The sequence below is a fragment of the Pituophis catenifer genome, unplaced genomic scaffold (genome assembly GCF_029215685.1).
Source record: "Pituophis catenifer annectens isolate HBS135680 unplaced genomic scaffold, rPitCat1.0.hap2 SCAF_4, whole genome shotgun sequence".
Classification (NCBI taxonomy): Eukaryota; Metazoa; Chordata; class Lepidosauria; order Squamata; family Colubridae; genus Pituophis; species Pituophis catenifer.
The window spans coordinates 83,935,143-84,007,231 of record NW_027256884.1 but is presented as its reverse complement, the minus strand read 5'-3'; the positions used below and the strand labels follow the sequence as shown (position 1 = coordinate 84,007,231).

General features: G+C 37.1%; 1 protein-coding gene across 1 annotated transcript; it reads left to right on the top strand.

Annotated features, from left to right (window-relative positions):
- Nucleotides 1-33,527: 33,527 nt before the first annotated feature.
- On the top strand, nt 33,528-63,247 carry CXADR (CXADR Ig-like cell adhesion molecule). The gene is given in 9 exon segments (XM_070943580.1): nt 33,528-33,576; nt 43,102-43,262; nt 44,196-44,394; nt 50,137-50,292; nt 54,600-54,722; nt 54,850-54,988; nt 56,121-56,307; nt 63,077-63,145; nt 63,147-63,247. Coding segments are annotated over 9 exon segments (1,113 nt in total). The 3' UTR covers nt 63,177-63,247.
- The last annotated feature ends 8,842 nt before the right edge of the window (nt 63,248-72,089 follow it).

Sequence of the window (72,089 nt, the reverse complement as noted above, 5' to 3'; positions counted from 1 at the left end):
GGGGGGTTGGCTGTGCTCTGATTGGATGGTGTGTGTTCTGTTTAGGTGGGGGCTTGGTTGTGCTCGGGTTAGCTTGGGTTAGTTAAAAGGAAGAAACAGCTGTGATCACACACATTGCTCCTAGAAGCACGAAGCCAAAAACACCAGCCTGAAGATGACGAATGAGACTTCGTCGAAACGTTGCCAAGACACCTCCAATTTTACGCGGGAGAAAACCCAAATAACCAAAGACCTACATACAAACACCCGCGAAAACCTCAGAAAACATATATATGTATGTCTCTTTAGCCAGGTTCTACCTACATAAACCAAGATGTTATGCTGCATAACATCTTGGTTTACGTAGGTAGAACCTGGCTAAAGAGACATACACATAAAACCTACGAAAAAAAAGATATATATATATATATATATATAATTATATTAATACATTGTTTACTTATTTGCATTATTTTAAATATGATTTATTTAAATTTACTTAAATATTTTTTATTCACTGATTAGAAAATAGAAATTGTATTATGACTAACAGATCTATTTTATAGACAGCATTAAGATAAATTTTCATTGGGCAATAAACTGTATCGGTATATAATCAAACTCTACAAATATTTTAATACCTGACATCTAATTTTAAAAAAAGACATGTTGTTCTCATAATATGGTCTCAGTTCTATAAAAGGCATTTACTGGGTCAAACTGATTTTTCATAATATAACGTTGCAAATGATAGGCCATATTATGTCATTGTTTTTCTTTTTTTACTGTTTTCCTTAATGAATTCATTTATTCCACGGAAATATTGTTTTCAGAAAACTAAGTCTACAACTTAAAATCTGAAATGAAATGAAAAGATGAAATGGAACATTCTAAATGTGAAAACATTTCATGTTTATTTTTAATTTGTTGTTTGTGTCACTTTTTTGAAACAAGCAACATTACCTTAAATGCTACCATGCTGTTTTCTGATTGCTGTTTCCTTACTTTATGATACTATATTTATTTTTGAAGACTTAAGATATTTTTTGTTGAGTCATTAAAAAAAAACTAATCTTGTGAGTGCAATTCATTGAGCTAAATACAAAATTGATTCAATATTATTAGCTGAAAAATATTGTATATTTTAATAAAACAGAAAAATATGCATATATCTTATGTAACAGGAAATGTTTATTTATTAATGGTACATTTACACTATGAGCAAAATACCCAGGTTACATATCATGCATTAAAAATTAGGGTTAGTGCATCTCATATGAAGGGAAAAACTGTGGATAAATAGTATGTACAGTAACTAAACATAACTTCTCATGCATGTAGTTTTGGCAAACAAAGAATCTCATATGCATTAAACTTGGAAAGCAAAGACTCCAGAGGCTTTCTTTCTTTCAATTAGAATGAAACTATAAAATGTGTTAAAACATATTACTTCCAAGTGGGAAAGCAACTATTTTCCAAGAGAATGAATTCCTGCACAGTCAGCAAGGAACTTGTTAAAGCTCCATCTTCAGTGAGTAAACAAAATAAAGCAAAATGCTTTCATTAGCCAGTGAACACCCTATCTGCTGTTTGCCATAACATATCTTTCATCCATGAATTTAACATAAGAAATCCTGTAAATTTGCTCCAAATATGCCTTCATTAAATCTCTCTCTCTCTCTCCCTCCCTCCCTCTCTCTCTTCTATAGTGCATAGTATATTTGCAGATTAAAGCAAAAGAAATAGAGCCTTCTCCTTCAAAAGCTTTCTTTATAAATGTTACCAGTGGCAGAAAAAAGGGCGTGGAAAGCTAACTACATGAGTCAGAACGAGTTAGGCATAGAAACAAAAACTTTTAGTTCATTTTTCAGCTGTGCTATGTAATTAGACCAAAATATTTTCCCTGCAGTAAAGTAGAGGTACCTTCTCATATTCTAAACTCACCATCTGAACATTGGATGTTCTTGATTAAACTGTTTAGCAGCAGCTTCTTGCTAGATTTTAGGAACTGTCTTTTAAGGCCCACTGTACCTTTATATGTTCTTGGGCTTGCAATGTCTTGTGTCTAACTTTTAATTTACTTCTGAGAACAATTTATAATTTGGCTTAACATGGGCAAAATATAGAAAGGGCTACTTTTAGTTTGAGATACATTGCCTCTTCTTGTGTATATATTAATGTAGCTCCCATTATATATGTCTAATAATCCACCAAAATTCAAGAGTAGATTGCCTGTAATATACAATTTACTCCAGTAGGAGTTTGAGATACTAACATGCTTGAGATAAAACATGTCTATCATCCAAGAAAAATTAATAAACAAATAAAAATAAAATAATAAGGCTATCAAACATCCACATCTGTTTAACCCAGCTCCTTGGAAAGGAGTTGATGGGTTGAAAATAATGCCAAAATGTCAGTCTGTGCATCTGGCTGATTGTGTAACGGACAATAATAAAATAAACCATAATTAATAATTTTAAAATAATTAAAAACAAAACAAAACAAACAACAACCAAAAAACTTACAGGCAGACTCTATGGACCACTGGATCTTTCTGCCATCAGTTTTCTATATTGAAATGTCTTTGAATATTAGTAGCTCAGGTTGGTAGTTATGTTGTTAGTTTGAGCTCCAAGCCTGGTGATTTGGTTGTAAATGTTTCGTCCCCATTCTTCAGTGCACAGTTTTCTATGTTTCTATGCTAAAACTATATTTGTGTAAATAAACATTGCTTTATGAGTTAAACATTATCTACTAATTTTATGTATGCTTAAATTTTAAATACTTTAATATCATTCTGACAATGGTCAGGAAATGATATATCATGACCCATGATATTGTTAGAGGTATCCTTCTTGTGACCAGGTTAATATCCATTCAAAGATGTCTACACAACCAATTATGTCGAAGTGTTAATACATGCATTGTGACATTATAATGCAAATCTTGCTCGATTGATATTCCAATGCCAATATCAATATCAGATTCAAGTATATATCTTATAGTTTCATCATCTGCTCTACTTTCTCTTTCTCTTTTCTTCTAAGCATAGCATTAAAAATGCCTTTCTGTTTTATCTTCATCCCCAGCTGGCAAGGGCAGCCTAAAGTTATCTTTAGCTGTCATATATTTAAGTAGTATCTTCCCACTACTTTAAACAAAATTTTGGCCATGGGAATAATTTAGATGTTTTCACAGCAAGTTTACAAAGATTTAATCAGCAATTGGGAATTTCCAGCTCTTATTGGCAAATTTAGGCTGTTGCCAAATGCTCCTTCCCTTCAAATCTGTAGGCAATGTTTTGGGCAGTGGGAAAGTTCAACTTCTCCCCTTGTGCCAGTCAAATGTTCAAAATCATGGAGAGGATGGAAACAGTATATCACTCAGAGGTGGGATTCAGCCAGTTCACACAGGTTCAGGCAAACCGGTTGTTAAATTTTTGCAACTAATTGCACCATTGGCTGGCCCCTCCCCTCCCACTCATTCCTTATCTTGCCTCACCTGCTTGGCTAATGCCTAGAGACATGTTGATTCCTTTGCCGATCTCTGCTCCCCACCCAGTTGCGGCCATTCTTCACCTGGCCTGAGAAGGTAAGGCTGATGGTGGGGGAGGGGGCCCACCACGCTTGGCCAAAGGGCCTGGGGGAGGACACGGCAAGGCTTGGCCATCTTTCGGGCCTGGCTCTGGGAGGGAGGTTCAAAAGAAAGAAAGTGCCTGGTCTGGGCACACAGTGCCCCAGCGTGGCGCTCTAACCCAAGGGTCACCCACATAGAAGCAGCGAGGTGCCCCATCACAGGTTGGATGCCAGACCCAAGGTGGAGGGGAAGGTGAGAAGGTGGCAGCTGAGAGCTGGCCCAAAAGGAGGCCAAGCCATGCCATCTTGTCCCTGAGGTGGCCCTTCAGCCAAATGGGCAGGTCTGGAACAAGTCTCCATCCTGTGGTATGTCACTTTCCAGATTTAATTTTGGAGCCACCCTAGCGAGGGCAACCCGCCGCATCCAGTCCCAGTGGCACCCCCCCGATCCCTACTGCTGCTACGCGAGCCAGCCACCCTAGCCCAAGCCTGCCAGGTATTCCTGGCCAGTTCCTGGACACTACAAGCAAAGGAACAATCACCCTCCACCAGCCGGCCTGAGCCCACCCACACAGTCAGGTTGTGGGAGTGCCTGGCCTCCCACCTGCCCCTGCCCTCTGGAATGGCAGCAACAGCTCCCCTCCACATCCCAGAAACACTATAAAGCCTCAGCGACCTCGTGCTATGCTACCTGGCTGCCTCGGGAGTGAGGGGGAATAAAGAGGTCAGCTGCCAAGCCGAAGCATTGCTTGCTTTGCTTTCTCGCCTCCGCTCTTGCAAACACCTTTTCTCTTGCCGCCTGGCCCTCCCAATCTTTGAGACTGCAGCAGCTCCCTAAATGAGAAAGCTGGCTGCGAGACAAGGGGAGACAGGAATAGAAAAGGCAGCAAAGGCAGGAGAAAAAAGCAAGCAAGTGAACCTTTGGCCTGCCAGCTGGCCTCTTTATTCCCCCTCAATCCCGAGGTAGCTGTCTGAAACGGTGGCAGCAGCACATGTGGCTGCCTTTTCTCTTGCTGTGCAATGTTTCCCTAAAGATAATGGTGCTGTGGTGGCAAGGGGGGGGGGGCGGCACAGGCAGCTTTGAGATTCCTAGCTGCAATGGACAGCAAGGCTAGATTCATCCCACTGTGCCAATCCAGCAGACAAAACAGGAAAAAGGGGCAGAATGAAACAGTCCCATTGCTAAGGTATGTGCGGGTCGGAGAGAGCAGAAATTCCGACTTCAGCCTCCTGGTGTGGAGCGGGGCTTTGGGCGAAGGCTTTAGAGAAGTGCCGCCAGCTTGCTCGCGTTCTCCCTCCCCAGTCTAGGTTGATTCAGACGGCAGCTTACATTGCCCTTTGCAAGCCCTCTATCAGTGAAGCTGGGCACCGGTGTGGGATGGCTTTTTGCCTACGTTTGTCCAGCTGTTGCGGGGAAAATGGACAGAGGCCTGGGAGGAAGTTGTTTTCCTCTTGACAGCCAAACAAACCTAGGCAAAAAGCCAGGCCTCACTGGCACCCAGTTTCACCAACAGTGGGCTTGCACAGGGCGATGTGGCTCCACCTGCATCAAACTAGACCCAGGGGGGGAGAGCGCAAGCACCGAGGAGACTGCACAAGGAGGGAAGCCAGGCAAAGGGGCAAGCAAGGGGCATCCGCAGCATACCATAGCACATGCACTTTCCCTCAGCCTTCTTTCAGAGGGCTCCGCTCAGTGCCCTTCCTGCTTCTCCGCCTCTCCTCTCACCCCATTAGCCAGCCTGCCAGCGGGAGGTGAGTGGGTATGCAGGCTTTATTGCATTCCAGGCATTTCCCACCCAAATGGCATGCCACATTTGCAATGGGGGGAGATGTTTGAGGAAGGCAGCGGGGGAATGGGGGTGGAACCACATTTGGTTTTTGCGGGGCAGAGAGTCTCCCTCTAGTTACACAGGCAGAGGCGCGCTTCCCATTTCGGTAGCCCCCATAGGGAAAATTAAAAATTAAAAACCTCATGACTCGGGCCAGGCTAGCGGCAGAACTTCTGACCCAGGATGGACCTGCCACACCACCCATAAGTGCATATCCACCAGCAGCAAATGGTATGTACAAATTGAGAGGCTTTGCCTCTTCTGGGCAGTAGAGCCACATATCTCATTAGTGCCAGAGAGTCTGAGGAAAAGGTGTTGCATGCCTACCAAAGAGTCTTTCTGATAGCCTCACCTGTAGCCAAAATGAGAATATCAACTGTCTCTAGCCCCTAATTCTCCTTAAGCATTGCCAAATGAGGAACAGCACTGGCAGACTTTCTAAGCCTGCCTAAAACAGGGAGGGAGGAAGATATGTGATCCAATCTGTGTGTGTGTGTGTGTGTGTGTGTGTGTGTGAGAGAGAGAGAGAGAGAGAGAGAGAGAGAGAGAGGGAGGGAGGGAGGGAGGGAGGGAGGGAGGGAAGGAGGGAGAGATCCAATCCAATCTTGGAGAGTTATATCAGAGCTGGCAGCAGTATGCTCTCGCTCTCTCTCTCTCTCTCTCTCTCTCTCTCTCTCTCTCTCTCTCTCTCTCTCTCTCTGTCACACACACACATGCAGGTTGGATCTTTCTTTCCTCCCATGGCCCCACCCATCGGAGACCCCTGCATTCCCTTCCCAACCCCATCTGGCCCATACAGGCACCACCCATGCGAGTGACATGAATTGGCCATGCCCATCCAGTCACATGCCCACCCAGCTATGCCTACCTAGCTGGTCATTAGGGCACAGAACTGGTTATTAAATTATTGGAATCCCACCACTGATATCCCTCCACTCCTCTGAACTGTCTGAATATAGGATGGTAAGAGGAATGGAGAGACAAGATCTTTCATCTGCACATCTCTAATTCCATGGAGTTGCTTTATGAGACTAGAGACTTGTGGACCAGCTTCCCATAAAAAATACTTGTTAGAAAGTCCATAAAAAGGGACGTTGTCTTACCTGAACGTCCAATTTGTCCTCGATGATCCGACACTCCACTCATTGGGACTTCTTTCACTTTCATTAAACCAACTGGGTGCCATCCAAAATCTCCTCCACAGCTTGGTCCCGCCCACTTCAACTGCGCATGTCCAGTCTTTTCACGAAGTCCTGTCAGAACTCTTCCAGACTGTAATCCTAGGAACCACCGGACCTTTATCCAATTCTAACTTGGTCCCAGCGCTGTAGAGGAAGAAAAATCAACAAAACCCCAGCCGTTCCATGCGATGGACAGTTATTGGGAGGGTCGGAGTGTCGGATCATCGAGGACAAAATGGACGTTCAGGTAAGACAACGTCCCTTTTTCCTCCTCGATGCTCCGACACTCCACTCATTGGGATATACCCAAGCCTACTTAAATTGGGAGGGAACTGTCTCCATCCTCCTGGTCACGGCTGGGAATTACCGCTTGTAATACTCTCCTGCCAAATGCTGCATCTGCTGATGCAAACCTGTCTAATCTGTAGTGTCTTATAAATGAAGATATTGATGACCATGTGGCTGCTCTACAAATTTCATCAATAGATGCCTGAGTGGCCCAGGCTACCGATGTAGCCGCACTTCTTGTAGAATGTGGAACTATACCTCCCGGGACTTTTGACCCTTGCATCTTATAAGCTGAAGAAATGCACGATTTAATCCATCTACCAATTGTTGTTAAGGACACTTTTTGACCCAATGTCTATGGTAGAAACGAAACTAATAACGCTTCCGACTTTCTAAAGCTCGCCGTTTGTGATAAGTAGTACTTCAATGCTCTCCTAACATCTAAAGTGTGCCATTTTTTTTCCTTTGGATGTTTCGGGTCTGGACAGAAATTTGGTATAATAACTTCTTGGGTATGATGAAATATTGAATTAATCTTAGGAATGAATACTGGATCTAATCTCATTACTACTCTATCCAGAAAAAAGACACATAGATCTTTTCTAATTGATAAAGTCGCTAATTCAGATATTCTTCTAGCTGACGTTATCGCCAACAAAAACGCCATTTTTACTGTAATATTATGTAATGATGATTCTGTAATGGGCTCATAAGGAGCAGAAGTTAAAGATTGCAATACCAAATTAAGGTCCCAAGTCGGGAATCTGTGCACTACAGGTGGTCTTAAATTCCCAGCACCATATAAAAAGGATCTAATTCTAATATCTTGGGATAAAGGTTGCCCCTTATCTGTAGAAAGTACTGTGGCTAAGGCTGCCACCTGGTGTCTCAGCGTTGCCGGAGCCAGTCCTTTATCAAAACCTGACTGTAAATATTTAAGAACGTCCTGAACTGTTGCAGACGTTGGATCTGTATGTTGACTTAAACACCACTGAGCAAACTTTCTCCAAGAAGCGTCGTATATTCGAATTGTTGCTGGCCGTCTGGCAGCTTGTATGGTTGCGATAACGTCTTTCGGTAGATGATCTTTCATAAGACGTATCCGTTCAAGTGCCAAACGGTCAATTTTAGCCAATCCGGATCTGGATGAAACACTGCTCCTTGGCTCAGAGAAGTGCTGTTCACAGGCAACTTCCATGGTGGTTCTATCGACCGATCTTTCAGGTCTGCGAACCACTCTCGACGTGGCCAGTATGGTGCTACCAGTAGTAGATTCGCCTTTTCGTTTATCATTTTTCTGATTACTTGCGGAATAATGGGAATGGGAGGAAAAGCATATAGAAGGCCTCGGGGCCAAGGTGCCTTTAACGCATCCTGATCCTCTGCTCCCTGAGTCGGATACCGGGAAAAAAACCGTGGCAGTTGTGTATTCTTTGCCGTTGCAAATAAATCTATTATTGGTACTCCGAACCTGTTGACAATCTGATTGAATAGACCTGGATGTAGTCTCCATTCCCCTTGATCTATTATTCCTCTGCTCAACCAATCCGCTTGTTGATTCGTTGATCCCGAAATATGTTCCGCCCTTATCGATAGTACATTCTTCTCTGCCCACTTCATCAATTTTTCTGTTTCGACCATGAGAGACTTGGACCTTGTCCCTCCCTGTTTGTTTAAATGGGCCTTCATGGCCATATTGTCCGTAAGAATTAATACATGTTTCTGTGTTACCTGCCGTTGAAAATGGCCTAGTGCCAATCTTACAGCTCTCAGTTCTAACCAGTTTATGTTTTGTATTTTCTCTCTCTGCGTCCAAGTTCCTTGAGCTAATTGTGACTCCAGATGGGCCCCCCATCCTAACAGACTCGCATCCGTGGTCAGGGTGACCCTGAGAGGTTCTAAGAACAGAGTCCCTTTGGATAGAGTAGGGGAAAGCCACCACTTTAGTGACTGTCTCACTGGAAAAGGAACTGTGATCTTTGTTAAAGAATCGGCCACTCCTTGCTTCTGAAATGGGAGCAGAAGCCACTGCAGCTGACGATAATGCCTTCTGGCCCATGGCACGATGTTGATACATGAAATCAGTTTGCCCAACAGTTGGGATAGCGTTAACAGGGATACATTTTTTTGATATAGTATCTGCAAAATTACTTTCCTGATACTGGTTTGGCGTTCTGGAGATAAATGGACTAAACCTTGAATTGAATCTATTACAGCTCCCAAATGCAAAATTTTTGTTGTGGGCACTAGATGACTCTTGTCCCAATTTATTGTCAGACCATGATCCTGTAGAGACTTGATGACCATTGTCCTGTCCATTTGAGCTTGGTCTGCTGTGGAAGAGAGTATCAGTATATCGTCCAAATAACAGACAATTCTCACCGACTTTTTCCGAAGAGTAGCTGCCACTGCTGCCATTAATTTTGTGAATATCCGAGGAGCCGACGATAGACCGAAAGGCATAGCTCGGTACTGAAAATGTCGGTTTCCGTAAGCAAATCTGAGAAATTGCCTGTGTGACAGGTGGATCGGAACATGTAAATATGCCTCCTTTATATCTATTGATTGCATGAAATCGTTTGAACGGACACATCCTAATAGAGTTCTTAGTGAGTGCATTTTGAATCTTCTGTACCTTACATGAAGATTCAACTGTTTTATATTTAATATGCCCCGCCATCCACCCGAGCTTTTGGGCACAAGAAAAAATATTGAATAAAAGCCCATTCCCCACTGGTGCTTTGGTACAGCTTCGATGGCTTCTATTTCCAGTAAATGTTGGATCTCCAAATCCATGAGTTGTTGTTTGGATTGGAGACTTGGGAATGGACATTGAATAAAACGTACTGGGGGAGACGAAATGAACTCCAGGTGAAGTCCGTCTGATACAGTTCTTACAATCCAATTGTCTGTCGTTGACATTTCCCATTGGTGATAGAACATTTGAATTTTTCCACCAATGGGAAACTGTGTCAAAGAGTCATTTTCCACGACGGAAGGAACGATAATTGGATCCTCTGAATGGTCGTTTGATCCCAGCCTGGCGCCTTCCCCTGTCATGAAAGGAAGATCTTTCTGTATAATTGTTGTACTGTTGTGCAGTGGTACGTGGAAAATAGGACCCGCCCTGTCCTTGCTCAGGACGAAATGGCTGACGTGGAAAAGGAGAAAAACGACGATCTGGACGTCTGTAAGATGAAGGTAAGACTTTTCTTTTATCTCTTCCTTCCACTAAAATGGAATCCAATGATTTTCCAAACAGTGAACCTCCTTGGTACGATGCTGTTGTTAGACGCCATTTTGATTTCATGTCTGCGCGCCACTGGCGTAACCACAAGAGACGCCGCGAAGTGACTGCAGAAGCCAATGCTCTAGAAGCAAATTTTGCTGTGTCCAGAGACGCAGCCGCAGAATATTCCACAGCAGCAATTAATTTGGCCATATCCTGTTGAAGACGATTATCATGAGTAGGTACTCTGTCCTTCAGCTGCCTGAGCCACACTAACGAAGCTCGATTAAAAAAGGACGCTGAAGTAGCTGCTCTAATAGCCCAGGCTGCTGCTTGGTGGGTTTTTTAAAAAGTTAACTCCGCCCGCCTATCTTCTTGCTTTAAACCATCACCCGCATCACCAACTAATACGGATGGTGATGTGAGGCTAGCAACCGGTTCATCTATTGAAGGTACTTGTAGGAGAGCATCTAATTTAGGAGATGTACAATAAAGTTTCTTATCAAAATTATTAGGAGCTGATAAAGCACCTTGACGTTCCCAAGGTTTCTGTATTACTTGGGCAAATAAATCAGGACATGGAACAAAATCCAAATCTGCTGTAGGCAAAGGAAACAAATTACTTATCGACTCATTTTGATTACCAGAAACGGTAGACTGACCTAAGCCTTGATCCATATTTGTAGCCGCCTTCGCTTTACGAAGGAGCGATTTAAACAATGCAGGATTAAAGAGACCTTGAAAGGCTGGCTTGTCAGCAACCTCGCTTTCATCATCCGACATTTCCAAATCTTCTGGATAATCATCCCCTTGATCTGCCAGATCTACAGATTTATAACCTTGAACTGAATGGTTATGATCAACTCTGGATGAGTGACATTGCCCCATGGATACTGCTGCAGGATCCATTGGTGCTATAGGTAAGCCAGACTGTTGTAGTCCTGCCTGGAAAATTCTAGTAAAAGTTTGAGCCAAAAATGTTTGGAAATCTATGTCCTGGCCAGATAAAGAATTTTCCTCAACTCTGAGTCCTGCCGCTGTTGGCGTAAAGGTGGACTCAGGAACCCTTTGGGTTAATCTTTGAATAAATGGTCCTACTTGGCCAGCATCTTGTGCTGCCATGCCTCCAGGAAATTGTGGTATTGTCTGATCCCTTGCCTCTGGGGCTTCAGGATTTTGTATATAATTGTCAGAATTCAGAGTATTACACTGTTGGACTGGGTCTGAATGACCCTGGACTACTCTTACATCATTATCATCACTTAAAACAACTGTCTGCGCTGAGCGCTTAGCTTTGTCAAATTGTCTTTCCAGGGCATTATGCCTACGCTGATCTTGTTTAGACATTTTCAAAATCCCTTCTGACTGACCAGATTCAAGATGAGAAGCTTGTGTTGAAGCCTTGGACTTAGCTTTTTTTGATCTTAGTGGTTTGGGAGATGGAGCCCTAGTAGGAGATGGGCTCAGATCTAATTCAGAGGATAATGCTCCTTCTGCCATAATCTCTATTAAGCAGTACCTTAAATTAATTTGTAATAAAGAAAAGTAATACTTCCCTGCCAAAAAAGTTGTAGTTGAATTGGAATATGCAGGAGGTAGGACCCAATCCAGACACTGGTGCAGTCCTTCACTTCTTTTTCCCCTTAGCCTCAATCCTTGAAAGAGGACGTGGTGGAATAATAGCCAGTAACCGCTCTAATACAAAGACGGTTGGTTTCAACAGCGGCGGTTAAATTGGCTGCGCTGGAATCACCAGAGAGACCTCAGCTGAGCCGTTCCAAATGCTGCTACAGTAACAGCCTGTTAGCGCTTCATTTCGCTACTATGTAATTAAGTACTTAAAGACAAAAACCTCCTGGCAAAGAGTTTGCCGGCAAGGCAGGGACTCCAAAGCCGCTTGAAATTAACAAATAAATAGAAGCAGAGAGTATACTAGAGCGAGGGCGGTTCTCCCGGCGCGCCAGTTAACCGGCTCCACGCTCGCGGCAAATGACAGTTGAGGGGAAATTCAGACTTCCCTCAAGCACTAAGTATTATTTAAATTAAAGCCGGCGGCAGGCGCTCCAGCTGGAAAACGCCAGACCGCTGTTCGCGTTTATAATAAAGTGAGATCGTAGCTCTCTGCAAATAGCTGTAAAATTAAAACTTTCCAATTATTTGTCTAATTTTGCACAATAAGCACTAGAGAATAAAGCACTCCAGTCTGGTCACCATTGACTGAGTGAAAAGACTGGACATGCGCAGTTGAAGTGGGCGGGACCAAGCTTTGGAGGAGATTTTGAATGGCACCCAGTCGGTTTAATGAAAGTGAAAGAAGTCCCAATGAGTGGAGTGTCGGAGCATCGAGGAGGAAAATGAGACATTTCCCATGGTATTCGAAACACGGTGAAATTGAAAAGATAAACATATGATAAACCTCAAGTTGGGCAAGCCCTTTCTACTATTCAAGCTACTTTTGAAGATGAGTTCTCTGAAGTTTTGGAAAACTTCTGGAGTTCTGGGGGAAAAAAAAGAGATAAGATCGAGGTTAAACAATTGTTTGGAAAATAGGTGATAGACAAGGGGCACTGATTGCAAGTGATGTCTTCCCATCCCTGTCAATGAGTAAGAGAGACATCAAGTGATAGAAAAGCTTAAAAAAACATAGAGAGGGACATTTGGAAGAGTGTTCAGTATGCCACAAATGTGGTTACTTTTTTCTAAGCTTGTGTCTCAAAAGACAGTCTTCTTCTGTCAAGTCAAATCAGCTTTTAGACAGCTGTTCATGGCACCAAATTTAATTGCTTCAAGGAGGAACCCTCTACATTTTATTTAAGGTAATTGTTAACTATGTTGTCAAAGCTTAATCCCCAGGGAATAAATTTAGGGGTTTTACAGTAGAGTTGCTGTGCTCCCTTATAAATATACTTCACACCTCAGTGTTTTAATGTTTTGATCTAATATTTTATCCTATTCTTTGAATTTGTAACTCCCAGATGGTTGCTGCTGATTTGTTTTCTATTTAAAAAATTTAAAACACTGTTAAGGTTCTGGGGAAAAGAAAGTGAAAAATTTCAAATGCAAAAGGCAAGAAGTGATTCCCACATTTAGAAACACTTCTCCTACATACAGAAAGAGATATTGACAAAACAGAATATTTTAGCTCAGGTTGAATTGTGGGGTCCTTGGTGCTCTCTGAGCTTTGTTGTTTTCTTGCAGATATTTCATTAGCAAACTAGGTAATATTATCAGTGCTAGTAGGGAGTGGGGTTTGCTTTTATTTTATATACTAGTGGCTTGTCCTATCAGTGTTGGTAGGAGTGGTCTTGGTAGTTCTTTAATTGGGCTATTAGCTTATTTGGCAATTTACTGTAACAAAATTGGTAAATGGATACATGATGCAATCTTCAAATTTCAATCGTCAATGACATAGAATTTGTGATGCAAGAGCAATATTGCTATATTTACAGAAATATGTTTCTGTTACCATTTTTTTTCATTTGATTATTTTATTTAATTATGAGAATACACTTTATTTATTTTATTCAATGCTGTTAGAATCTATAAATATTTGTAAAGAAAATATATATACTGAAACATCTTAATATACACATAAACTAATTTATAATTTATAATTTAATTATTTAATAAAATAATTTAATTAATTAGTTCAATTTACCTTTGGGGGCAATTTGGTGTAGTGGCTAAGGCACCAGGCTAGAGACCAGAAAACTATGAGTCCTAATACTGACTAGAGCACAAAGCCAGCTGGTTGACCTTGGGCCAGTCACTTATACCCTAAGAAGGAGATAATGACAAACCACTTCTGAAAAACCTTGCCAAGAAAACTGTAGGAATTAGTCCAGGCAGACATTAAAGGTCAAAAACTCACTCAAAGCCACAATAAACAAACAAACAACTCACTTCTTGCTTTACACTGAAATAGTTTGCATATACACATGTGCATTTGGACACTGCAGAGCTTGAGATTTGAAGGGAGAAGTTGAACATATGTGGGCATGTAGCATCTGTTGGCAACTCCTTAAACCAAACTTATCTTTTCTCAGAATCATGCTGCAGCTGCAGAAGTAGTTATGCAATTCTAGGGAAGCTGCCGCTGCTTTAAATTAAACTTGTGCTTTCCCTGGCATTGTTCTATTCGAAAATTGAAAAAGTAGGTGAAAAGCTAAAGTCATTTAAAAAGAAAAAGATTAAATTCTCACTGAAGAGAAGATGAGAGATAGCCAAGAATTAACAAGTTACAGAATCCATGTTGTTAAGATATCTGTAATTAAGATTATAGATCAGATATCTTATAGAAGTATTTATCAACCTTAGCAACTTTTCAGATATATGGACCTCAACGCCAAGAATTCCCCAGCCTGCTTGCCTTGAATTCTGGGTGTTGAAGTCCACACTAGAAGTGCTATTCAGTAGGTTCTGACCAGTTCTGGAGAACCAGTAGCAGAAATTTTGAGTAGTTCGGAGAACCGGTAAATACCACTCTGGCTGACCTTGCCCCCATCTTTTCTCTGTCTCCCAAGTCCCAGCTGATCAGGAGGAAATGGGGATTTTGCAGTAACCTTCATCTGGAGTGAGGAGGGAATGGAAATTTTACAGTATCCTTCCCCTGGAGTGGGGTGGGAATGGAGATTTTGCAGTGTCCTTCCCCTGCCCCGCCCACCAAGCCATGTCACACCCACCAAGCCATGCCTACAGAACCGATAGGAAAAAAATTTGAATCCCAACAACGGTCCACAGATCTTAAAGTTGTGAAGGTTAAGAAACAGTGTCTTACAGTATTGATATGGGTTTTGCCCTAATGTCTTTGGGGTGGGGGGGGGAACCCACACACAACATGGCATCATAGTATGGAAGGAAAAGTAATTAAAAACCTTACTACCAGATGTTTTTTCTCAAAGTTCTCCTGGTAAGAGCCATCAGTCAAACTGAATCTTCTGACTCATTGCCACCTCTTTTGAATTCCTAGCCTTTTAACCAAGGACTTTCCCCTGCAATCCAGACATAAGAAAAATAGAAAGGAAAATGGTTTGAAGTAAAAAAAAAACACCACAACCATTTAATAGAATTTAACAAATCTCTTGGTAACCCCGAAATGTGAGAAGCAGCTCTGCAATTTGTTCATGATACAAAAATTTGAAGGAAAAAGAATGAAGCCAATCTGGAAATATAAGAAGGAGGAGAAGCAGTAATCATAATACAGATTTCCAAATACAATCATTTTATTTATTTATTTATTTCGGCAAGAATGTATTAGATAACAGATATAAGTATAAACATAATTATGAATATATGAATTGGATACAAATAAAAGGGAACATTAGGACAGGGATGGTAGGCATGCCGGTGCGCTTATGCACGCCCCTTAAAGAACTCTTAGGAATGGGGTGAGGTTGACAGTAGATAATCTAAGGTTAAAGTTTGGGGGGTTTGGGGAAGAAACCAATAGAATCTTACTGGACCCCTTTTGCAATGTTGTACTATTAGAACTTGTACAATTCAGTTTCTAAGATCAGTCCTTCAAGTCCCCAGATTATCAGATTAGAGGCTAGAATGTGGTCGCCCATATTCAAATATTGACTCAAACTATCCTATTTCCCTTTTCACCTTGCTCCATTAAACATGAGTGATAAATTTAAATCCACCTGGAACCAGGCAGTGGCAACTAAAACCTCAAGCTTGGGCTTCTGTCCAGGTCTTCTCCTCAACATAGGATATGATCAGGCAAGCTCTCATTAATCACTTTGTAGCAGATACAGAACACCAATAGGATCTAGCCAGGACTCCAACCTTTACTGACAGTGAATCAACAAGCTCTCTGTCTTCCCTATACATACTTAACTAAACTCAAAGTACCTAAACAGGAGGGCACTTACTTGGATAGATGTCATGCCCTCTCCTTAGTTGTCCTTGAAGACCAACACAGGAATATTCCATACCTGGAGAGACAATGCCCCTGTGACTCTGGATACAAAGAAACAATAGATCATGTGCCTCTTCAGTGCTTATATTACAGACATTTCTACTAGCCTGATCTCAACATTACCCTAGCGGTACAGGACAATTCAATACCTTGCTGTTGTTTACAATATACCAATTCTTCTACAATATACACTGTTGACAGGTTCTGCACAGCTGTGTTTAAAAATGATTGGATGATGACTTGTGGCATAAACTAGACTTAATAGCCACCTAGTTTACCATACTAGAGTGGTCTCTAATTTGATAGATAACATCTTCTACATACTTTATGCTCCCCTACCTCCATCTAATTGTCATACCTCTCCTTTTAAATTCTTTTAGACTCTCTCTTTTCTCTTTTAAATATATGTTTATATCTTCTAACTTTTCATAAATATTATTTTAGACACTGATGTACCTTCTACGAGTTTTAATTGACTGTACCCCATCCCCTTTGTGCTGATCTATGACTGTAATAAAGATTGATTTGATCTTAGTAAATTGTTAATTTACTACATAGCGGTATAATGATTTAATGTTATGCAGGGAGGGTGAACTTGTTCTGTCCCAAGTCACACTGGCAAGGCAAAGATTAAGTAGGATCTGTTTATCACTTACTTATCACAGTGTCAAACGACCCACCAATGGTGTCATTGAAACTCCATCCTAGCCCTCAGCTCCCAGTCTGGATTCCCCAGATCTACAAACCAGGTCCTAGCCAACCCATGAGTCAAAGAGGGAAGCAATACCCACAAATCCAGAATTACAACAACAAAAGCACAGTCTGAGAGTCAAGTCCAAAGTCTACAAGCAAAGTCTGAGGGTCAGAGTCTAAAAACGCAGTCCAAAGTTCAAGACACAGGATCCAAGAAAGCCGGGAAGGTGCACATCAAAACAAGCAGATGTTCCTGAAAAAGGCACCAGTGGCTGATTAAATCAGCCTTCCCCAACTGTTCCTTGTGAGGAGAGGCAGGCCTGCTTCTTTGCAAACAACCTTGCTGACCTCCTCTGTGCCTCCCTCTGTTCTCCTCACCTGTGGGTCGAGTGGGGAGGCAGTTATTCCTCATCAGAGGTGGTCTGAAGCCTGCCATCTCTGCTGGTCCTCTGCAGCTGCAGCTGCTCTGCTCCTGCAAGCAGCTCTCTGTCCAGTTGCTTCCCACCCTCATTGCCAGACAGCCCTGGGACTGCCTCATCCTCAGCCCCTGGATTCTCCACTCATTCAGAGGGATTGTGCCCTCCCCATTGGACAGTCCCGGTTCCAACTCCTCCTTCTCCTCTGAACTGGGATTCGACAAAGCCATGACTCCTACTCATTGTTTACTTGCTTGTCTGCCTCACAGAATGACATTGTTTGAGTTGGACAGCCCTATAAACCCATTGAATAATTACATAAACAAACAAACATACTATAAGACATTGCATTATTATTGGGATTCAGAATTCAGAATTTGGATCCCTTCCTTGGATATTGTCAGGCTGGCTTTATTAATTAATTAATTAATTTGTTTATTTCTTGCATGTCAAGCTGGCTTTCCTTATCTGTTTGTTTGTTTGTTTGTTTGTTTGTTTGTTTACCGCATCTTCTATCTTACAGAACAAGAAATATATGTGAAATTCTGCAGAAACTTAGTATTGTTTTATTCAGTCAAGCACAGTGGCCCATCATTGAAAACTAACTAGTGGCTGTACCCACCTAACTAACTACCTGAGAATAAGTAAGTGATAATTAATTGAAAACTGATGAGCCAGCAGTGTGATATTGCTACAAAGACAATAAATGCAATTTTAGGTACATTGCAGGATTCCTAAACAGTTGTTGGACTTGATAACTTAAATGGCTCATTTCTATGAATCACTTAAAAGAGAATCTGGGGCCCAGTTGTTATTTTTCCACTGGGATACAAGAGCCTTTCTTTCTCTTTTTAAGTAAACATAATTTATATTTGATTCACTGACCTTTGTCTCCCTTTCTTATAGCCATATAAAACAATAATTAAATCTATATAGTTTACTTTATCTATTTAATTATTTTTATCACAGAATGAAAGTGGAAGTATAGTCCTTTAGTTTACCTTTGTATAACTCGTCGGCTGGTGAAGGAACAGGCAGTTACACCAATATTTGTTTAGTTTAATTTTGTACTTCACTTCCAATAAAAATGGGATACATTTGTTTGTTTATACAATCAATCCACTACCTTAGAGAGCAGGCAACATTCAAGTTTCCTTCTACTAATATGGTTTAAGCAGAAGAAATAGCCTCTGGATATTCAAAGTCCCCCTTTGCATTCTGATGAAAATTACTAGGGTTTAGCGATTGTTAGTACAAAGCAATATAAATGAGGATTCTGGAAACAGGATGTGATGATTGTACCCACTACCTTTTGAGTTTTCACATAAGCAAAGTTGACTGCTTGCTGTCTCACAGATATATTATGAAAAAGCTCTCTATCATGTTTTCTAATAGTATTTAAAAAATAATAGTGTCCCTTTCTGATTCCTTATTTTACAAAATGGCATATTCAAGTTTGCTAGAAATGAAAAAAGAAATGATAACAAGAGCTAAAGCAACATCATTGTTGCTTTGGGAACATTTTCACTTTCCCAGTTACTATTTTTTAAAATCACTGTGTGATGCATCCTTTGACTGTCTTCCCTGTTTGCTGAGAGGCCTGTTTTCTTTTCTGCTGACAGGTTAAAGTGAAACTAGTATGCCTCGTAGGTGGGGTGTGAACATGGCCCAGAGAAAAAGCAAACAGGCCATGGCATGAGAACAAACATCAGGAAAGGATTAGCTGATGCCTTCTCTAAAGAGGAAAGGTTGTTCTTATTTCCTCGGGTGCTGCCTTGTGGTGCAACATTGAAGAAATCGTTCTCCAAACATGGGAAGAAGGGAAATACTGAAAAAGAGATGGAGTCACTGATTGCAAGTTGGTTTTAAGCACTCAGTACCACTAGGGTTAAAGCCAACAATTCCGCTTTCCCATGCAAGGGCCATAGGTCTCAATAGGTAATTATTACGTCTGTGTTTTTCTTATAACTAGCAGCTGTCAGCAACATTGGCTAAATTCCAGCTGCATTGTGGAAAGCCGCTATGTGTGAACAAAGCTGCTAGTTTTCAGAGATAGAGACACACATGAACATTTAAATCAAGTATATCAGAATAAAAAATGTAAAGCATAAAACTGCTTTTTTAGTATATGCATATAGTGTACCTACTTTGTGTTTATGTTCCCTGAATGGGGAAGCAAACATTATTTAGTTGAGCTTTGATCCTTCCCACAGTAAGGTTTCTTGAATAAGCTAAAAATAGAGTAAATGCTTTTTTTAAAAAAAGAACAGTTTAGGGACTATCAAAGCTATTTGCTGTTAGAACACAGTAACACAAACTATATTAAACATCCAGTTCTAATGGGGTCAAGGCAAGTGGTTTTTATCAAACAAGTTCCTTGTGGTGGATTTGATGTGTTCACTTTGTTTTCACTTGCAGTTGAGTTTTGTAGATAACTTCAGAGCAGTGGTATGTGTCCTTTGTGTTTTCTTTTGCTCTTAGTCTGGCCAGCTTAAGTGAAAAATGCTACATTCATAGATATCATGGATTGTTTCTGAAGGATTTTATCTAACAGTGTATGCTAAGGCCTCTCTCCAGAGTTCATTGAAGAATGATTCAGGGACAGCAGACAAATGATGCCCTGTTCTTGCAGTATCTTTCAAAATAATTATCTCTGGGGCTTTCTTTCGCCAATATTATGTCTTTAAGCCAGCTTGTTTTCAGTACTTTCAAGTTATGTGGTATGTGACAAGTGTGTGATAACAGTATGTCAGAGTTCATTTTGTTCTGTTTGCCATTTGACCAAACAACCCACCCACGCTCAAATAAGACTCCTAATCCTTTGATGATACTAGTTTATAGTATGAAACGATCTGTTTCTAATGTGTGTTTTCATTAGAGTTTTACTCTAATGAGTAAAGAAATTACAGTAGAGAAAGAAATAGGATTATAAGATTTTCTCTACTGCATTGATCTCCCATTAAATATGATGAATATTTTTAAAATATTCAACATTACTTTTGGTAATACAACAGACTTCAGAATTTAACTCTAATATGTTCAGTGCTAAATTACAAATGAATCAATGTATTTTTAAGACACATAATGCAATCCCATACAAAAGTGCTTTGCAATACAAAGCCGCATGGGAAATAAGCCAATCACCTAACAAAAACCACAAAAGCCAATGCTACTATTGTATACCTCATTTTCCTCTATTAAAAGACAAAGGGCAGTGGCTCTATAATATATATACTTTTCTGGGGTGAAATTTTTTATTTATTTATTTAATTAATTTTTATACCGCCCTTCTCCCGAAGGACTCAGGGTGGTGCACAGGCAAAAATAAAAACGGACACATATAAAATTTAGACCAGTTTAAAAGGAATTAAATAATTTGGCCCATTTCAATTAAGATAAAGACAACCCATATAACTTACAATTGATCTTGGTATTCAGGCCAGCCCAGCTTGTTGAAACAACAGCATCTTGAGGCACAACGAAAGGTGCATAGGTCAGGGATCATCCGTAAATCCTGGGGCAATTCGTTCCAGAGGGCAGGTGCCCCCACAGAGAAGGATCTCTCCCTGGGAGTCACCAGTCAACATAGTTTGACCGACAGCACCCCGAGGAGTCCCTCTCTGTGGGAATGTACTGGCCGGCGGAAGGCTATTGGTAGCAGAAGGCGATCTCATAAATACCCAGGTCCTAAGCCATGGAACGCTCTGAAGATAGTAACCAACACCTTGAATCACACCCGGAAGACCACCGGAAGCCAGTGCAGCTCGCGCAGGAGAGGTGTTACATGGGAGTGCCATGTCACTCCCATAATCACCCGCGCGGCCGCATTCTGGACCAGTTGGAGCCTCCGGGTGCTCTTCAAGGGGAACCCCATGTAGAGAGCATTACTGTAGTCCATTTCTTGGAAATGAAATACAAGTATTTCTATTCCATCATGAAAAAGTGTCTTTAGTTTTGTTAGTTTCTTTTAAAGTAAACTTTAAATACGAGCATATTTGAAATATGAATGTAAAGTAAAACCCTATGCAAAATTTATTAACTCAGAGAGCTAAGGCCCCATGCATGACTTATCTTGCCTGGCTTAGAAGCTGAGGAGAGTTGGATTTGATTATTACAGGGTGGGAAAGCCACCAAGTAATGCCAAATTGTAGGGTAGATTAGGAAGATGGAAAACATATTACAATAATACCTGGCAAACTATGTCTGTTTTATTGTTGAGAAAATTCCAGAGTTGTCTTATGAAGTCAAACAGGAGCTTAGCTTGACTCAGTGATGCACATATCTAGCAGGAGATAGTTATGGTATTGAGAATAGGATTTATACTAGATGTGCAATGCACAATCTAACAAATGTTTAGCTTATGCTTTAAATATTACGGATCAAAATTTCCAAAACCATTGCAATCTGGTGACTGGATAACGATTCTCTAATCGTTAAACTATATTCAGATTGGTAGAATTGAAAGATTTATATACATGTTTTTGATACTATTTTCTTTTCCCTTTCATGGGGGATCCTTTCATGAAAAGCTATATATTACACCATAAACATACAAACGTGGAAAACACTGGTATTTTTATTGAATCAGTTCCTCATAATATACTGTATACACCACTGAAAAATCACAGAATTAGAATATACTATAAGAACATTCTGATAAAGCTAATTTCAAGTAGTAATATGGTGCCTTTTTCTTACTTTGTCCCTGCACACATTTCCCCACCCCACATACACACACATTCTGGAATACAACATTTATCCAAATACACACTTGCGCAATTTGAGGTGGAAAACAGAGAGGAAATGTCTCTCAATGCTTGTTATAAAATATTATATTTTGTTGATCAAATGTATACTTTATCTTTCATATAGGAGTTCATGGTGATACATAATTATTTGTTCTTTTTTTCCCATCATCACAACAACTATGTGAGGTAGGTTGGTGTGGAAGAAGAGTAACTACTCCAAAATCACCCAAAGAATTTCTATGACTAAGGCTATCAGATCTGGGCTGAACAAATCTACAAATCTATTTTTGTAGAGCAAAAATGTAGCATAGAGGGTTAGAAACTATTTACTGTCATAGGTTAATTTCATATTTACAGCCTGTATCTGCTAGTCCTGAATTGGGTTTTGGCATTACTTATTTATAATCTAAATGGACAGTACTCTCTACTAGCATTGTTAAAATTTTATAGCCTGTTTAAACCAGGAATATAGGTAATCATTTTGCATGTTTGACTGTATTTTCAAAATGTAGGCATGAGAAGTACCCTTTAGGATTTTTTTAAAAATCTGGAACAACTGTTGTTCTAAGATATTGCAGGAAGAGTACCTACAAGTAGGCTGTAGAACTTAGGTAACTTAGTTGGCTCCAGGAGTCAGTCTAAGTTAGGGAGTTCTCTTTATTGATTCTTTGAACTCTAGCAGTAAGATCTATACAGATTAGTTTGGGTTCTTCAGCTGCACTACCAATCCAACTTTTTTTCTTGTAAAGCTCACTAAGTAGAAAAACTACCCTACTTTTGGCATAAATGAGACATCTGATCAGGGAACCACTTGGACCACAAATAAACCCAGGTTTGTTTGGGGTTATAACTGTATATCTCAATTCTTACAGGTAACTGGTTTAGATATTGCATAACACACAAAGTCTGCTCAAGTTACGACTGTCATGTAAGACAGCTATTAATTTTCAGTATGGTACTTTAACAAAGGAGTCCTCAAACTATGGCCCGCGGGCTGGATACGGCCTGCCGTAGCCATTAATCCGACCTGCGTGGGACCATGAGGCTGCCCCGCCCACATCAACCCACCTACCTGCCGGCCTCCACTCACCTTCTGGAGGCTGAGGAGGCCAAAAACAAGCCTGTTTTTGGGTGGCAAACTGGTTCTGGAGGCCAAGGCCAAAAATGTGATGCGCGGAGGCCAAAAACGGGCCCATTTTTGGCCTCCTCGGGGTTCAGAGAGAGAGAGAGGGAGAGGGAGAGGGAGGGAGGAAGAGAGAGAAAGGCACACACAAACAAACACTAACAGAAGTCCGTCACCCCCCCCCCCCGGCAGCCATATCCCTTCACTAACCTGCTTTCGACCCCCAGGAGGATAACAAATTAAAGTTTAATTTGTGTGTATTGTTTAATGGACTGCTAAATTGGCCACGTCCACCCAGTCACATGGCCACCTAGCCATGCCCACCCAGCTTGTCCAGCCGCCCAACAGTCTGAGGGAGTGTGAATTGGCCCTGTTTAAAAAGTTTGAGGACTCCTATTTTAGATAGTGTATAGGTCTGATGCACTCTGAGTCTGTGCTTGTCATTAGTATTTGAATAGTTCCATGATACATTGCAGCTTGAAAGTGCATCTTGGTTTTTCTATTCAGTTCTACCTGGCTGATAAACACTTGAAAAAAACTGATGAACCATTGAGTTTTAAAGGAAGTTATTGTATAATTAGTCCTTTCCAAAAGATTCTTGGCTTTAGAAAATTTCCAGATTGATTTTGAACTGCCTTAGGAATAGTGGTATATTTTAATAAACATCAAGTAGCATATAATCTAGATTATAATAAATGGGATCATAGAACCACTTGTTTCCAGCAAAGTGGTGGCCTCTTTTAAGCTTAGGTCATTGACTATCTATAAACACTGTCCTAAAAACTAAGAGGGAAAAGAAAATAACAGTTTTCAAAACTGATCACATACTAATTTAACATTTGTCTTAAATTGAAGAGTTGTTTCACTTCTTTATCAGCAATTCTCTGAATTGGATTACATAATTTATGTAAAAACAAGGACTATACTGTATAAACAATCAAGTAACTAACTCTTTCAACAGTCAGTAAAGCAGTGTTTTATTTAAATAATTATCTTATTGAGCCATTTGTTTCCCACTGTTTTAGAATCATTACTGATTCAAACTGTACACGAAATGATTATCCAATTCTTTTTTGAGGATGAAGAAATCTTAACCCTCTCTGAGAATAAAATACTGTTTACACTTGTGGTATAGCTCAGAGAAACCTGCCCAACCTGTTTTATTGTGTTTGGGAAATCTTTTGCATATCCTATCCTTAATGTTATTAGAGTAAGTAGTATTTGGGGTTTAGAATAGAGAGTCATTGCATCTCAGTGAAGATTTCTAGTGAATAAACTTCTATAAGATTATATTAGTTATTACCAGCTTCCAAGTGCAATTCAAGGTGCTACAATTCAAGCCTTTCATGGTGCAGGGCCAGAATCACCTATCTCTGACTATTTCTCCTCATTTACCAAGATCTGACTGACTGACACACTAAGGATCCTATCATTTAGACCATCGTCTGTGACCTGTCCTTAAATGCCACACTTCGTTTCTTACTTTGTTACAGAGCCGCAGATTACGACATTGAACATGCGAACAAGTTAACTTCACTACTAACCTGGGCAGCCTCTTGCCCACACCCAATAATCTTTCTTGATGACCTTAATTTACCACTTGTTAATTGGACCCTAAATGAATGTACAACTGAACCTATACATGCAACCCTGTACAATACTGTAACTAATCTGGGACTTGATCAACTAGTAACTAACAACACTAGACTCAACAACTGCCTTGATCTCATCTTCTGCAACAGTTTAAATTCTATTTATGGACTACAAATAAAAGAACCATTCTCCAACAGCGACCACAGCATGATTGAATTTTGTCTCAACTTACGCCCTCTCAAAAATCATCATAATGATGGGATTCCCAGTTATAACTTTAAAAAAGCCAATTATGATCTCATAGACAATGAACTCTCATATCTTGATTGGCAAAATCTATTCTCTGGCTGTAATACTGCTGATGACCATTACAACATTTTCTTGCGCGAACTCAAAAACTTAAACTTTACGTACCACTAATACCCCACAAAACCAGAAAAAATAACTACCAATAACAATAAGGAAATTACAATCCAGAAAAAAATCTCTTTGGCGAAAAAACAAAACAAACTACATAGATAACTTCAAAAACCGCTACAAAAATTTATGCCAACAAATAAAGATTGAATGCACCAATTACCACATCAAGCAAGAAGAAAACCTTCTAAGCACAAAATCCACCCGTGCCTTCTATAATTTTGTAAACAACAAACTTAAAGACTCGAGATCCATCCCACCCCTAAAAGGACCAAACAATGAAGATTGTATTGACGAAACTGTTAAAGCCAATCTCTTTAATATGTTCTTCGGCTCAGTCTTTGTAAACAGCAACAATACATACCCAATATTTCCCAGTTGTACTACAGACAATTACAACAATTACGTTGATCCTATACATATTGATTTTACAAAAGACAATGTTGAAAAGGCTCTATGCAATCTAAAACCATCTCTATCTATTGGACCTGATGGACTATGTGCATACTTCTTAAAAAAGCTTTCCACTGCAATTGCAGAACCTCTAAGCATAATTTTTGAAAAATCTTTCAGTACCAGCACCTTGCCCTACCAATGGTCACAAGCCAGGGTCATCCCTATCTTCAAAAAGGGAGGACCTAGCCTAGTTGAAAATTACAGACCAATCTCTTTATGTTGCGTCACCTGCAAAGTCATGGAATCAATCATTAACCAATCTATTACCCTACACCTAGAGACAAACAACCTACTTTCTAACAAACAATTCGGTTTCAGAAAAAATTTATCCTGTAATCTACAACTACTACATTGCAAAAACATATGGACTACACATCGCGATCAGGGCAAAGCAACAGATGCAGTTTACATAGACTTCTGTAAAGCTTTTGATTCAGTGGTACACGACAAATTACTTCTAAAATCCTATGGCATTTCTGGACTCCTACATAAATGGATAGCTGCCTTCCTGTCAAACAGACAACAAGTAGTCAAAATAGGAAGTGCTCTATCAAATCCTGTACATGTTAATCCTGTACATGTTAGTTTTCCCCAAGGCAGTCTAAGTGCCCGAGGCCACTGTAACAACATTGCCAAAAAGGCATTAAGAGTTGTTAACCTAATCTTGCATAGCTTCTTCTCTGGTAATGTTGTACTACTAACTAGAGCATACAAAACATTTGCTAGACCAATTCTTGAATACAGCTCATCTGTCTGGAACCCGCACTGCATATTGGACATAAATACAATCGAGAGAGTCCAGACATATTTTACGAGAAGAGTCCTCCATTCCTCTAACCGCAATAAAATACCTTATGCCACCAGACTTCAAATTTTGGGCTTAGATAATTTAGAACTATGCCGACTTCAGTCTGACCTAAGCATAGTACATAAAATTATCTGCCACAATGTACTTCCTGTCAATGACTACTTCAGCTTCAACCATAACAATACATGAGCAAATAATAGATACAAACTCAAGGTAAACTGTTCCAAATTTGATTGCAGAAAATATGACTTCAGTAACAGAGTGGTCAATGCCTGGAATGCACTACCTGACTCTGTAGTTTCTTCCCCAAACCTTTAAACTGTCTGTTTAACCTTAAACTGTCTACTGTTGACTTCACCCCATTTCTAAGAGGTCTGTAAGGGGTGTGCATAAGTGCACCAGCGTGCCTACCGTCTCTGTCCTAATATTCCTTTTTACTTACTCTTTTCATGTATTCAAATTATGTTTATACTTTTACCTGTTATCTTATATATGCTTGACAAATAAACTTATGATGATGATGATGATGATATCATATTACAGGATACAGGTAGTCCTCAACTTACAACCATTCATTTAGTGACAAAGTTATAATAGCACTAAAAAAGGTTACTTATGATCGATTTTCACACTTATGATCATTGCAGTATCCCCGTGATTAAAATTTGAGTGTTTGGCAACTGGCATATATTTATGACAACTGCTTTGTCCCAGGGTCATGCGATCAGCATTGGCTTCCCAGCTGACTTAAACAAGCAAAGTGAAGCCAGGTTCACTTAATGACTGCATGATTCATTTAATAATTGCAGTGATTCAACTGTGCCAAAAAAGGTTATAAATGGGATAAAAGCCACTTAACTGCTTAGCAACCAAAATTTGGGGCTCACTTGTGGTTGTAAATTGAGGACTTCCCATTACATTTCTCTATTGCTGCTCACACACTTTTTTTTCCCACAACAGAGAGAATGGTACCCCATCTTGTATGAAGTATTTTTCCACCACTTTATGTATTTGCACGTTCTAAATTATAATTTTAAAAATTATTCTAAATCTAAATCTAATCTGCTTTATTATATGGATTTTATTGACTAATTTTTATTTACTAATATTGTGTATCACTTTTAGTCATGGCCATATAAATGAAATAAAGTAAACAAATAAGCTATAGGTCTCTCACTGTGGCAGAAACATATACCACAAAGGTTTTTTAAGTGTCATATTGTTTTATTCTTATCTTGTGCCCATGACAAATTAATGTGGTAATTATTGCAGTTTAGTGTAGTGTTTTCCTTCTTGTCCCTAAATATTTTTTTGCTATGGAACAGTGGTGGTATTCAGCTGGTTCCATCTGGCTCGGGCAAACCAGTAGTGGCGGCTGCGGGAGGCTCCACCCACCCGCCCAGACGTCATCACGTCTTGTTTTTGATGATTGTGCATGTGTGGAAGGCCCTGTGCATGTGTGGAGGGGCTGTGTGCAAGCAAACCGAGCGCGCACACTCGCGCACTCATATTTGTGAACTGGTAGTGAAGGTAAGTGAATACCACCCCTGCTGTGGAGACAATGTTTGACTGGGTGATTCATGATAAAATTAGAGATTTGAGATTTCTTTACTCCTTATTAGTGTTTTTAGGCTCTGTGTGTCTGAATGCCTTTCTGTCTCTTGTTGTACACTGCTACTATGACCATTGAAGTTTGACCTATACAGTAGATATCTGGCTTTTGCACATGCATGATACTATGAAAGTGTCTTATGTAAATGGATTTAGCATTCTTTTGTGGGAGAAAATATGTTTAAAATTAATGTTTACTTTTTACTGATTTTATTACTTGACTGTAGAATTTTAAAAATATATAAATCATATAAACTAGTCAGTTTCAACTTATTTTCTTGTTATTTGTAAATTTAACCAATGTGTTATATTTAATAATTTTTATTAACACGATTGTGAAATTAGGTTGAAACGAATTTAGGTTATAATCAGTGTTACCTATGATCCTATAATTCAGGGATGTTACTTTATTTCTGCTTTTCTCAGCAGATACTAAGAGATTTTCTTAAAAAAGTCTTTCTTATATCATATTTCTTCATTGCTTTAATGGATTGAAGGAATTTAGATTACTGTCATCTCATTAGTCTCTCTTAGCATTTCAGTGGAATATGCTAAGTCACAATATTAATCATACTTTCATGTAAAATCCTATACATGAAATGTTGATTTCACAGGAAATCCTTCTCTGCCAGCACCTAGCCATATGCATCCTCTGAAATTTTGCATCACTATGCTCATTCAGAGCATTTCACGTCTGTTAGATCATCTTCCAGGGAATTCTGTGATTAGCACAGGTACAGAATAGTATCAGGTCCCAATATTCTCACACTTCACCAGCTTAATTATGACCTTGGTATTCTTTCCTGTGGCTGTTAGTACTGATCTAGGTGAGTTTCCCAATCTAAATTGTAACTCTGAGGGTTTCAGACTATTAGAACTGGTCTCAGATTCATTAGTTCTTTAACCCGTCAGTACCATAAATGACACCTTTCTACCATTGCTACCATTCCAAGTCCAGGTAGCAGGCCCCAGTAGCAGTAATTGTTGTTTTTCTGTCATTTAGTTACCAATTTATCTTGGTAACTGTATTGTATTCTTGAGTATCACAGTCCCCGATAAGTCTCAGCCTCACAGGTGATGGTAACCATCATTTCACACTTCCTCTTGTCTCAATATGGTAAATGTTCTGATTGCAGGGTGGTACTCTAGTTTAGGCCCTCTGCCTCAGCTCCTTTCAGACATCCTCCAACAATGTCAACTATAGATGTTGTAATCATTTTTGAAATGTTCAAGTAACAATTCTAAGCCACTTTTCCTATCCACCAATTCTGCAAGTCAGGAACTCTACAACAGCAGTTCCAGTGATAGCTCCAATGGCTCTGATAGAAGAATGATTGTTCTCAAGCCGTCAGCTAGTTTGTTGGGACTAGTGAGTCAGTCAACAGCCATTTGAATGATCCAATGAGCTCAGAGGCTCCAATAACATCACTGTGTGGCTAAGTAATCACCTGGTGGAATATGTACAAATAGATACAAACACATATTTAGTATGTATATACATATACAGAAATATTAGTTTTCTTGAATATTAGTATACGCTTTGATTTTTCTATTTCATTGGGAATTAAAATAAATGATTTCCTGTTTAAAGTTTCAATCTTATTATCTAATCCTTCTCTTAATTTTTAAAAATTAATTTATCCCTGCAGGATTCATCTGCCTAATTTAGCAAGATATTTATATACTGTGAAGTAATAAATATCACTTATATGTGCAGTTCCTGTCACTATCCTTCCTACTCCTCTTCTTCCACTATGATATATATCTATTTAACATGGCCAGGGGAGCAGCCATTTTAGTCCACTACAGCAAAATCATCATCATCATCATCATCATCATCCATAAAATATTAAGATCAAAACTGAATGCTGGAAACATAATTAAAGCCATTAATACATGGACAGCTCCAGTGATACACTACTCAGCTGGAATCATCAACTGGACTGTAACTGAACTGGAAAACTTGGACCAGAAAACACGTCAAACAATCAAACTGTAGAAGAAGAAAAATGAAGTTTGAATGACTATGTGAACCAAAGTACAGAAAACTTTCTGCAGGCTGTGAAAATGGAGAACATTATTAAAACAACAGAAACAAAGACAGAATATAACGAAAAACAGCTAGATGACAGATAAAATGGATGGAAAACCTAAGTTTTGCATGGACAGCACTTGAAAAACTTTGAAGGAAAATGTGATAACAACTTGACGTGGGCATGTCTTAAGATGGAAACCATCAAGAAATGGAAGGTTTAATACTTGCTGCTCAAGAACAAGCACTACAAACCAATGCCATGAAAGCGAAGAATATACAAAAATCCACTGACAATCCAAACTGCCAACTTTGCAACGACAAAGTTGAAACTGTTTCACATTTAATATGTGAGTTGAGCAAAATCACACAAACTGATTACAAAGCTAGACATGACTAAGTTGCTAAATTAATTCACTGGTCATTATGTAAAAAGTATTATTTACCTGTATCTGAAAAGTCATGGGAACATAAGGTGGAAAAAGTTGTTGAAAATAAGAAGGTGAAGATCTTGTGAGACTGTCAAATACAGACGGATCGTCATTTGGAACATAACACGCCAGATATCACAGTTGTCGAAAACTGAAGTGTATAATTTATTGATATCACTCTACCAGGAGACGCCAGAGTCGAAGAAAAAGCACTAAAAAAAATCACGAAATATCGCAACCTGGCCATCGAAACTACGCGATTATGGATGAAATATGTGACAGTGATACTCATTGTCATCAGGGTACTTGGCACCCTGTCCAAGAATTTTACAAAGTACATCAAGAAATTGCAGCTTCCTGTAATAACACCAGCGGAACTGCAAAAGACTGTACTATTCGGAACAACATACATTTTAAGACAATACTTGGTCGATACCTAGGATGCTGGCAGCAATCCGTATAAATCATCAAAGCCAGTCAATGATATTTGTGATACATTTTTAAAGGTTCAGTTGACTGAGTTTCATGTTTAATGAATAAAAGTTTATAATATAAAGATTAGCAGGTGTATTAGAAAGTGAGGATCATATAGTGTTTAACATATTACAATCACAGAAATACAAAACTAAGTCCATCGTTAATCATGGAAACTCACAGAATTGTTTTAATTCAGTTCAACCTAGTTGTGGAGCAAATTGGAGCAGTGTTATGCATGCTGTGTTAAACTATGAAGGAGAGGTAAGACATTATTTATTACATTTTTACCTGGTCCTTATTACTTTATAAGTAATTCAAGGCAGTGAACATACATAATAAAATTTATGATCACAATTGGAGCCAGAATTTTAGTTGCTAAGTGATGTGGCTATTAACAAATCATCACACGACTGGACTTGATTTCCAACTATTTTTTACTATAGTTGTTAAGCAAATCATTGCAATCAGTAAGTGAATCCTGTTGATTGTGCAACAGTTGTAACTTGAATAAGTTGCAAGATATTTTTTCTGATCATCACTGTTAACTCTGAACCATCATTAAATAAACGGTCGTAAATTGAAGATTACTTCTATTCTTTCTTCATCCTATTTTCCCCAACAACACCTCATCCTTTGAGGTGAATTGGACTGAGAGATAATAATTGTCCCAAAATTATCTAACTGGCTTTCATGCTTAAGGCAAGAGTAGAACTTACAGTCTCCTGGTTTCTAAATGAACATTTCTACCTAGTTAAAAGTTATATCACTATGCATTTGCTAATTATGAAAGCTATTAATGTGTTCTGAATTAGCCAAGTGCTTAGCTAATTACATACATAAATCGTAAGTATGAGTTGTTTAGTAACCAGGAGTAATCATATATATGTAATTTGGCAAAATACTTGTACTTTCTGTAATTTATGAAGCTTTGGTTCTGAAGAACAGATTCCTGAAATCAGTGCTAAATATATAAATAAAATATAAATATATAAATAAATCTTTAAGCATCTGTTTTGTCTATTTTAGAAATCAAGCTAAACAAACTGTTAAACACAGTAAATTCCTTTGTAAATGGTAAACAGAACTTTCAATTGTATTTTCAGGAGGAAAAGAATGATATGCATCTACTGCTTCCCCTGTAATTTTATCCTGAAAACAGTTACTCAGATTACAAGGGGGAAAATGTAGGTTTATTTACAGAAACCAATGATTTCATAAGATTGTACAGTACATTAACATATTCATTTCAGCAGAATAAGAGACATCTTGGTTGCCATCATTGTACACAATGAGAGATTATTGACATTTAGGAAGAAGGCACATCATCTTCTTAGGTGACACTGATCCCTACAGAAGTCAGAAACAAAAATTGGCTTTGTAATACAGGGACAGGATTTAGGAGAAATGATTTCAACCCCTGGGAAGTAGTTAAGGAACACAATAGTAACAATGGGCATTTTTCTACAAATGCTCCTCTCACTAATATATTTAGCCAGTTATCTGTGTATTCAACTGTATTGACATTATTTAAAAAGTCAAGTTCAATGTCTCTTCTGAATATTGTGGTTTTTAAATACAGGAAAATATATGCTAGTTGAAGAGGAAATTAGATCTGCCTGGAGCTTTGCAAATAAATGTTTTTTTCCTCTCTAAATATTTCTAAATTTGAAGCTAGATAAACATATATATCACATTTAATACCTGTTTTTGGCCAAATCATCTAGCAGACCTACTCACAGAATTTTCAAGACAGACAGGAAATAGATAAAAAGTCCCTTTGACTATAGTTCTTCCAAAATCTGCTGCAATTCATCCCAGTTCTGGGAGTTCTCATTACAAATTCTATAGAGTGTCAATTTCATACAATTTTGCTGTTTTATTCATGCTGGTATATTTCTAGGTACCCTGTACATTCTTTCCCATTAGAGCTCTTTTATCCCAATGGCCTGCATTTTGTGATAGGACTTTTATCTTTCCAGCGATATGTGTACTTACTTTCATAGATCTCCTTTCATAGATCTCCTGTTGTTAGGAGAGAAAGGGGTTTAAACATCTGAACACGACTAACTCATATAGCTATGGGCTATATGAAAAGATGGTTATGGTATGCAAGTATTTCTGTTATTATTTCTGTAAAACGGTAACTACGGACTCTCATGCACATGTACAAATTTCTGTTATTATTTCTGTAAAACGGTAACTACGGACTCTCATGCACATGTACAAATTTCTCCCTTTCTATGGCGAGTTAAAAAGGGGTCCAGAAAGAAGTAGCCAAATCCACACAGACTTTCCTAACCTTTCTGCACTCGTAGCTATTATTTATGGAATTGTGCGTGTACCGGAGAAAGAAGCCAGCTTATGGGAATCATAGGGCAAGCGAGGGCGCTTTTTTGCCTGTTGCAATTTCCCGGAGCCTGCATTGCTGGGAGTTTCTGCTTAGGGTGAGCGAGCAACTGAGTAAGCGAAGGGGAGAGGTCAGCGCCTTTCTCTCGGATTTCGGCTGCCCTTAGTGTCGGGGCAACTCCATCGAGCACGTAGCAGGGCTGTGGCCGGGCGGAAGTGACGGCCGTTTCACCTGCTGGGCTCCGAGGGGACAGAGGAGGGCGGCGCAAGCCGGCGAGCGTCCGTTGGGAATTCGCTTGAGAGTCGCTTCTTTTCCCCTGGCCGCCGGCAACTGCTCTCTCTCTCTCTCTCTCTCTCTCTCTCCCCGCCATGGCATCGCTGCTGCCGCTTTTGTGGGCTGCAACGTTTCTTTGCGCAGGTAAGACTGGAGGGTCAGCGAGGAAGACTCCCCCCCACCCCTCCGTTTGCCCCCCACCCCTTTTTTTTCCCGGCACCCACAGTCGCCCAGCGTTTCTTTCGCCGAACTCTTCCCCGGGAGATGGGAAAACAAAAGGCTCCGACTTAAAGGGACTGGAGCTTGGATAGATCGCGTTGCGAAATGACTCTGTGGCTCCAGTATATTGTTGGGGCTTCTCGGGAGGGATCGGTTGTGAAAGGGCTCCGAAGCGGGGTGTGAGAGGGAGAGAAAAGAAACGCGCCTTTTTTTTCTTTTTTCTTTTTTGCCTACTACTGAGTCTTTTTTTTCTTTTTTTAACCTCTTTAGCGGTTCTCTTTCCTAGGGTAGTTTAAAAAAAACACACCAGTATGTCGGCCTTTTTCTTTTGGTGAAATCTTACCCTGTAGGGGGGTGGGGCGAGCAGGAGGTATCAGGATTTCACTCTCTTTATGATTCACCGGAGGCATTGTTGTGAGCTCTGGACTCGCGTAACTTACTACCCTTCCCTACGCCCAGTAGCAAAGTCCTTCGCCCTCAAGTAGTGAACCAGGCGAAGAATTGACTTCAAGATGTAAGAGCAAAACCTGTTTTTAAGAGAGGCGCTTACAATTGCACTTATTGTTTTTTGTGTTTTTGTTTTCTTTAAAAAAAAAAACCCTTTCAGAAGTTTTAACCACCCACATAATCTTGACTCCGTAAATCCGTATGATGTGAGGCAGGTGCTGCCAAAATTATTTCCAAGTAAAATCCATGTAGCTCTTGAAAAGGGCTTCCGAAACTAAATGAAGGAAACAAAAGCTTTTTAAATAACCTCTTTCTGATCAGAACGTGGCCTTATTTTGCTTCAACGCGACAAGGCTTCTCTCACTACCTTTGCAAAAGTGCGAAAAGAACATTTAAAGGGTACCAGTTGCCGCCCAATTTAAGACTCGTTCTTAGCTTTTTTGAAACTTAAGTTTCATAGCTTTACTAAATAAAGAACGGAGGATTATTAGAAATAGATGAACCTCACCCATTTCAGACCAGCCTGTATTGAACATAGGACTTCTAATTGACAAGTACAGGGCTGTAGAATTGCAAAGAGTATTCTTTAAAACTTACCGGTAAGTCTTTTATACCTTTAACACTGGTCACTAAAGATACCGCCGCACGGAGCTTTTATAGGGTATATTTTTACACCTATTTTTGTAAAATGCCTTCCAGAAAAAAATGTTAGAAAGAATTCAAATAACTATATAAAATACTTTTCAAACTCTGTCCTTAATATGTGTTTGAAATGGGTATAGCTTTTAATTATACCCATTTTGGGTATAATTAGTTTAGAAATCATGCTGCAGACTATCACTCAGATCTTTTTTGACAAATTTACCCTTACCTGCTATTTTAGACCTACATTGGGAGGAATAAAATTAAAGTGATAACCTAAATCGAAATTAGTAAGTAACCTTATTCTAATATGTATTCTTGTACAGTAACAACTGGAAGTACAGGTAAAACAAGAAGACATTTGCTTAAATATTATGCTAGATCCTAAAAGTTTTATGCAGCAAGTATTAAGCTGAGGATATGCAAATATTTTGGTTATTTAGAACATATCTTCGGATGTTGTCCAAGACAACTTTTTTAAAAAATTAAATTTGTATGCCATCCAACACCCAGAAACAGATTCCGGTGGTCTACAAATTTTTTAAAAAATACACACATCTTTATGAAGGATTCTTTTCATAAAGTTGAGTGATAATAGAATTTAAATCATTTAATGCTAGGAAACTGCTGTCTTCCTATAATTATTTCCTGTGTTCAATATGTAACTATCAAACTGCACACAGTTAGAATTCAATTTATACCAACACCTGTGAGGTTAAAAGCTAAAGAAACTAAAAGCTTTTCAGCACTTTTCAGCTCTTTTGTTTCCTGTCCAGATATCTTATGCCACTGTTGATGTCATAGTTTTGCAACATTACTCATAGGATAAAAATTCTTTTGGGTCATCAAGCAATATTTTGTGTATATATCAATGTCTATATCGTATTCACTTTAAATACAAACTATTGAAATAGGAAATTCAAACAGCTATTTCTCAGATGTTAATGAACTAAATTCCTCAGATGTTAATGAATTATTCACAAAAAGTATTCCAAAACAACAATTTTAAATACAAAATTTTGCCTTGTAGCAATAACTATAAAATAATTCTGAACATCCTATAAAACCTGAGCAGGCAATTTTAGCAGTGTAAACTTGGCAGAACTGCATATCTGTACAGGAGATGGGTCTTGTAGAAATGATCCTGGCAATCTTCCTTTTGCTTGCCAACCAGTCGCAGAATTCTAAAGCTGAAATATCTGTAAATGTTCACTTTTAAAACTTGTAATCATGCATGTTCAAAAGTTTTAATAACTTCAGGCTGGTTAACAGGTACCACTTTTTAAACTCTTAAGGGTTTCAAAAATATTAAAAAATAAAGATAGTCCTCAACCAACTACCACAGTTGGCCCCCTGACTTTCCATCATAAGTCATTGTGGTCATAAGTTGAGTCAGACTTTATTTTAAATCAATTTTTACAATTGTCATTAAGTGAATCATGACAAATGAATCCAATTTTCTGAACAGATGTCTTTTTTTTTGCTGTAAATCAGCAAAAAAGGTCACAAATTCATGATCACACGACTACAAGATGTGCAACAGTTGTAAATGTGAGTTACTTGCCAAGTGTTCAAATTGTGATCACTAGTGTTTATGACTGCTGGAGTGGACAGGAGTGACAGGTGACTAGATCACTTTTATCAAAGCCATCCTGACTTTGAACTACCTTTAAATGAACAGTTGTAAGTTAAGGACTACCTGGTTCAATTGACCTTTGGCTGCTGCATAATATTTAAATTCCAGTTACAGAAAATGGTATAATTAAAAATAAACGAAGTAAAAGAAAAAATGTAAAAATAAGCCAAATCATAGATAGGGTTAAGTGAAAAACATATCAGACATATAATGACAGAAATAAGGAATTATGTGCAGAAGGGAAGGACAGATGAAATAACCACAACATAGAAGCACTAGTATCTTTTCGGTATTTTGAGGTTTAATACTAGAAATATTGCACACTAGAACAACTAGACACAAGAACAGTTTTTTCCCGAACGCCATCACGCTGCTAAACAAATAATTCCGTCAACACTGTCGAACTATTTACTAAGTGTGCACTACTATTAATCTTCTCATCGTTCCTAATACCCATCTCCTTCCACTAATGACTATGACTGTAACTTTGTTGCTTGTATCCTTACAATTTATATTGACTTTTGTAATATGATTTGATCTCTTATTTGTACCCTATGACTATCATTAAATGTTGTACCTTATAATTCTTGATGAACGTATCTTTTCTTTTATGTACACAGAGCATATGCACCAAGACAAATTCCTTGTGTGTCCAATCACACTTGGCCAATAAAATTGTATTCTATTCTATTTTTTAACTATAGGATAATGGTAAACAGATTCTTTTTCTCCTTCCATACTGATTTAATAGCTAATTCGATCACTAGTGACATCACATGAGCCAAAATAAAAATGCCAGAGAAAAGGATAACTTCCTCTCTGTCCTTTGGCAGACAGGAAGAGATTTTTTTAAAAAACAACAATCTTTCTTACTTGTCACAGAGCTATTCAGAAGGTAGAAAAAATGATTAGAAGGGAGATATGTAACATGTGGGTGAGGTACTACCATCAGAGCTACATATTATAGCATTTGCCAGAATCTCTGCACCCATTCAAATTTATGAAGCTCCTACCAACAATCGTTTAATCTCCTTTAAGAATAGTCTTGTCTCCCTATTGAAGCTACAGGGAGTTTTGGTTTATGATCACAATTGAGCCCAAAATTTCTGTTGCTAAGCAAGACAGTTGTTAACGTGAATTTTGCCCCATTTTACAACTTTTCTTGCCACAGTTTTTAAGTGAGTCATGGCAGTTGTTAAATGATTAATATGGTTGTTAAGTGAATCTGACTTACCCATTCACTTTGCTTGTCAGAAGAATGCAGAAGGTGATCGATCACATGACACTGGGGCACTGCAACCATCATAAACAAGAGTCAGTTGTCAAGTGTCTGAATTTTGATCACTATGGGGATGCTGCAAAGGTGGTAAATATGAAAAATGGTCATAAATCACTTTTTTCAGTGCCATTATAACTTCAAACAGTCATTAAGTGACTTGTTGTAAATCAAGGACTACCTGTACTGGTTGAAGCAGGGAGAAAAAAAGAGAAATTTTGGCTTTGATTTTCTATTGTGTATTGTGCTATTGGGATTATTACCTCAAAAGGTGTGCAATCTTGGCAGAAAATTTACCTACTGGTATTCCTGTAGTAAGGATTAATAAAATCAGTAATCTGTAAAAAAATACGTATGAAGTTTTATAGCCTCTTAATACTAGAAATTGATCATTCAATGAAATTAATGGCCAGGAGCATCAAAACAGTCATAAAATATTTGTGCATCTTCCGCTAGCACATAATTAATTTATGGAGTGTATTGGTTCAAGAGATGATCACACAAATATTTGGATAAAAATATATCAGTAGCTACTAATATGCTAATAGTCACCTTATTGATGAGAGGGGTGGCATATACATTTAATAAATAATAATTTGTATTTAGGTGTAGCCACCACTATTTGAAGAGACTATATTTGTTGCTGAGGAGCAACAGAAGATGATTTTTTAAAATCTTTTGTGTGATTTTGGTTTACTCATGGGGAAAATGGAAGTGTTAGACTAGCAGAGTAAAAATTAAAACATTTTCATGCTTGATCTTGGATAAAGTGAGCATTTCTTCATTCATGAGTGGTGTGCAATTTGGAGGTCCTTGTGTACTTGCAGCTGGTGTTGTCCATCTGTAGAGTCACTTGGGCTGTTGGAAAAGAGTGTTTGCTGTGTCCAGCCTGTTCTGTTGACAAAACTGTAAGTCTTGACCTGTTTCATTTTGTAGTTCAACAACAAACTTGACTGTTTTGGTTACCTTTTGACTTCCTAGTTTAGCATTCCAATCCCCTGTGATGAAAAGGACATCTTTTTTGGTGTTGGTTCTAGAACATGGGTGTCAAACTTGCGGTGTCAGGTTGCCATCACGTGACGTTTCATGATGTTTTCCCCCTTCATGAAGCTGGGGTGGCCATGGCCTGCATGTGACACATCTGGCCTATGGACCCCAGTTTAACACCCCTGTTCTAAAAGAATTGTCATTCTTCATAGAACCAATTAACTTTAGCTTCTTTGGCATTAGTGGTTGGGCCATAGATTTGGATTATTTTGATGTTGAATCGTTTGCCTTGGATTCGAACCAAGATCATTCTATTTTTGAGATTGTATCCCAGCACTGCTTTTTCTACTCTTTTATTGACTGAGTTGATTATGACTATCTATTTCTTCTATGGGATTCTTGCCCACAGTAATAGATCTAATGGTCATTAGAATTAAATTTATCCATTTCCACTTTAGTTCACTGATTCTCAAGATGTTGATGTTCAGTCTTGCCATTTCATGTTTGATGACATTAACTTGATTCATTGATCTTAAATTCCAGGTTCCTATGCAATGTTGTTCTATACAGCATTGGACTTTCCTTTCACCATCAGACACATCCACAACTGAGCATATTTTCAGCTTCACTTTTTCTGGAGCTACTTCTAATTCTCCTCTGCTGTTCCTCAGTAGCATATTAGTCACCTTCCAACTTAATGGTCTCATCATACAGTGTCACAGCCTTTGGACTTTTCATAAGTGCAGCTGATTTTCTTTATTAAAGGTGGAAAAAATTCTGAACTTATTTACCTTGGTCTGATTTTTTTCACATGTCAAAAACCTAGTATTTTAATAGAGGTGTGTAAACTTTCTATATCCACTGTAACCCCAAGAGCACTGGGGTAATAGGCTTATAAGGACAAGCATAAGCTAGCAACCAGACCACTGTATTTTGAGTAGATATACTGAGTGTGTAGACATGAATTTCAGTATATACAGTATAGAGCACACACTGTAGTAGTCTAACTAATGACGAGACACCAGTCAGTATTCCTCCCATTCCAAAACTGTTCCTCTATCCATGGCTTTCATCTGCCCTGCCCTTCCTGTTGGGCCACATCCAGAAAGCATGGTTAGGAAACTAACCACTGAAACACTTTATTTGTTGATTTTTCATGTGTGAGAATAGTGGGTAATTAAATCCAGACAGGTCTGAAGTGATATTGGTATACTATATAGGAAATGTGATAGGGATTGAGGTTTAGCATTTGGGGGACAGGTTTGTACTCTTCTCTATGAATGGGTTTGTGTAATATATCTGCGTTTATCAGCTGCATCTTATCCTTAGCTAGTCATATTTGGACAGAGCTGCATTTGGGTTCTGTTTGACTGCTGCAGTGGGTTCTACATGGGTTAATACTTGAAATGAAAGTTGCTGTTAGTTCAAATACAGCAGCTAGGTACCACATAGTGAAACTAATGAGATTGCATTAAGCCTTTACTGAATTGCTTATCAGTTACAGTTTATGATTGGACATTCATATCAAAAACACTAACCAGCTTGGGACTTGAATACCTAAGGGACTCTCTTTATAATACTATACAAATCTGCAGTGGAAGCCCTTTTGAATGCATCCCACTAGTAGAAGCTCATTTGGATGACGTGTGAAAGAGGGACTTCACCTTTCCTCCCAAATCATGAATTACAATTCTTCCACAAATTGTTTGGTCTTTAATTTGTCTCTTTTTAAAAGTCTGAAAAGGAACATTTCTCTTGCTAGTTTTTTTAGGTGATTTTATCACTAATTTCAGCTTGAATTTTGATTTCTTTATTGCTTGTTTTTGCTTTTAAATTTTGCCAGGTTCTTTAAACACAGCTAAAGCAGACGTTAGGTGTAATGTTTTGTTTTATCAGTGAAGAGGAAGAATGCACAAAAAAATTACAAATCCCATACATGTATAGTAATAATTACCAAAATAAGACATTGTTATTGTAGAATTAAATTATTAATATTTAAACAGTTAACTTAATAAGGGAAATAAAACATCAAAACCAGTATGTGAATATAAATCTCTGAAACAGTGCATTAAGTTTCTAAAACACATTTTGTAAAAAAAAAAAAAAAAATATTGAGATAGATCACATACCCTATAACCTATATTATTAATTTTACCCCAAGTAGTCAGTTTAAATGAGACCTGATTATCCAAATTATTGTTAACAATATTTTGATGATAAAATAGTTACATTATTTAATAGCATTTTATATATAGATATATACAGGGTTAAGGTATATACCATGTTTTCCTGAAAATAAGACCCAGTCTTATATTTTGGGGGGCTCCCAATTTCGGGGAAACATGATTTCAGGATGATGCACGCAGGTGGGCATGCACAGACTGACAGTATCAGGCAGCAGCTGCAGCCTGCCAGTCCCTTTATCGATGTGCTCTGGGACTGCACAGTCCGTACATCACTGGTAAGTTGATTCTCTGTCCAAGCAACAGATGGAGGCAGAGGCACGGGGGTGGGAGGTAGGGAGCATGTGTGCCACGGGAAAACCGAGAGTCGGGCCAAAGTGACAGGCTCATCTTCACATGGCGGCACAGGCAGCAGAGGCGCAGGGTGGAAGGCAGGCGATCCGACACATTGCGGGCCACAGGCAAGCCTAAAGAAGCAAAGATGAGCCTTCTGCGGCTGGCAGCCCATTCCGGCTCACAGACTCTTGACTTTCCCACAGCCCACACAGCACGTCTGGATTGCCTGCCTTATCCACTGTGCCTCTGCCACCGCTGCGCAAAGATGAGCCTCCTGTGTCCATCCACTGCTTCAGCCCACCAACTCTCGGCTTTCCCGCGACTCATGTGATACCTCTCCCGCCTCTGGCTCTGTCTGCTGCTTGGACAGGTAATAAAGTCATGTTCTGACCCAGCTCCCCAAACATGAGAACACCTTTGAAGTGAACTCAAAAGATTCCTTTATTAGGAGTTATGACAACCCCAGCAAGAAGTTTCTCTCACAGGCTAAGAAGTCTGTCTCTCTGGAAGATGAATAGTTGTCTGCCACATCTATTCATCTCCGCTCCTTGCCTTTTATTCTCAGAGCTAAGGTGGGGCCTTGCTAACAGCAGTGGCTCTTCCTTCCCCAGGATCGGCCCATGGCTTTCCACTGCTCTCCTCTTCTCTGCCTTCTGCGCAGCCGCATATCAGGCACTGGACCCAGCTGTTCCTCCTCTTCTTCAACAACCACCTCCAGACCTGGGGGCTGTTGACTCTCCATCTGAGGGCTGACGGATGGCCCAGGCCCAGGCTCTGCCTCTGCCTCTCTCTCTCTCTCTCTCTCTGTGTCAGCTCCATTCCCTCTTCCCCCTTGGAGCTCTCAGATTGCCTTGATGCTGACCCTGACTCCCACACCACCTCCTCTGATTTGGCTGCTGGAGAGGCTGGCGGCCGACAGGCCACAGGTCACCTCTGTGAACTGTGGCTGCTGCTGGACACTATTGGCCTAAATACGCTCACCGTCTCCTATGCTTGCCATGCCCACCCCCTTCACAAGGTCTTATTTTCAGGGAAACACGGTACTTAGGTTTTAATGTTAATATTTATATTACACGAACAATAGCACTTCTGTTTAATAATCTCAGATACATTTCTGAGATACAAAAATAGAAATGGGAATAATGTTGTTGGAAAGGAAGATTAGATTTCTTATTTCTTGTATTAGTTGTTAACATTTCTTGTAACATCAGTATTAGTATTTCTTTTTTTAACATTGAAGTCTTATCAGTATTCTCACCTGTAATGAAAACTAAACTTATTTTTATCTTTGGATAGAATTAAATCAAAATTTATAGCTAAAAAACAGTCATTTATATTTTTATATGTTTAAAAATAGTTTTGCAACAATTTTTTGAAGTACTATAAATTATATCAATTGTAAATTTTTAGATCAGGGTGTCAAAATGGAATTCTTCGAGGGTGGGATCAGCATTGTAGTTCCTTCCATGGGCCAGGGGTGGGAGATAGGACAGACACCTGCTGCATTACCCTGCTGGCCAAAATGGGGATGGGGGGGCTGCATGTGGCCCCCTCTGCCCTGTTTTCTGCCTGAAGAACCTCCTGCAGCACTTTACCGGCCAAAACGGTGCATGGGGGCCACATGTGGCCCCCACACCTCATTTTTGCCCTCCAGCAGCACTCTGTTGGCCAAAAATGGGCTGCGCGGAGGCCTCCTGAGGCCCCCACACAGCCCGTTTTTGGCTGGCAGAGTGCTGCTGGAGGCTGAAAACAGGCCGTTCTCTTCATTTCTCTGTGGCTGGTTTCAGTCAATGTTGAGAGGAGGTCCAGCCTATGCCCTAGTTAACTGAAGAACCAAATACTTGATATAAAAATGTTTCAATTATACATGTATTTTTAAGATGTTGTCTTTAACTTCTAAGATTTTGAATCTAATGTACTTCATTTCATAATACTTTTCCTAGATCTAATTGAAGGTGTAACAATAACATCGACAGAACAGAGCATGGTTACAAAAGCTCAAGGAGATAAAGTTACACTGCTGTGCACATTTACTCTCGCTACAGCAGATACAAGCGCTGATGAAGTTGAATGGAGTATTTTTTCATCACAAGGGGAAGAACCAGTAAGTAGAAATCATTGTGTAGATATAATACTCATTTTGAATTTAGGCTGTGTGCATTGTAAGTTAAGTTATTAATGGGAATACTGTATCCTTCTCTAGGGCACTTTGGAGAAGTATTTTGAACAGATTATTTATAGCTAAGACATACAGTGACTTAAAATGTGTTCCGTTTGCCACACAAGTCCTAAAAGTAGGTAAAGAAAGCCCAATTAAATAAATGAGTCAAAAATATAATAAATTGAAAAGGTTCAAAAGACTCTAGAGTGCCATTGGAAGAAAACAAAGAATAAACTTGGCTAAGCACAAGTTAAGGCCACTGTTAAGGTTTACCTTGTGGTAGTAAGTGGTGAAGCATCAATACTTTTCTGTTCTTATTGCATCCACTCCTAAACAGAGGTGCTGTTTAGAGTTACCCGGATTCATATTGGAAAGGGTGGCCCCAAGATCAGCCTGTAGGACCATATGGAAGAATTCCAGGCATCTAGCAGATAAAATCGCTTGGATTTGCGCTCAGTTGGATACCAAGCATGATGTAAGCCTTGTGGAGACGCCACCCTGTTGTGCAGATCAGACTTTGATAATGAATATCCAGAATTACTTTGTTCTTTAAATTATTCAGGACCTCACATACTCACTGCTGATTATTTTTTTAATGATTAAAACACTTGACATTTCTCCTTTAAATGAATTGACAATCCTAGATATACACATACTTTTGCTACACAGAAATATGTAGCTTTGGACCATTTTCTTCAATAATTAATTAAGAAGTATATTTTTGACAGGGCACTCTTCATCTAATTTTAACACTTGTGTGGAGAACAGATCATGTTTTAGGCCATATTTATGCAGAAATATATGAAATGCAAAAGAATTCACAAACTTTTAAATACCACTGTAGCTTAATGAATCTTTTATTTTTTCCCCATTCAGGTTATCATATATAATGAAGGCAAACTTTATGATAAATATGCTATGATGGGACGAGTACAGTTTGCTAAACAAAATCCAACATCTGGAAATGCAAACATTGATATCTTAAATTTAAAACCAGAAGATACTGGCACATACCAATGTAAAGTGAGGAAACTTCCTAGTATTAAAACTCATAGAGTCCATTTGATAGTACTTGGTAAGGTATTTATGGTTTGCCTTTTTTGTATAGCTCTGTATGAGGTGGTAAATATGAATATTTAATAGGAAGTACAGCGTAATGTAAAAAATATAATGCACTGTTGGATACTGAGCAATAGTTTGGCTAGTTTTCTTTTAAAATTAGCAGCTTTGTTTTTTTTTTTAAATTATTTTCATAAATTTCAGTATGTTACCTTTTTAGGTTTAAATCTTTTGAATTATATTCCCATGACCTTGGGAAATTAAAACTAGGAAAAATGAGGCACGATGATACATATGTAATACAAATGGTATGTGAATTATACTTTTGTTGTTACATAATATAAATTTATGATTGTGAAAGGGCATCTATCATAATGTTCATTCTACAATATTTGACTTTCTAGTAAAATTCTCTGCATTATGTATATATAATAATACATAACAGTTATGCATACCCCAGCCTTTCCTAGCAAGCAGGGCTGTTATGAATTATGTTGCTTGAAATTTCTGCTTTTTGTTTTTGGTAGAAATATAGTTTGATCTACTAAGATGAAACTATTTTTAATTTCCAATTCTTCCCCTACAGGTTTTGTGACATCTCTTGAAAGTCGAGGTTTTGTAGCTAAGTAGTTTGTTTGAGAACATACATGTTTCAGAATAAAAGCACTAGGTTGAGGCAATAAAAAATAAACTCACAGAAGAGAACCAGTACATAGAACTAAAAAGAGATATTGAGGGATTAATATGTTTCAATTTGTTGGTCTTCCACTTATTAAGATTGTAATTCATTATTCCAATATATTTATTATTTCATGCATTTACACTAAGAGTTCAATTTGACATAAAAGTAGACTCCTTAATTTTATCCTAGAAAAGCTTGGTTGGGGTAGAATAAGCTAAGATGGTGGTTCTCAACTTGTGGTCCGCGGACCCCTGGAAGGCTATGATGTCACAGGGGTCTTTGAAGGCTTGGTGCAGTCTACTGCTTTAAATCTTCAGTTAAGTCTTGGTGGTCCGTGCCCATGGACTGTGGTCACAATAGGTTGTTGGAAAAAATATCCATCTGGTTCAGTTCCAAGTGGGGAGAAAGACACTGGAAACATGGAGGCTGATTAGATAGATAGTTTTAAATGAAGCAGAACCATCAAGCACATGGTCCTGGTGCAATTGAACATGAGTTGAGAGAGGAATATTTATACCCTCTCTTAGGCTTTGCATTTGAAGTTCCTGTTCCTGTGGAAGAACATGTATTCTGTTGGCTGTTGTAGGGGGTCATATCTAACTTTGGAGGTTGTCTTGAGTCCCAGGCTTGGTTGAAGCTTGCAGTGATGTAATGTCCCTAGTGATTGTGCCATGCAGTGAACTCTGCTGCCAAATAGTTTAATCCTATTATGTCCTGGAGAGACATGTCTTAATCCCATCACCCTGGAGCTGGAAGTCTTTTGTCTTGTAGATAGGCTGGCCCAGTCTTTCTTTTTTTTTTCTTTTTTTTTATTGAAAAAGTTTTTCAAATACAGATTTTTTCCCCCTTCCCCCCCTAGCCCCCCCCTCCCCCTCTCCTCCCCCCATGGCTTCTCCAGGATGAAATCCAAATTAATATCACATTATATAATACTTTACCACCCTTTTACACCACCCCCTATGTGCTAAACATTTCTTTCTAACATTATTATTATGTCCCCCGTATACTATACATTTCAAAACAAAACAGCATTCAGCTATAAAACTATATAATAGATCCTAATTTGGCATTTATTCTACTCATAATCTACCCATTTCCTTCACCCCCATATGTATATCTCTTAATTCAAATCTTTTAAGTATATTAATATCTAAACATAACATCCCTTTTCCTAAACTAAGTAACCTAACCTATCACCTTGTACAATATCAATTTTGTTTCACCCACTTTCCTACAGGTCTACCATACATAATATATTTAATATCTTTATTCTTCTGCCCGTATCACTAAAAGATATTTCCATATATAAATAAAACCCTCAAATGACTTTAAATTTGTATTCCATATAGTATCTTCTGTAATGTCTTTCAACTATATTGTTAATTCCGTCGACCATGTTAGGGTAACATCAAATCCTTCTTCCAACAGTGTATTTAGTATCTTCAATTCATCTGCCCCCGTCATTAATAAGTATTTCTGTATATAAAAAAAACCCCCGAGTGACTTTATATTTATATTCCATATGGTATCTTCTGTGATGTCTTTTGTGTAGATTAGTAATTCCAACAACCACGTTAGGGTAACAACCAGATCATCTGCATACCCCTATTCCATAGTTCTCTTGCCTTATAGCTCAACATATGTGTAGTCCATCTTTCATAGAGTCCATAATAGAAAGTTCCAGTCCACTCAATCACAGGCCATCTTCCACATCCCAAAGACACCAGCACTGCAGAGATCTGTTATTCTTCTCAAAATAGTATAAGTCTGTAATTTGCCTCTGTTATGTTTTCATGTAGCTGCCTTCTATAAATCCCGCTTATTATATTAAATCGTCTCTTAAATAACTGGCATTAGTCTGTTGGTAAAAAAAAAAAAAAAAGTTTAAAATTTTTGAGTTTTGTAGAACCTGCTTCTTCTTTTCTTAACTTGTTGTGGCTTAGATCTCCACCATGGTTGCTTTTCTAAGACTTGTATGTTAACTGGTTGAATTACATGCTGGTCTTTAACTTGATAAGACATCAAATCGAGATCCAAAGCCGCCTCTCTTATATTTATAGGTGATCCAACTGTAACCTCTGAGGGTGAATCCAAAAGCGGCTCATCCATAAAGCCCTCTGTAACTTGTTGTTTTTCCATTACCTCCATCTCCATCTGCTTACCCTGAGCTGAAATCTCTTGTTCATTTTGCTTTTCTTTGTCACCCTCCTGTATTCCTGACACTGATGACATGCGTAGAGACGTTGGGCCCATTTTAAAAACCTTGTAGTAAAATTCTTCCGCTTTTTCAACAGTGTTTAATTGATATCTTTCTCCTTGATGTCTCAATATTATACCAACTGGAGCATCCCACCTAAATGGAATGTTTTGTTTCTTTAGCTCAGTCACCAAAAATCCAAAGTCCTTTCTGTCTTTTAACATCTTGGACGGCAGCTCTTTATATATCCGGATCTTTATTCCATTCACTTCTAGAGTGGAGTTAAAAGACTTTTGCACAATATCATTTCTTATTCCTTTATCAGTAAAATAAATCACCACATCTCTAGGCAATTGCCTTTGCTTTGCCACCCAAGAATTTACTCTGTAGACCTTATCAATCTTACAGAATACCTCTTCAAAACTAACCTTTAAAATCACAGCCAGAACTTCAGCAGACATCTTTCTCAAGTCTTCTCTGTTATTTTCCTGTATTCCCCTCATTCTGATCGCAAATTCCATGGATCTGAATTGCATCATTGTAACTTCATTTTCAATCCTTTGCTTTATATTATCTACATTGTAAGTCTTGTGATCAGCTTCTTTCATTTTAGACTCTACTTCTGAGCTATTTTCTTGAATTATTGTCAAATCATTTTCAATTCTTTGTATTTTATTATCCAGATTATAAATCTTATAATCAGCTTCCTTCATTTTAGACTCTATTTCTAAATTGATATCTTTATCCATCATTAGAATTACTTCTGAAAAGCTTTTCAAAGCTGTTACAATATAGCGCTTCAGGTTATCATACTTTTGTTGAACCAACTCTTTAATTTCCTGTCTAAATTTTTCAAGATTCTGGTTCACAATCTCATCATGTCTTGCCAACTCCTCCACAGCAAATTCCTTTAAATCTTTAAAACCATTCTTCTGCATCCGCAAGCTCAAAAATTGCTCTTGTGATTTATAAATGGGGGAGCCCCCCCCCACATCTTGGTTTTCTGGCTTTGTCAGTTTTAATGCCATACTGCCACGCAAACAGACTCTTTTTAAAGAAAAAGTCTTCTCTCCACACAATATCAATATCAAGTCTCTAAGAAGGAAAAAGCATGAAACAAAAAATTTTCTCTTCTCTTGTAGCCAGCGCTATTGCTTCAAATACTTTGTAGCATATTAAACCATTCAAACGGAAAGACTTTCGCTTTCAGCTTTTTTCTCAAGCCTCAGCCAGCCGCCATTTTAAACTTTTTTCCCCCTTTCACTCTTTCTTCATTAAAATCAATCATAGGGTTGTTACAAATACTTGCAATTTAGAGTCCCAAATCCAGATTTCATCCTGCTTATTCAAGCAATCTGTTAGTTTTCGCTGATTAGGTTGGTCACATCGTCTAGCTCTGCAAAGCGCAGAGTTCCCCCGAAGCCCGGAGCAGCGGCGAGCTGGATAGGGAGCCTCATCCTGCTTCCTCCCCAAGAGTAAAAAAAAACTCTGGGGACTTCGCAGAGGGCTCTACCTGTTCTTGCCGGCTCTCCTCACATTTCCTTAAGGAAACGGAGTTTTTCGAGCCGCCTCTCAGCTGTAAAGGCGGCTCTTTACGGGCGGCGTGGGTGGCGGTCCCAAAAGACCGTCTAGCAACGACGGAAGCCAAACCGGAAGCCCAGTCTTTCTTAATGGGCACCAAATATCTGCTGGGGGCAGGGAGCTGCTCTCTATCATTAAAACATGTTTCTTCTTTTATCATCCAGGGAAATATAATATTCTGACCTTTTTAATATTTCCTAAAATATTTCACTCTTCTAGGAGAAGGGTTAGTGCTAACTTTCTACAAGGTATTTAAAGGGGATCCATGGTGAAGAAAAGGTTGAGAACCATTGACCAGAGAATAACTGATCCAAAGGCAGCCAGTTGGCTTCCATGGCTAAGGGAGTTTAAATCTTGAATTCATTTAACCTAAGCCAATACTCACATAGTTCTGACATACTATCATCATGATAATTCATATAATTAGAAATTATATAACACATATACCGTATTTTTCGGAGTATAAGACACACCATTTTCCCCCCTAAAATGAGGTGAAAATTTAGGTGCGTCTTATACACCGAATGTAGCCCCACTACACTGACCCCCACCCTTTGGCCTCTGCCTCGCAGCAGTTACCTCCTTGCAAGCAAACAGCAAGAAAAAACAGCTCCTTTCAGCTTCAGTACAACCTAATTAGCACAAGTTGATTGGATCGGCCTCCCGACTCTCAGCTGATTTGCAAAGAGGTAAATTGCTGGAGCAGATTTTTTTCCCCCTTGTGCTAATCAAGCTATGCTGAAAACAAAAATGAAAGTAAAGCAAGCTGTTTGCTGTTTCCTGCAACAAAGCAAAATTGCGCAAGGGCAGATTTCATTTTCTTCTTTTCCTCACCAAAAAAGGTAGGTGCGTCTTATACTACGGTGCATTTTATACTCTGAAAAATACGGTAATCTACTGTGATATTGCAGATCAAAGCTTGTAGAATAGTTGTAGCTTGGATTGGTTAGCTATTAACAATTTGAAGTGAAACAGGTATTTCAGCAAGATTATAGGTTGTTATCTCCTAAAGTTTGAAACTTCCTTGACTCACAGATTAGCATTACAGTCCAGGAAGATACATGCTTGAGCTAAAGAGGCACTTACAGGATTATTGTGAACTCAGAAAAGGATATAGCAAATATCAGCAAATATGTGATATAGTTTTGGATTTGGTTTCATACTGTTGCTAGGGTAAATTGCTACTGTTTAATAGCCTGCTAAAATCTCTTGGGTATACAAAATACTTCTAGGTATACAAGCAAATGCCAATTCATTTTATCATAATTAAAACTTATATTAGATTCTTTATTTGTTAGAAAAACCCATGAAGACTAAATGCCACATTGAGGGATCACAGGAGATTGGAAGTGATCTTACTCTGAAATGTAAATCCCAAGAAGGCTCTCCCATCATAGTTTACTCCTGGGAAAAAACTACTGGTTCACAAGAACTTCCAGCAACAGCATTACCAAGTATGCTTTCATGATATTAATACATTTTTCATAAACAGGGCTATTGTTTTACTGTCTTCAAATGCTAAATTAATTTTAAATATAACTTTTAGATATAAGAAAAATTATTTTTTAAAATTTATGTTATAAGGTATTTTATTTACCATGTAATTATCCAAAATAGTTCTCAGGTGGTATATCATCAGATTTTTAAGTTCTTAAAACTAGTTGAAAAGGGAAAATAGACTAAAATTTAGTTGAAGGGAACAGACCTACGGCATTTTTCTCTACGGTTTACTGTTGCCTATATTCTTTTAGAAGGATTAATGTAGAAAGGTTCAGGATGGAATATTTGTTTTGTTCCTAAATGGCAAGTGCTTAATTAAAAATTAAGATGTATGAATAAAACATTTGGTAGTAGAAGGGGAGCATGGGCAAACTGCACATACAATATTACTATCCTAAATATGCACTGTGTGCACAATTATTAGGCAAGCTGTATTTTGAAGGATTAATTTTATTATTGAACAACTACAGTGCTCTCGGTCAATCCAAAATGTTAATAAACCTCAAACCTGAATATTTAAGAAAGTAAAAGTGAGGTTATGGCTTTCTTAGGAGAATATCTATATGTGCACAATTATTGGGCAATTATTAGTGTGCAGAATTACGTAACTAAATGAAAAATGAAAATTTTCCCATCTCATTTATTCCTCTCTGTTAAAGAGAGAATAATAAACAACTCAAATTTTACAAATAAACATTTTTGACAATTCAAACAAAATAAAATCAGTGACCAATATAGCCACCCTTCTTTTCAATAACAGACATAAGTCTTTCCATTCATGGAGTCCGTCAGTCCTTGATCTGTTGACGATCAACTTTTTGTGCAGCAGCAACCACAGCCTCCCAGACACAATTCAGAGAGGTGTACTGTTTTCCTTCACCATAAATCTCCCATTTAAGAAGGGCTCACAAGTTCTCAATAGGGTTTAGATCAGTTGAGGAAGGGGGGCATGTAATTATTCTTTCACCTTGAAGGCCTTTACTGGCTAGCCACGCAGTGGAGTACTTCAATGCATGTGATGGAGCATTGTCATGCATAACATTCATGGTCCTCTTGAAAGTTGCAGATTTTTTCCTGTACCACTGCTTGAAGAAAGTGTCTTCTAAGAACTGGCAGTAGGTTTAGGAGTTATTTTTAGTCCATCTTCAACCTGAAAAGGTCCAACTAGTTCATCTTTCATAATACCAACCGATACCAGTACCCCACCTCCACCTTGTTGGCATCTGAGTCGAAGTTGAGCTCTGTGCCCGTTATTGATCCAGCCATTGGCCCATCCATCTGGTCCATCAAGAATCACACTCATCTCATCAGTCCATAAAAACTTTGGAAAATCTGTCTTCAGATATTTCTTGGCCCAGTCTTGCCGTTTCAATTTTTGTGTTTCATTCAGTGGTGGTCGGATTTCAGCCTTCCTTACCTTGGCCATGTCTTTGAGCACTGAACACCTTGTACTTTTGGGCACTCCAGGTAGGTTGCAGTTCTGAAATATGATAGCACTGGAGGTTAATGGGTTCCTGGTAGCTTCATGTTTGATTGTCAAATTTTTGGCAGTTGAGGTGCATCTTTTTTTCTCAACGTGTTTCTTGTGACCCTTTTGACTATTTGGGACAAAACGTTTGACCGTTTTGTGATCATGCCCCAATATCTTAGCAATTTCAAGAGTGCTGCATCCCTCTGAAAGATTTTACAATTTTTGACTTTTCAGCCATTTAAATCTATTTTTAGCCCATTTTGCATGAAAAAAAGAAGCTTCCTAATAATTATGCACACCTTAATATAGAATATTGATCTCCGTAGGCCACACCCTCCCTCATTACACAAATACACATCACCTAATATGCTTATATCCACTAAGCATTCCAGTTTATACAGCTTGGAGGGGGAAAATATGCATAAAAATGATGATATGGTCAAAATAATCACTTGCCTAATAATTGTGCACACAGTGTTTATACCAATTAGGCTATTCCCTAATGAGAGTAAGTACAGAAAAGTTCTAAGAAATACTAAGGAATTCCTGGACTAGTTTTGAAGCCATCCAAAACCACCGTTTTTTCAGCTCTTACAGTCAGTGAATTTCCACAATCTTTATATATACAGTTGCAAGAAAAAGTATGTGAACCCCTTGGGATTACGTGGAGTTTTGCATGAATTGGTCCTAAAATGTGCTCTGAACTTTATCTAAGTCACAACAATAGAAAAACACAGTCTGCTTAAAATAATACGACACAAACATTAGATGTTGCCATGGTTTAATTGAACATAACATGTAAATATTCACAGTGCAGGGAGGAAAAAGTATGTGAACCTTTGGACTTAATAACTGGTTGACCCTCCTTTGGCAGCAATAACCTCAACCAAACGTTTCCTGTAGTTGCAGATCAGACCTGCACAACGATCTGGAGTAATTTTGGACCACTCCTCTTCACAAAACTGTTTCAGTGTAGCAATATTCTTGGGATGTCTGGTGTGAATCGCTCTCTCAAGGTCATGCCACAGCATTTCAATCGGGTTGAGGTCAGGACTCTGACTGGGCCACTCTAGAAGGCGTATTCTGTGCTGTTGAAGCCATTTTTTTGTTGAATTACTTGTATGCTTTGGGTCATTGTCCTGTTGCATCACCCATCCTCTGCGGAGCTTCAGTTGGTGGGCAGATGGTCATACGTTTTCCTGCAAAATGTCTTGATAAACTCTGGAATTGATTTTCCCATCAATGACAACAATCCATCCAGGTCTGAGGCAGCAAAGCAGCCCCAAACCATGATGCTCCCTCCGCCATGTTTTACAGTGGGGATGAGGTTTTGATGTTGGTGTGCTGTGCCTTTTTTTCTCCACACATAGTGTTGTGTGTTCTTCCCAAACAACTCAATTTTGGTTTCATCTGTCCACAGTATATTTTGCCAGTAGTGCTGTGGAACATCCAGGTGCTCTTTTGCAAACTTCAAATGTGCTGCAATATTTTTTTTGGACAGCAATGGCTTCCTCCGTGGTGTCCTCCCATGTACTCCATTCTTGTTTAATGTTTTCCTTATTGCAGATGTGTCAACAAAAATGTGCCAGAGATTTCTGTAGGTCTTTAGCTGACACTCTAGGATTCTTCTTTACCTCATGAAGCATTCTGCGCTGTGCTCTTGCCGTCATTTTTACAGGACGACCATGCTTAGGGAGAGTAGCAACAGTGCTAAACTTTCTCCATTTGTAGACAGTCTGTCTTACCGTGGACACATGAACATCAAGGCTTTTGGAGATACTTTTGTAACCCTTTCCAGCTTCATGCAAGTCAACAATTCTTGATCGTAGGTCTTCTGAGAGCTTTTTTCTGCGAGGCATGGTTCACATCAGACAGTGCTTCTTGAAACCAGTAAACCCAAAACAGGTGTGTTTTTTTAAAGGGCAGGACAGCTGTCAGCAACACATCCAATATCATCACACTGATTGGAGTCAAGGTTGGCTCACTCCTGGCTCCAATTAGCTCTTGGAGAAGTCATTAGGCTAGGGGCTCACATACTTTTTCTTCCCTGCACTCTGAATGTTTACATGTTATATTCAATTAAACCATGGCAACATCTAATATTTGTGTCGTATTATTTTAAGCAGACTGTGTTTTTCTATTGTTGTGACTTAGATGAAGTTCAGAGTACATTTTATGACCAATTCATGCAAAACTCCACGTAATCCCAAGGGGTTCACATACTTTTTCTTGCAACTGTATATTTAATCTTAAATGGAGATAATTCTCTAAGACTCTTGAGGTAATTATTTCATGAAGTCTTCTCGGTAAGTGATAGTACTTATCCAATCTAGACTTACCTCAGAATGCTAAGCAGGTTTCAGCAGGGAGGAGTAGCCTTGCAAAAGACATGGTTTCTCTAACAATCTCAAAGTAGTGCATTGAACCAACTTCTCATGTATTATGAATTGTCTTATTTGAAGAATTCACACATTACTAATAATTTTGTAAGATGGTAACAGTTTCTTCATCAGAAAAATCTATCTTTCCCTTAAAACGTATATGATTTGCAACTAGTCTGATCACAGAAAAAGTGTTCATCTGTAGAAGTGCTTATATGCACAGGCATTAGGAGAAGAGCTTCTATTTACTCTCGTTTCCAAAATAATACTAATACTCAGTTGTAGATTTAGATCAATAAAATATGCTATATTTAAGTAATAAAGTGACATTACATGAAATAACATATTTATTGTTTTTTATTCTATAAATTGATGCAAAAATTCTAACAAATACCTTAAATATTTACAGATGAAAATACAGGTGACTTATTTGTGAAAAATGCCTCTCAGACTTATTCTGGTACTTACACATGTTTGGCTTACAATAAAGTCGGCAGAGATGAATGTTCTGTCATACTGTCTATTGTACCCCGTAAGTATTAGTCAACAGGCAAGTGAAGTAATAAAAATAGACATTAGGTAAATAGTTGTATTAAACTGCAAAATTAATTTCTGCTATCTGACATAAGTTTTTGTTTTCTTTTTTTTTTGTATTTTAGCTATAGATAGAGCTGGTACTATTGCTGGAGCAGTTATAGGAACTCTTCTGGCACTCAGCTTAATGGCTTTTATCATTTTCTGTTGCTATAAGAAACGAAGAGACACAAAATATGAAAAAGAAGTACATCATGATATCAGGTGCGGCATTTTGATTAACTGAATATTTGAAAATTTTATTTCTAAAAATGTTAAAACTTCTAGAAGTATTGATTTACCTGATTTTAGCTGCAAAAATAGCCACATAACAGTGAAAGTGTCTGGATAACCTTTTGCTTGAAAAATGGTTTCATATGATTTGGTTATTGTTGTGATTACACAAAATTCACAAGTCTATAACGCAAAGTGGGAAAATATTGGAATGGGCCTAGCGAGATTTTGTTTTATAAATGACAAAATAAATATTAGAATGTATGAAAAATTAAACCTGATTAAGATTTAGATGCAATAGTCAATTGATGATTTTATTTGCTTTGGTGAAACGGTATCAGTCAGAAAACCTAATAAGCATACTTGGCTTCATAAGCCAATAGAATACTGAATAGATACTGATATTTGCCCTAGCATTGAAAAGCAGTTCTTCAAAGTCGTTTTGTTAGCTAAAATAACAAAAGTCGTAAATTGTTATTCGTAATATAGCAAGAAAAGGAAATGATCAATGTACAATTTTTGTATATAAATTTTAGCATTTTAAAATACTAAAATATAACATAATATGATATATATTAGCGCATCAATTCTTTTCATTCTTCAAGAAATTATATTTTTCTTTTTTCTTCATTTCCTTTATTCCCTGCCCTTGAATTTTTTTTTTCTTTTGATAGTGAAACAGCAATTTGGGAGACACTAATTGTCTTAAAGGATGCCGCCCAGAGTCGTTATCTCAGGCTGATGGGCAGCATATAAATTAAACATTAATTCATTAATAGTAAATAAAATGCATCTTAAATCGCCATGCATTTATTTATTTACCATACATTTATTTAGGCTCAAGGAATGTAGCTTAGAATAAATGAGAATAAAAATAGTTTATGTTATATAGATTTATTTGACAAAAATATTCTAAAAAATTAATAAATCAGTGCCTGTGGGATTATGGAAATTAAAGTTCATTTATCCTAAAGTTGACAAGTTTTAGAAACACTGTGATAGAGAAAATGAATATTCTGCTATTATGATAGTGTTAGTACTCTTCATTAAATAAAAAGTATTGATGGGTTTTTAGTATTTCTAAAGATTATTAAGTAAATTCTTAAATATGTTTCATTTTCAGAGAGGATGTTCCTCCTCCAAAGAGTCGTGCCTCAACAGCCCGTAGCTATATAGGGAGTAATCGATCATCTTTGGGCTCAATGTCTCCATCTAATATGGATGGTTTTACCAAAACTCAGTACAATAAAGTGCCGAGTGAAGATTTTGAACGTACTCCCTCTCAGAATCAGTACTTTGATCCACCAAAGGTAGCTGCACCTAATCTAAGTAGAATGGGAGCTATTCCTGTGATGATACCAGCACAAAGCAAAGATGGTTCCATAGTATAACATGACATTAATTTGAAGTTTTACCAGTTCATTACCACGTTGATGATTAGTTTGTTCCAGTTCTACACATTTAAAAATACTCTTGAGCATCAAGATATATCTGCTTAGCTCAACATATTTTTATTAAGTTTGACTGCTTGCATTGAAAAGTTGACAGTGAAAAAATGCTGTCCACATTTGTAGGAATTTCTAAATAAATATTCAAATATGAATTATTGATCTATTAGTTATAGTAGATTGTATGACATGAAGCATTTTGTATTTACATTATTACAGATACCTGTTTATATGAGGACTGTTACAATGACAGTTTTTCTGTTCACAAATCTGAAAATAGAGACTTACATTCTTGTAATATTGATTCTGGAGTACTTTTCTCAAAAACTTTGAATATTTAAAATGCATTATTAGTTATAGTAATGCACATGTTTACCATATTTACCAATTTCTGTCCTTTAACACACTCTCTCTTTCTGTCTCTTTCTCACTCTTGCTCTCTCCAGTCTTACAGGTTATTGCTTGTTCTATGTGGATAAATTGCTCCTTTCTAGATATGTAATATTGAATGGATTTAGTCAGCATACTAACTACAAACATGATCTGATAGTGAAATTAATCCTGAATTCAATCATTAATGATATTTTACAAGCTATACTTGCAATTTTGAAATTCCCTGCTTTTTATAAAGATTTGTGCAAATAAATTTTACATATGGGACCAGAATACTTAAGTTTAATTTATAAAATATACTGGCAGAATTACATTTTTGTAATAAAGTTTTCTGTAACCCAAGAGCTGGTGAGGGCTTCCCCACTATATTAATATCCTCAGTGTTATAACTTAGTACTTTTTTATTAATTCATCCTATTTATATTCCTCTATTGCTTTTATTACCAATAAAAATGATTGGAATACCAAAAAGTGAATATTGGCTTAAGCTGGTAGTTTATATGTATATGTGACAAATTATACCTTCTTATTAGGAAATTGCTCCCAATGAGTTATAAAATTTGCTTCTGTCTTTCTTTTTCCCATTCCTTATGTCCAATTCTTGGAGACTGCAGTTTTCTTGACAAGGTTTTTCAGAAAGCTGTTGCCTCCTTCCTAGGGCTGAGATAATGTGACTAGCCCAAGATAACCAGTTGGTTTTGTGACTAAGGTGAGACTAGAACTCACTGTCTTTCAGTTTCTAGCCTGATGCCTTAACCACTTCACCAAATTGGCTCTTATGCTTTGTGTACATGAAAAATTTACTGCAAGAGAAGTTTAAATATTTATACTTGATAACTTAATTTTTTTTTTGAAATTGTGGTTCTCGTATACATGAATAATTAAAAAATTAAGATATCAAACTTACCTTGTAGTAACTACAAGTATACTAGTAATTAGTATATTGATATTTCTTGTCTTACAATCATAGTTGGGACCAGAATTTCAATTGCTAAGTGATGCAGTCGTAAAGCGATATATCATGTGATCACATCACTTAGTAATCTCAGCACTCCTGAATTATGGATTGTTAAGCAGAGAGAGTCTCATGTATCACAGAGAAGAGGGGGCCTGGTGCAGGCTGCATGCAAGTTGGGGAGAGTTGCAGTGTGGTACAAAGGTGCTGGAATCCTCAGCTTCTCCACCCCGATCCAGTAGCGCGACACAATGGTGCTGCACCCTCAGAAGCCTCACCTATCCCACCAGGCCAAGCAGAGCTTAATGACTGCAGGGCCGTACATCTTTTCCCATCTGCCTATTTCCTCCTGATCTGTGCCCTTTTGGCCGTCTTGCAAAGCAGCACTAGTCAGCCATTCCTTTTCCAAATAGTACATCCATTCTTGCAAGACCAGAAGATTTTTGAAGAGTCACTAGAATGGGATATGTGGCTTGGAGAAGGAATGACATGCATGGTTTGGAGAATGAGGTGTCTGAAGCATCGCAAGAATGGGACTTTTGCCATTCTCCCAATAGTGCATCCATTCTTATGAAACTTGGGGAAGATAAGAAAGTTCTGGGGCTGATTGAGCCTGCAGAAAGTAATGGGCCTCTACTTTAGCCCCAGCCCTGCCATTGTGCAGGATGGTTAAAAAGTAATAGATTGAGGGAAAATAGATGGGGGGAGGGATTGCTGAGCCCCTGAATCCATGATTGCAGGAGTGTTGCAGTGAGCTTAAACTCATGGTCTTAAACTCATTTTTTCAGTACCATAATAATTGAATGGTCATAAACCAAGAACCACCTGAAATATCTTAATTGTAGTACAGTGTTTCTGTGTTACCTAATTTTAATTTAAAGAATTTTTATTTATAAATGTAATGCAACATAGTAGTACAAATAACTTTGATATTTATTAAGTGGACCTGATCTGATAGTATGATATATTGAATTAAATAATAAACACTTTTTGAAGTGCACACACTATTATTACTAAGTTTAGATACTGGAGAGAAGTATTAGTCTTCGCATATTGAGGTCTTTTAGGTTTCTTGATACTGTTAGATATAAATTTTTATGTCTGCCTTAAACATGTGTTCAATAAACTTTATATTTGATTGTATGTCAGATTTCTCCTATAAAATTTCTGACCACCATGAAAAACAGTTTTTGAAAAATATTGCAATTTCCTTTATTGTTTAATATTTACTGCCAAATGCTGGTTAAGTCACTGCATAATTTTGTATTTCAGAATTTCTGCCTTTACTATTTTTATAATTCCTTCATGGGGTTTGATCTTACTCATACAACTCCCACTGCACAAGACTACTGAATTATTGTTATTATGCTATTTAAAAGTAGAATAGAAAGATAATAATAAAAATCAATGTTCAATAAGAAGGCAGCTTCCTCTTAAATTTATGTTGGATTAAACCTAACTATTGTGTTTAAAGCTGGCTTGCTGAAATCCGTCAATCAAACTCGTGAGGTTTTTTTTATTATTATGTTTGCACATTGACGTTTTTAAAAAGATGTGACTATTGTAATAACAAAGGAGTGTGCATATGTTCACGTGCTTTCAGAAAAAAAATCAAAGGATTTGGAAATGCATTATGAACATATGGTGTGGTATACAGTACTCTGAAGTACTACACTCAAAAATTTGGCTACATTGTTTAAATAATAGTTAGGTTTGAACAGTTCTGTCATTCTGTTGTGCCAGTAGATTGTTTCAATGTGTATACTTAATAGAATTCAGACAAAATGCAAAATGCTATTTGAAGTTTGAAAAATTCTGGAACATTTAATTTTATCATTGCTCTTTCTCATGAAAATAATAAATGAATAGTAAAAAGATACAGTGGTTTATCAGCAAAATGTGATTTCTACATATTTAAATGTAGGATAGTCTGATTGTATTCGTATATATATTAGGAATTGATTTGGGTTGGACTATTCTATACTTCTAGAATGTATTGAAAGTAATTTACATTTGATACAATCTGATTCATATTTTGTAAAAGATGGCTTTTCATGAGGCTGTGTTTCAATTGTGATGTATCAGAGCTCAAGAAAAAGTTATCTATTTTACATATAGTAATAAAAAGGCAAACAACCTGGGATGATTCATATTAAGGCAATTCGACCTTTATCTCCCACAAGCTATTGGTAGGAAAAGAGATCAGTTGATTATTACACACTTTATTCTTATGAGCCCTTTCAGTAGCTATTTTTGTAGTAATAGTATGATTGATAATAGAGATTGTGCAACTATTGCCAATTTAATTATGTTAAAATTTATTTTGCCTTTTTAAAATAGCTTTCGAATAAATAGATCAATTGGTTTATATTAATAGATTGTTGGCTTATGTTAAAGTATGAATTTAAGATTCCTTTTGAATGTGAAAATTAATGTAGGTTTTATATTAATATTGCATGTATCAAATCTGTCAAATAACATACACAGGAGTTAAATTATGTTATGTTACAAGTCCATTAGCTTTATATTTAGTTAATGTTAATCCAGTAACCCCTTTTTATGACCCTGTAAATCGTTTACAGTACATCTTTTAAATATATGTACTGTACAGAATATTTTGTTTTGTGGTTTTTAATTAGAGATGTCAATGTCATTAACAGAGTATGTATTTTTTTATATGTAAAACTGGCAACTTTTAAAGCCAAATGCACCCTTTCCTGGAATTGTGTGACTTTGGAATACTGTAGGATAAAAGGGTTGCTTATTTAAAGAGGGAATCAAAACACATCCCTGGAACACAGTAAATGGAACAAATTGTGAAGAACATTTATGAGGCACCATCACAAGTTTTGGGTTTTGTGATGAACCCACTTATATATGATTTTTTTTCCCTACATTTTTGTTAAAAATTATAAGCACTGAAAATTGTGGAAGGAACTGGTTTTATTACTGGTATGTTTTATTACTGGTATAATGTTTGCAATAAAGATATTAGTAAAGCATATATTGTGATTTTCTTAAATATTGATAGTTTGTTTTGCAAATGCTTTTAAAAAGATAATTTGTTCATATTAAATACGTTCTTTACATAATTAAGCCAAAACAAAAAAAACAATTTTGGGGGGGCAAAATTACGAAAGAAATTGGGTTTGATTGTTATTATTTATATTTATAGAGCTGGAAATATACAATTTTCGTCTTCTTTTAAGATTGTGTGAATTTAATAGAAATGTTAATAGTCCATGTTACATGCTCTTTCATTGCAAAAATTTTCTAACACAATTTTTTTTAAAACAAATATGAAGAGAAGAGTAAGTTGTATGGACATAATTTATTATAACGATCACTACCAGTTTTTTCCTATTGCCCTCTATATTAAGGACTCGATGAAGCATTATTTTTGAAATGTATTCTCTTTCCTCTGCTCATCTAAAGTATGGTTTATGTTGTGTTATGTTAAAAGGAATTTATATCAAAGTCTTACTAGGCCCAATAACACATTTTAAGTATTTTTATTGAGATAACTAAGTTGACTATATTCAGCATATTGTTTCAATTGCAGGAATATATAAAATAACATATGTTCAGTTTTCTTTTTAGCTTTACCAGATGTGGAGTATGTAAGCATTCATTAATACAATTTATAAAAAAATTGTGTTCAATTTCATGATTGTTATATCTTCATCATAGATATTTGTGCCCAAAATGTTACTTTCTCCTTTAATGAAGACCATTATATATACTACACTTCCTTGTATAGCTCTTTGTAGTTTCTTACATTTAGAGGCTTTGAGAATAAAACTAGCTAAAAAAAATTTTTCACAATTATTTCAGAAATGTTTGGAAAATGAAGAGACAGGATATACAAATATTTATTTTGGCAACATCTGAAAACAGGAGTCCCCCACACTATATAAAGACTTGTGTAAAGTTCAACATGAATTTAGAGAACTGTAATAGATTTAGAATCTCTATCATACCTCTGAACCCAATTTTAAGATAGTCTTATGCTTGAATATGTTTAAATGTGAGTTAGAATATGCACAGATAAAATGGCTTCTCTGGGGTAAAAGCTATAAATTGTTTTTTAACTTAGCAATTTTATATTACTAAGGTCTCATTAACACATTACCTACTTTTATCTTAAATTATTGGATTGGATTCAAAAAGATATGAGTGAGCAATTAGCTTATTTAGCAGTGTTATATAAACTATTACATCAGCACTTATGGAAAACTTTGCCCGTAATGTATATGGAGTTATATCACTGTGAATATAGCAACTGTTATCTGTATGGACTGCATTTTGTACTTCAAGTAAGCGTAAATGCATTTTTTTTTCTTGAAAAATGATACTTTCCCCTTTAATATTTCAGCCATTGTAACTTTAACAACCTAGTGCAGGGGTGTCAAACTAGCAGCCCGTGGGCTGGATGCGTCATGCCCAGGCCATGCCCATCCCGACTCCACAAAGGCAAAAAATGTTGATACATCATGTGATGTCACATGACGGGATCGTGTTTGACACCTGTGGCCTAGTGGAAGATTTAATATTTTGGGGAGAAAAGGTTATTTCTGAAAGATCAGAGAAAATAGAGTAAATCATCCTATTAGTGGGCTTCTATAAATACTTACAATTTTTGTTTTTATTTTAAAAACACATCTTATACAACAATGCTATAAGAGGACTCCTCCCCAAGATGGCTGCTGAAGGGTAAGGGACTTTTTTTCTCTTAGGATCTGCTGTGTTTGCTGCCAGAGCTGGTTCTTTGGCAGTCTTGCCCCTGGATTTGAATGGGGACACTTAAGAATGACTCAAGACAACTTTTGGATGGCTGCGTACACAGCCAGGAGGAGAATCTTGAATGTTGCAGCTCCTTGTGGGAGTAGCCAGAAAGTCAGTGGTCTTTATATTTCTTCCTACTGGCAGAATGTTGTCGTAAGCACGCCTGGGACTTTTAACTTCAATTTTTGAATCTGCTTTTGTTTTTTTAAATGCTGAATGCTGATTCATTTCAAGCCCCTGCTGGATTCTGTTTTTCCTGCTCTCCCTCTTTATTTGGCTGTTCTTAATCAACTTCTGCTTTTCTTTATGGAAACATACCATGTGCCTTTGAATGGTAAAAGTGTTTATATTTGAATTATATATTATTGACTATTCCATGCAGGTAATCTGCATTTTATTAACCTGCAAAAAGCCTTTGGATAAAAATAGTCATAAAATATCCTCTGTTCTTTTGTTCATTCCCTGCTTTATCTACTTCATTGAACAACAACATACCAGATTACAGAGAAAAGGAGGAGGCTGAGGAAGAGTGAGAGAATGCCTAGCAACATGCAGTCATTAGCTGATTTTTTTTCTGAAATATTTGATGAACTCCTAAAGACTGTAGAAAATGTTCTGAAGAAACCGACTCTATAAATACTTTAAACCCCAAAAGGAATAAATATGGACTCAGAAACAACACAGACTAAAAAATATTCAGAAAACAAGGACTTAGAAATTACAGAATTGATTTTATATACTGTTTGGAAGCTCAACCCTGTTCTTTTATATAATTTTAAGCAGAGAATTCTCTGGGTGGATAATTGGCAAATGGGTCTTTTTTAAGGGCTGTGAAGGAGAGTTGGAAATGGATTTATTAATTTTAATTGAGGAATGATCTTAGCTGGGTTTTTTTGGGGGGGGGGAATAAATTGGCTTTGGACATTGGCCCTTCTGTGTTCAATCAATCAGCAATTAATAAGAAATGTTATTAAACAAACGTGGATTTTGATCCAGGACCAATTAAGGTTAATTTTTTGGGATGATTTGGGACTCAAGCCATGGTAAATTTTCTACAAATTGATTACAATAACAGTTTGTTAACAGGGTTTTGGAATTTCAAATTTGTCTTTTATTACTATTAATAATTCTTATTACATTTATACTTTTATATAATATGTTATTATTTTTCCTGTTAACTTTTGTTATTAATATAATATATATATGATAGGTTAACAATTTGAAAACAATTTTAATAGTTTAAAATTATTTTTGCCTATTTTGCAAGGGTTGGGAAATTAACACTGTTATATTCTGAAATAATGAAAACATTTGTAGCTCGGGTTTTAGATTTTGGCAGTGGTTTGCTCTCCAAGCTTGTTTCAATTTAGTTTCTGAACATTTCATTACCAGACTAGGTAACATCAGCAGGACTGTTGTCCTATTCTCCTTAGCTTATAAATATCTTGTGTGCCAGTATGGTCAGTTGGTCATTTGTTTGTTTGTTTGTTTGGAGCTATAGTTAAATTCTGAGCAGCTGATTGGCTATTTTGTTGATTGATTGTTTGAAAGGTCTGTCTTATATATTCATATGCTGGATCTAGGTCAATATGTTCGTTAATTGCACCTTTTGTAGAATACCAGGCCTCAACAAATTCACATGCATGGCGGATGTTAGCATGTTGTATTCTATCAATCAACATTCAACTAGGAAAGATATGTGTATATGTGTTAGTCTTTTTTTCTTTTATTTTAAAGACAATTTTTAATGTCTTGTGATTTTTATTTTGTTTTTTTCTTTTAAATATTTTGTCGTTTTGTATTTTAACTTTTTGAATAAACTAAATATTATAAAAACAATGCTATAGGAAAATAAATTGCCAGTTTAATTAATTTCTCGGTTTTGGGAACTCTTTTTGACCAGTTTCCTTACTGTTTACCATCAGACCTTCATTGTTATTTCAGACATGGAAATTATGCACTCTTCTATAAAATATAAATTGGATTACTGAATTTGACTTAAATTCAAATTAAGTGTTCATTATAAGAGAGCTGAGATAAAAAAGAGCATTTGTATTTAATCACAAATTAGTTTAAATATTCTATATAGAAGCAGTGAAACTCTATATTAGGATAATTAATCTTTTAAAGAAATTGAACTAGTTTCATTAGATGGGGAGTTTGTTCATTTAACAATCTGATTTAAAATATCTAGCAATAACAATTTATAGCTTGAAAGTTTAGAATAATTGTTTGTTTATACTTTAATTTTAAAATTCATTTATTCATTATTAATGTTTTCTCTGTTGTAGTACGAAAACGCATGCAGGATGGGTGACATAACAGTGGTATAAAGTTGAAGAAACATCATATTTCATGAATTTTACATTATGAAGGAAATGAAGTACTCTGTTTTATCATTCTGCTTTAATGTCTGCAGACAATGGTAGAGTAAATCTACTATAGGTAATATTTGCCTGTCAAATATTTTAAAATATACTGCTTGAAATTTTTATAAGAGACCCAGACACGAAAAATGTGAAAATATCAAAAGCGAAATGAAATTAATTGAAGATCCTGCAATTACCTACTTGAATGGAGCAATTTAGGCCATCAAACCTTCTGCTTAGTGCACTAATCCATATTAAAGCACCCTGACAGATGGCTGCCTGCTTTCTTGGGACACAACCAATGAGTGGAAATGTACGATTGGTTTCATTGTTGAACTGTTCTTACAGTCAGCTGATTTAACATGTAAAGGAGATAATAAGTAATATAGTATCAAGTACTTAATTAATTAAGTAAAAGATGTATTTTCTAATGTACTTTAGAGCCAATCAGTATGATTTAACATACTGCCTTTCAGATTATATATTTATGCTTTTTTAAATTGTATGGATCTGATTTTTTAAAAAGGTATGTTTTATTTTTTATTATTTGAATACAATTAAAAAATAAACTAATATACAATAAAAAATCATAAAACCATAAAGTAACAAAAAGATAAGACATAATTCATGACTATCTTTTTTATGCAAACCATTCAATAAATGGTTCTATTTCATTATAATCATCCATAGCTAATGATAAGTAATTTCTTGATAATATCTCTTTTGCAAATAGATGAGAACCTGGGGATCATATGTATATATTCCAAATTTTAACATAAACCTTAACTGAATTACTTTTTTAAAAAATCCCCCACTTAATATTAACATGTACCATGTGGCCTATTTGTTTTGCATACTTCATCTTTCTTTTCTTTTAAGGAGGCCTTGGTTGAATCACTTATTAGCTTTTTGTCACTTTATTTTAACAATTATACATACTTCTTAATGGGATTCCTTACAAGAGGAATCGGCAGAATCTCTTAAATTATATTATTTATAATGAAATAGTGCCATTTGCAAAATCCTGGAAAAAAAAACCCTTATGTAATAAACTTTATATGGAGATACTTGCTTTGGTTTTTTCATGCATAAATTTCTACAATAGGGAAGTAAATTATAATAGTTTAATATACAGTAGTTAAATCTGTTATTTGGAAATGATTCTTGAGAGTACAATTTAACTTCTGAACCAAGAATTGTGAAAAGCTGCAGAATTATGTTTTTAGGAATGTAATATGAAATGTGTGTACACCACAAAAATAGAAATATAGAGGCAATCAAGGGAATTGATAATTCATAAAAAAATGGAAATCTTTATCATAGTTAATAAAGCTAAAAGTCTCGCAATTGTTCAAGATACTAGCTGTCATATTTATTCTATGTGAAATCTGATTTTTTAATATATCCGTGTCATTCTTTACATCATACAGAACATTGTTTTGTTTTTATATGTTGTATTTGTACATGTAAAGTCTCAGGACAGAATGCTTATCAACAAGGGTAGCATCTCCTTACCAGTCTTAGCCCATCATTTTTCTCATACATAGAAACCTGCTGGGAGAATCTGGGCCTATATACTTTACCCCCACCCTAAATCTTGCAGTTATATGCACTTCTCCTTGATCATTCTTCTTGAATTTAACTAATTTTTATTACCATCTAGCCAAACCTTCAGTGGAAAATCCATTCCAAAGCACTCTCCAGCACGGCCCTATTTGTGTAAAGTAATGAGTCCACATATGCTCACTCCAAGAAACCATTATAACACAACAATTTTAAACACCATATAATCATATGGTGTTTATACAGACATTGCAGTATGATAAATGGCAATAGCACTCACTTATATACAGCTTTACAGCCCCCTTTAAGCGGTTTACAGAGTCAGCATATTGCCCCAACAATCTGGTCATTTTACTGACCTTGGAAGGATGGAAGGCTGAGTCAGCCTCGAGCCGGTGAGACTTGAACTGTGAAACTGCTGGCAGCCATCAATCAGCAGAAGTAGCCTGCAGTACTGCATTCTAACCACTGCACCACCATGGCTCATAAAGTTGCAGTTTACTTGATTTAATAGATTTCCAAGCATCAGCCCAATCAGACCCACACAAATTACTGCAATAAAAATTGCCCTGAGGAAGGGCAAATCCAGCAAGTAAACAGCAACAGTAATAATTGCAATTATAATGGCAAGTAGCCAACAAGGTTTAAAACAGCAGACATCAAAACATTCATAAAAATAGCAAACACGAAGAAGTACAAATACATAGGATGAATACTGTAGCAGGAAGATGTTTAGTTTTCCTACTATAAATACTGCATTTCTATTCAACATTAAATCTACACTATTTTTCCAGTCAAGTCACACTACCAAATAATTTTTTCTTAATAACAATTCTATTTTCTCTCTCTTCTAATACTCTACTGCTAAAAAATACTACTAATTAAATACTATTAACTAAGTACTTGATTAAAGCTTTATATTTCCCAACAATTTATTCTTCACCAATAGAATATTTATGTTCAACTTAGGTTGAAAGTACCCTTCTCTGTCCCTTTCTGTCTTCCTTGCTTTTACTCCTTAACAATCCCATATTGACTTCCGGTTTGCTCTCCGTCTCTGCCAGACGGTCCCTCGGGACCGCCAGCCTCATCGCCTGTAAAGAGCCACCTTTACAACGGAAAGGCGGCTCGAAAAACTCCATTTCCATAAGGAAATGTGAGATAGAGCAGGTGAGGGCAGGTAGAGCTCTCTGCGAAGCCCCCAGAGTTGTTTTTTACTCTTGGGGGCGAAGCAGATTTCCCTCGTCCCTCCCTATTTCCCTCCCTCCCTATTTCCCTCGCCGCCGCTCCGGGCTTTGGGAGACCTCTGCCTTTTTTGCAGAGCCAGGCGATGAGAACAAGCCTTTTAAAGAAAAATAACAGATTGTTCAATTAAAGAGGATGAGATCTGGACCTGTGACCCTAAATCGCAAGTATTTTCATTTACTTTATAAAAGATATTGAAGAAAGGAAAAAAGAATTTTAAAATGGCGACTGCCGAGGCTTGAGAAGGGAAAGCTGAAAGGGAAAGTCCCTCCGTCTCTTAACAAGCCATAAAGTAGCGGAATAAATACTGTTGGCTACAATTGAGAAGAAAAAGTTCTACTTTTATGTTTTGTTTTTTTTTCCTGGAGATCTGATACTGATCTTGTTTGGAAAGAAGCTTTCTTTTCTTAAAAAAGAGTTTGTCTGTGTGGAAGTATGGCGCTTAAATTAACAAAGCCAGACAAATAAGCAGTGGGGGGGGATTCCCCCATTTACAAACTACGTGAACAAGTTTTAAACCTACAGACTCAGAAAAATGATTTTAATTTAATTGAATTTCTCTTGGAGGAGATGGTAAGAAGGGATGAGATTGTGAACCAGAATCTTGAAAAATTTAAGCAGGAAATTAAAGAATTGATACAATCAAAGTATGATAATTTGCAACGAAAGATTTCAACAGTGACTAAAGGATTTTCAGAAATTGTTATAAAGCTGGATACAAATATTAAGTTATTGGAGTCTAAAATGGAGGAAGTTGATGATAAGATTTATAATTTGGATAATAAAATACAAAGAATTGAAAGTGATTTGATAAATACTCAAGACAATAGCTTAGAAGAAAAAATTAAAATGGAAGTTGATCATAAGACTTGTAATGTAGAAAATATAAAGCAACGGATTGAAAAAGAAGTTTTAATGATGCAACATAAATTCACAGAATTTGCGATCAGAATAAGAGGATTACAGGAAAATAATAGAGATGATTTAAGGAAAATATCTGCTGAAATTCTGGCTGGGATTTTAAAGATTCATCCTGAGGAAGTATTTTACAGAATTGATAGAGTCTACAGAGTAAATTCTTGGATTGCAAAGCAAAGGCAACTACCTAGAGATGTGGTGATTTACTTTACAGACAAAGAAATAAGAAATAATATTGTGCAAAAATCTTTTAATTCTACTCTACAACTGTATGGAAGAAAGATTTGGATATATAAAGAGTTACCGCCTAAGATCTTAGTAGATAGAAAGAAATTTAGATTCCTGGTGACAGCTTAAAAAACAAAATATTTTATTTAGGTGGGATGTTCCAGTTGGAATAATATTGAGATATCAAGGAGAAAGATACCAATTAAATACTGTTGACAAAGCGGAAGAATTTTATTATAAGATTTTGAAAATGAGTTCAACATACTCATGCACAACACAAGATAAGCAGAAGGAATTGGAAATAATGGAAAAATATCGAGTTACAGAGGTCTTTGCAGATGAATCGTCTTTGGAACCTTCAGGTGTCTTGGTTGGACTATCTATAAATAAGAGAGAAGCGGCGTTGGATTCTAATGTGACGACTCATCAAGTCACAGACAAGCATGGAAATCAACCAGTTGATACACAACTCACAGAAAAGAAACATGAATGGTGATCTAAGCCACAAAAGCAAAACCAACAAGATCAAGTTACAGATCAGAACGAAAAACGAACAGTTGATATACAACTCATAGAAAGGAAATTAGGATGGAGATCAAACCCACAAAAAGTTAAGAAAAAAAGAAATAGGTCTCACAAAAATAATTTTTTTTAATTTAGGCAACAGTGAAGCCAGTTATCTAAAAGATGATTGAATACATGAAAAGACAGTTGAGGCGAAGTTTTGGTTAATATTATCCTGAGGAGAGTGACAGATCTCTGCAATGCCGTATTTTTGGGATGTGAAGAGGGCCTTAAACTGTTGGATTGGAACTATCTATTTTGGATTCTTTGATAAATGTATTACGTTTATGATGAGTTATATGGCAAGAGAGTTATGATGGGGCACGCAGAAGATCTGGTTATTACCCCATTATGATGGTTGGAATTAATAATCTTGAAGAAAGCCACTACTACAGATACTATATGGAATACAATTATAATGTCACTTGGGTGGTTGTTTTCTTTTTTTATATATATACATACATACATGAAGATATTTATTGACGGGGGCAGATGATAACTGAGGATTCCGAATATTCTGTTGGAATTAGGATGTGATGTTACCCTAATAGGGGTGATGGAGTGAACAATCCAGTTTAAAGACATTACAGAAGACATATGGAATATAAGTTTAATGTCATTGATTTTATCTATATAAGGGATATCTTTTTTTTTTCTCTTAGTTGGGTGGGCAGAAGAATAAAGATATTAAGAATTGTTATTTTGTAGGAAAGTGGGTGGAGTTAGGTTAGCTTATTGATTGTTTAGTTTAAGAAAAGGGAAATCTAAGAGATATATTTATGGGAGTGGAGTAGACTAGGAGTTGAATATATGTTAAATTAGGATTTATTATATAGTTTTATAGTGGAAGGCTGCTTTGAAATGTTATATTATTATATATAAAAGATTAAATATTAAATTAGGATTTATTATATAGTTTTAGTGGAAGGCTGTTTTGAAATGCTATATTAATATATATAAAAGGTTTGATTTAAGAGATATATGTATGGGGGAGGAGAAAAAGCGTAGATTACTGTTAAAGTCAGAATGCTATTTTGAAAAGTATAGGGGAGGAGAAAAAGGGCAGATTATTGCTAAATTGGTGTTATAATAATATTATGCTAAATTAGAAGTTATTACACAATGTTACAGTAGAATGTTATTTTGAAATGTATAGTAAAAGGGGGATATAATATTAGAAAGGATCAGTATTTGGGGGATGGAGTAAGGGAATGGTATTATACAATCTGTTATGAATTTGGATTTTACCTTGAAGAAGTCACAGGGGGAGGGCTGGTGAGGGGGGGTTAGGGAGGAGAGGGGGAGAAAAAAAGGGGGAAAATTTGTATTTGAAAAACTTTTTCAATAAAAAAAAAAACAATCCCATATTTATTTTCCTTCATCAAAACTTTCCATTTTTTTCCTCCAGAATAGTCTCACTATCAAGTATCTGTGTCCAAGTCCCTTCTCTTTCCATTTTGATTCTAAATCATTTCAGTTTCTACCTGCTGTTTTTTGACCATTTACTAGCTAATTCAATGTTTTAGGCACATATGAAAGAAAACATTTCTGCTACAGAACTGCAAATTTCAGACCTCCACATATTTTGCCATGGCCAGAGCCAAGGAAGCAAAGACATAATGTTACCTCCAATAAGAAGCCCAGGGATAGATAACTGACTTAATTGTTGGAAGAAAAATCTTCACAGAGGCTTCTTGCTGGGTACCTAGCAGGATGTCACCTGAAGGTGGCTGAGTTCTCAGGAATGCAGTTCTCTGTTAAAATCCCAGATTAAGGCAGGAGTACGTGGGTACCTCTGGGGCTTAAGCAAGAGTTGAGAATGACTCATGACCAGCCACTTTTGAGTACAATTAGAAGAGGTGAAACGTCAGTGGTTCATAACACAATTCAGACTAGTCCACCCCCAGTATCATAAAATAAGGAATGAAAATCTGTCTTGTTAGTGCATCAGGTTTGCACCATGGTTTGAACAGTGGGTTCAAACATGAAGAGATTGCAATAATTGAATTAATAGAAACCACAATGTTCCATTTCACAATATTAAACTATAGTGTGACCTAATCAGATATGTGAACCAAGCCAGTATAACATGATTCAGTCTCTCTATATAGACACAGTATATTCATGGTTCAAATGAATGCATATATTGCGCATAAACGTTCTTATCAGCTGATACCAAATTTCTTATGCAAATTATTTTTAAAATTAGATTTAATTGTTTTAAAAAGCCAGTGTAATTGATTTACATCCAAGTAAAACGGCTGTAAAGTGAGATATCCAGAGAACTGTATGAATTGCTTTATTTATAATTGTTTCTAGACAAAGCGAAAAAATTGAAAACACTCAGAATTACTCATTTGAACATTTAAACAAAATGCTTTCCTTTAGTTTGATGAATTTTTAAAGACGTCTCATGTAATCTGCATGGGTTAGGGAAACACAATTGAGAAGAATGTATTGTAATATATAGCATTTTGATTCTACTGTACGGTACAATCTATTGAGGACTCATTCTCTTTAACAATGGCATCCTATACATGACTGCTGAAAAAACAAATGAGTTCAATTATGATGTTGGTGAGGGAAAATTACAGAAGAAAACAACACACACTATCAATTGAAAT